This window comes from Astyanax mexicanus, chromosome 18, assembly GCF_023375975.1.
Source record: "Astyanax mexicanus isolate ESR-SI-001 chromosome 18, AstMex3_surface, whole genome shotgun sequence".
NCBI classification, from domain to species: Eukaryota; Metazoa; Chordata; class Actinopteri; order Characiformes; family Acestrorhamphidae; genus Astyanax; species Astyanax mexicanus.
Genome location: NC_064425.1, coordinates 12,714,664 through 12,779,869, shown reverse-complemented (window position 1 = coordinate 12,779,869; position 65,206 = coordinate 12,714,664). Strand labels below are relative to the sequence as shown.

Sequence of the window (65,206 nt, the reverse complement as noted above, 5' to 3'; positions counted from 1 at the left end):
AAAATGCTGATTTTTTCATTAATAGCTGATATGTGCTTCTTTAAAGTTATAAAACATATCAGTCCTGCTTAAAGTTTGTATAAACCTTAACTAACCTTTAAAAAACACTTTTATTGTGCTCATTTTTGCCTCTGCAGCACCCCCATATATTCAACTGTGCTATAGACGTGGATGATGTTTCTGTATACCTTGGAACACAGACACGTTACAATATGCAGATCAGTCATTTATTAATACAGACTACCTGGTGACATCTAGCCAGATTTTCACCGCTATCAGAGGCTCACTGCTGCTGCTGCAGCTCAGCCAATCAGCTTACCCTTCTGCCCCTAAACCCATACATCACCCAGTGCCTCTCCCATTTTTTTTTTTAGTACTTTTTAAATTTGAGCTGAGGGTGGAGTCGGCTAAAATCAGATTAGGGGTTTAGTGCCTCTTTACATATCAGGGCTCTCAGAAATCTACCAGTGAAGGGTGGAGCTAATTTGAGCTTGTTGTTAATGGTGTAAAATTAGCGATTCATTTGCATGGGTAACTCTATGCCCCATCACTAGCATTGTGGCCTGTTGTGAGCATCAGCTAAAAGCGCTGTATTACATTTTGTATTGTTTCACTACACCCCAATCCATTTCACACCGGATTTCTCAGAGCTGCAGGGTTGATTTTTTTTTTAACACTTCCATATAAAGGATTTACAAGACCATTTTAAACAGTATGATGCAAAAAAACAGCAACAGGCTTCTCCAGGCTTTTTATAAATACAATTCCCTCAGAATGCTCGATATCCACTCGTTCTCTTGATAAAACTTTGCTGGTAAACCTGGTGGATTCTCACGGCGTTCATCATCCGCTGCAGCCTCATACAGCATCACAGCAGCAGCAGCCCACACCCAGCCGAGCGAGCGATGTATTTCTCAGGCCAAACGGCTCTCAGCTGCCAGCCAATAGAAGGAGGCCTGAGCGTCCACGTCAGCCAATCAGAGGGCTGTTGCCAGGGCTGGGGAAGTACATCCCCCTTATTAGTGCCATTCCCATTGGCACCGTTCAGACATCCGGAGCAACCTGCAAGAAGATAAAGCTCCGGCATCAAGGAAAGCATTATGATTCAGGGGCGACCACCCGCCTCCCCTCCTCCACCACCCAGAGGTGGCACGACTCTCTCTGTCTGTCAAAAAGAAAAAAGACCACCGTGTGTGACAAGTACATCCCACCATGCTAAGGTCACAGCAAATCAGGTCATTTTGGACCAGGCTGCACTGGATAATGGACATTATACTGGCAGCAACAACAGGCCTTAATTGCTTGTTTTAACATAAAAAAGAGGCTAATGATTATTTGCATGCCGGTGTAATTGCAAAGCAGTTATTTTGCACCGGCACTGACTGTCCTAATTATTCCAAAACATAATTAACCCACATTCAACACGACACAAGACCACTCACTGCTCCTTCATCTAATTCGGACTATATCAAAATACATCGTACTACAACAGAATGATGGCAGAATGCATTGTTTTAAGATGCACAAAACAATGCAAAACAAAACAAAACCCAACAGTGGAAAACATATTGAGGGGGAATTTGATAGCAAGAAAAAGTTAGAAAGTAAGAAAAATGTATTCACTGTACTAAAATCAGCTCAATTGTGCTGCTTCCAAAAAGGATATTTGCATGTAGCAGCACAAAAATAGCGAAACATCTTAAGATACTTTTTGCATCAATGCAGATTTTCGCAGTCTAATGATGCACCCCTCTCATAGTGTGTCAACTGGGTAAAATGTCCTCAAATATGAAAGGTCTCTCACCAAGCGGTACACTACCCAAAAGTAGCTCTGTAAACATTTTAATAGGGCAGCGTGGAAAGAACCCTCTATTGCGCCCTCTGGTGGCAAAACCCAGGGTCTAATTAGGCCACAACTATAATCTTTTACATGTCTAGCTAAGACATGAATTCACAGTAGGTGCAGCAGACGAGAAAGTACATACCTTTAAGTTATACTTTTTAAAAACAGTACTGCTGTGTAATAATATAAAGTTTAAAGTTATTTTTTAGGTTAGAATATATTTAGAGTTTAGAATATGTGGTTTGTTTATTAAAAGCACAGCGGCTCGGTTCCTGTACATCAGCTCACAGACGCCCTGTGTTGCGGGCATCACCCTAGTAGTGATGGGGAGAGAGCGCCATCTACCCACCCACAGAGAGCCGGGCCAATTGTGCTCCCTCAGAGTGCCGGCAGCTTGATGGCAAAGCTGGGGTTCGAACCTGCAACCTCCCGCTCATAGTGGGACTTGAGACCGCTGGACCACTCAGCACCCCTTTGAGAGCATTTTTAGGGCAAGGGGGAAGCACCCTCTATTGCACCCCCTGGTGGCAAGACCCAGTGTCTAATTAGACCACACCTGTAATCATTTACATACATTTGATTGAGTAAAAATGCATATACAATACTGCAGTCATTTACAAGCTACCTGTCTTGGACAAGGAACTAGTTTTTCTCATTTTAATTCAATATATTTATGGCATTAAGCTGATGCTCTTATCTGAAGCAACTTACAAGGTTATTCCTATTACAGAGGCAGGCCAATGTAGTGTAAGGAGTCTTGCCCAAGGACTCTTGTTGGTGTAGTACAGCATTCAGTCACCTAGACTGGGAATTGAACTCCAGTCTCCCATAATATGTTGCAGCTCACGTTATGCACTGCGCCACAGCAACTAAACAAACAACCATTATCATTATCATATTGACAAATATCATTGTTAATTTAGTGTCTTCTTCAGCTGTCTTTGTCTTGTCTGTAAGCAGAGTTGGGAGAGAACAAACTATTTAAATTAATGGTATCAGTGTCCTGCATATATATTATAATACATTTCTAAACTGAGTGGTCAGGTTGGTTTGTTGAATGAAATTGCTCTCTACATTTTTATATATAGTCAAAAACACTGAATTTCACATTAACCTGCATTAAAAGTACTCTTCCACATGCTCTGACCAAGCTGAGCAATTACACAATCTCACAATCCCCCTATTCTCAAAACTTTTGTTTTATTATACACTCTAAAAAACAGAGGTACGATATGAGTACTTTTTTGTACTCGAAGGTACACTCTTTATAATTGTACCCTCAAAGGTACAATATTGGTCTTTACAGGGTCAGATTTGTTCCCTCTGAAGTACAAAGTCATTTCTAACAGCAATAAGTACAGATTTGTACCATTTAACCAGCCAAAAGGTACATTCAGTATTCTGCATCACTGTACTAATGAACAGTATATATTTAAATTGCACATTTTTTATTTGAAAGCCAGACAATTTTGTATCATCAAGTTTTTGAGCCATTTTTAGTTGATGACAATGTTTATAATCTTTATAATCTTTACTGGCACAAAAACCATGGGTACAAAAAAGTACTTTCACTGAAAGGTACTTTTTTGAACCTTAATATAAGGTACAGCCCCAGCGACAAGCTTTGTACTCTTTTAAGTACAAATCTGTACTTATATTTCTTAGAGTGTAAGAAGTACCCTGAAAAAAGCATAAGCAAAATACAAGGGGGGGGGGGGGGGTATTTACATTAGCACTCAGAAAACTGTAAAGAACTGAGATTAAATCAGCAGAGGATTTGTTTCAGTAAACACAATATTTCATATTTATTAGCTTTTATTACATAAAAATTCCCTACTAGAAACCACTTATCAATAACTGAACAGTGGCCAGTTTTAAATTTATCATCTATAAATCTATCATCACTCAGTCTGATCAGAAGCTCAATGGAGAGGTTAAATCCTAAATTCATTTTTTGGCACAGGGATGGACTTCTCAGCATCCTGAATGACGGGTTTAGGTATGGGAGCTTCGATGGTGAGCACACCCTCAGGAGAGAGGGAGGAGGTGACCTTCTCAGTGTCTACTCCAGGAGGGAGACTGTGGAGAGAGAGAGAAGCTGATGTCTGTTCTGGTCTCATCAGGGAGGTCACGACTGATTGAAGCAGAATTAGATCTTTAACTCACGCGTATTTCCTGGTGAAACATCTGGAGATGTATCCATGCTCGTCTCTGCGCTCCTCGTGTTTTCCTGAGGTTAGAAAAAAATACTAAACTGTATCTCATTTACTCATTTTTAACTCAAAATGTCAACAATGATTTTCTGAATTGAATGCAAAATAATGTATTTAATCTATGACTAATACAAATAATTATTGGAACAAGAAGTATCTAATCAAATCAAATCAAATTTTTTTGTATAGTGCTTTTTACAACTGGTGTTGTCACAAAGCAGCTTTTGCAGAAACATGATCACAGGAAAGAGAATCAGGCAAAACATTAAACATACAAAATACAGAATACAGAACCCCCAGTGAGCGCGGAGGCAAGGAAAACTCCCTCAGAGCTGCAGGAGGAGGAAGAAACCTTGGGAGGACCAAGACTCACAAATAAGGGGGGACCTACCACTGGTCAAACGGCTTTTAAATTAATTCTCATAGTTATTTCTCATAGTTATTTGTCCTGTCATACTGTAAAAATACTGACCTGTATTAATGCTTAAAATTGTGGAATAACTTGAGAAATCTGTTTTTTTGTTTGTAATATGCTTGTTTGTGATTTTCCAATCACTTTTTAACTTTATCTTTTATTAGCTTTTTTTTTTGTTTTACTGTGCCTTTAAAATATAACTCTGATGATAAAGAGTACTGCTTTAAGAGATCCAGTAATTTTGTACTTTTTATGGGGCAAAAAGTACAAAATTACTGGATCTCAGAAAGCTGTATTACTTTGCAATTGTAAACCCCAATAGCCTGCCCTACACTGCACATCCATCACACACTAGTTGGACAGAAACACTCTTTATTAGTTTATCAGAAAGGGCTAATCAGCCTCAGATGTCTGAGCCTCTGCAGAGATGATACATTCTATACAATACAAATCTTCTCTTTACATTTTTATTAAATCATCTTTAGCTTGGTTCATAATGTTTTTAGAGGCAGGGCAGGAAAGAGAGCTGATTGAGGTGAGCAGTGTTTCTCTGATAGCGATAAGATGCAGATGTTTGCAGATGTCCAAAGTACATGGACACATCCTCGCAAAGACACAATAAAATGGCCACAATAAAAGCGATTTTTTAAACAATAGAAAAGGTTTATAAGAAATTACTTCAGAATAACATTTCAGCTCTAAATAAAAAACATATTGTTTAGGGCAGGGTCGGCAATTAAGTTTAGCCACAAGCCAGATAGTTTCCAAGCCATTACATGGCGGGCCACAAAAAAAAATATATATTCTGTTTAGGAAAATGAAGTGTAATGGGATGGAGTGCTACAGACTAGTAGCTCTCCAGCCCGGAGGGTTGATGGACCCACTTGCAGAACAGTTGAATTCAAGCAGGTAAACCAAAGAAGAAAGAAAAAAATAAATAAATGAACACACCGCTCCTCACACGGGATCAAACCTATGTCATCAGGGTCGCGGTCAAATACACTACTGCTACCCCGGCTAGTGAATTGGGACACAGCCAGTAAAAACTGCCTTATAAGGAGATAGGGAGCCCCAGAACGAGTGGAAAAATAAGAACAGGTGGAAACTCCGAGTGCAACAGAGAGACAGGGGAGGATTGTAAACAAAAGCTCGCCATAGAAGATTTTAATAAAAAAAATAGTTCATTAAAGTTTAAACAACCTCACGGACTAGATGTTTCATGCCTATGCTGACCCCTGGTTCAGGATTTACTGCCTGTTTAAAGTTGTTTTCTATTATATTAATGATTAAACAGTATAATACTCATATTAGAATGTTGTTGTTTTTCTCCACTCACCACTGATTTCCACCATTCCATCCTTGGTCTTGACGGTCAGTTCCTCAGGGGTAAACTGTTTAACATCCACACAGACCTTCCACTGGTCTCGGCTCGTGGTCACGCCTCCGCTGAGCTGGTGGGCCAGCATGCCTGGGGTCAGGCTTTGTGGGAAGAGGCTGAAGAGTCCAGTGGAGCCCGGTGGATGCAGGTACCCGGGCCAGTGGCTGCTCGGCCAGCAGAGGAGCTCCCCGGGCAGGACTGGCATTCCAAACGCCTGGTCAAAGATCCGGCTGCCGTGCCAGTCGTGGAAGGGGTCCCAGCTAGACTGGCGCAGCAGTGTGAAGGGAACCTGTTTCTCAGTCATAGCAGAGCTGTGGAGCACCTGTGTCTCAGAAGACCTACTGACACAGTCGTCCGCGGGGAGCTTTAAAAACGTGCCCTCACCCCCGGCTGCATCCAGCTGGGTATTTTTAGAAAGATCTAGAGTAGCTGATGAGGAGAGGCCAGCGGTCTGGAAGCTGCGAGAAAAGATGACCATAGCGTGACAGATTAACACCAGTTTTTGAACTGTACTGAGCTATTTACTGAGGGCCTCCATGATTCACAACATCCTGAATCCCCCAGGAAAACCAAAAATCAGCAGAATTTTAAGTAATTTTAACTTAAAAAAATGTAAGAAAGTACACTAAAATACAGATTAAGTGGGTAGGTATAGGGAGAAAAAGTATACTTTAAGTATTCCACATAGTTAAACTACACTATTATTATACTTAAATATACAACTTTTTTCATTTTTTTTTTCACATTTAACCAAAAGTTTCTAGACAAAGCTCTCTCAGTCATAGCAGCTGCCTAGCAACACCTTAGCAACCTTTTTATATATGATAGTAACTGCCTAGCAACCAATTAGCAGCACCTTAGCAACTGCCACCTACGAACACCTTGGCAACTATCACAGATATGATAGCAACCACCTGGAACATCTTAGCAACTGCCAAGCAACACAATAGTAACCACCACAGATATAATGGCAACCACCTAGCAACCAATTAAAAACATCTTAGCATCCGCTTGGAATACTTTGGCAACTGCCTAGTAACACCTTAGTAACCACCTGGAAAATGTTTGGAACACACAACATTAGCAACCACCACAGATGTGTAGCAACCACCTAGCAATCACTTGACCACTAATTTGTACCTAATTACTACTTTTTTTGTAATTAAAACGATTTAAATTTGTAACCAATTAGCAACACCTCAGCAAACATCTGTAATACCTTAGGAACTGCCTATAAACACCGTAGCAACCATCACAGACATGACAGCAACCCCCTAAATCACCTCAGCAACTACATGGAATACATCAGCAACTGCTTAGCAACTAATTAGCAAAACCACAGCAACCTCTTGGAATACCTTAGCAACTGCCTAATAACACGTTTGCAGCCACCTGGAAATGTTAGCAACACGCAACATAAGCAACCACCACGGATGTGATAGCAACCACCTAGCAACAACTTAACAACACCTTAGCAACTTTTTAATTAATGTGCTTTAAAAAAGGTACTAAACTGCTTCTGTGGTGGCTCCACCCTTGTGTAAAAAGTACACCTAAATTATGCTGAATTACGTTATTGTGTTATTTTGGAAGAATTATTTTGTACTTAATTACTACTTGTTTGTAATTAAAATATACATTTGCACTAATTCATACTGAGTATACCAGTCATGTGTTATTTTCACCACTATTTAATACAATATAACCTTATGAATAAAAATCTAATGAAGTGATGGACTGAAATTAAAATGATGACTCAAAACTGGAACCAAATGAGAAAAAGGCAAGATACCATACACATGTATGCACAAATGTTCCTTAATTTGCCTGAATACAGACTGATTTAATTCCTGATAACAGTCAAGATGCTGCACTGTGCAAATCTGACTTTTAACTCCACAATAAACCGAATAAAGAATAAATTTACATTGCTGTTCCCTTAAATGAGCTGCTGGTGCACCTTCACAAGTGTAACGCACAGCTCAGTATTCTCTGCGGAAAAGTGCTAAAGTCAGAGCTGACCTGCCTCTTAAGGGAATGGCAAGTGATCACTAAAATAGGGCCTTCAGAATTCATTGTTCCAGATGACCTGGTCCTTGTCTAGAGGTTCTCCTGCAAACATTTCCCCAGATAAAAACAAACTGATCTAAACCATCATTGGGAACCCTGCACATAGCATTATTCACACATTAACACACAGCTGTTCATGGTAGTTTGGTTATTTGGCAACAAGTCATCCAAACTCATGTTGTTGTCTGACTGCACGGGTTGGAAGAGGACACTGGAGTCATGTGTGTACAGAACGTTCATGAATGTAAGCTGAGTCACTGTCTGGATATATTTTTACCCATGCCAAATGTTTCCTACATCAGAGGGAGACATTGCACCTGAGGGAACATGTAGAAAGTACCATGGCCAAGAAGACTCCAGCACATACTGGTCACTGCCATGAACATATACATTAGTTTATATATTGGATATTGGTGTTTTATTCAGGGCTGTGAAAATGTATTTGCCCCTTACATATTTCTTTTGTTTCTGCTTTTTTTCATAGTAACATTTTTCAGATTATCAAAAAAATTTAATATCAGACAAATATATCCTGAGTAAATATAAAAGGCTGTTTTTAAATTTTAATTCCTTTTTAAAGGGAAAAAAATCTATATAAATGTACCTGGTCCTGTGTGGAAAGTGTTTGCCCCCTAGGAATAACAACTTGGTTGTTCCACTGTTAGCAGTCAAACTTTACCGATAACTGGCAATAAGTCTTTTACATCTCTGTGGAGGAATTGTACACATTGGAGGGTTTGCAAGCATAAATGTCCTGTTTGAGATCATCCACAGCATCTCAATCAGACTTTGACTAGGCCACTCCAAAACCTTCATTAAAAAAAAAAAAAAAAAAAAAAAATTTTTCTTTTTTTTTTTTTTACTTTTGTGCGCTTTAGATGATTGTCCTGCTGCAGAACCCAAGTACGCCTGAGCTTGAGGTCATAAACAGATCGCTGGACATTCTCCTTCAGGATTGTCTGGTAAACAGCTGAATTCCTGCTTTTGATCAGGCCATGAAGCAGCAAAGCAGCCCCAAACCATCACACTAACACCACCCTGTTTTACGTTAAGCATGATGTTCTTTTTCTGAAATTATGTGTAAGTTTTACGGCAGAAGAAATGGATGTAACCGTCCGAAAAGTTCTACTTTTGTCACGTCAAAGAATATTTAACCAAAGTCCTGTGGATCAAGATGTTTGTTGGTAAATGTGAGATGGGTCGTACTGATCTTTTATCTGAAGCAAGTCAGACCTGTAGTGTTGTAATGTTGTTTTAGGTCCTTTAGGACTTCCTGGATGAGTTGTCCATGCCATTTTGTAGTAATTTCTGTAGACTGGTCACTCCTGGGAAGGTTCACCAGTGTCAGTTGCTTTTTAAACTGTGATTGTATTAACTGTGTGTATCCAAGTATTAATCTTAATACTTAATTTAGCTCATGAACCGCAATGAAAGGAGCGAGTACTGGCCTCACGCATACAGTTCAGTAAAATAAGGTAGTCTTTAAGTCTGTTGTTTTCCAGAACAGACACACATAATGGGTTTTAATGAAGGGTTATGCAGTTCAGAGTGAATTCCAAAAGATACCAAACAATATTCCGTCACCTTGTTGCATGGCAACTGTTCCCACAGTAACCTCGGCTCCCTCCGACTCACCGCCGGGGGACGGACCGCTCCGTCACAGCTCACATCCACGACACATGCAGAACACACAAATCAACAACACTTCTAACCACAGCGCTCTCTTCACTCCACAAATCAGACAAGCTTAACTCCTTTTCACAGTGGCCAAAAAAGGCATTTTTTAACTATTTTGAGGGTCTCTCTGTTCAGTGAAAGTAGCTACTTGGGCTCCAAAAATGGACCTATTGGTTTTCAGTATTTGGTAAATGAAATAACCTCTTATTGATTATATATTTTGATAATTAAAAAAAAAAAATCGCCTATATTTTCCCACACAAATCATCATATCTTCAAAGTACATGATCATATCAAACTAATTCTGCTTACACAGATGTTACTTGTCCATGAGCAGCCAAATTGTTTTGAGCTACCTATATTAATTTGAATTTACCAAAGATTAACCAAAGAGTGCCAAAAGCCTCTCCCAACGCGTCCCAAAGTGTATCCAAATGGCACAAAGTTTCCTAACGGCCAAAAACTTCTCCATACAGCCAAAAAACTCTGTAAATTACCCAAAAGTAAAAGAAAATAACATTAAAACATATTTTATTTATATATTTATATTATTTCAATTTTATATTCTTTGTATTCCGTTGATTTGTACTGAGTAACTAATTTTTGCAGGTTTATGAGATATTGACACCATTCGAACTCTAGAGTTGATTGTGTGATGTGTGCTCGAATACAGATGTTTTTTGATCAAATGCACAATTTCTACATAAAAAAACAGATGTATGCCATTTTCTTCTGTAGAAATAAATATGGATATAGATATGTGTATAAAGGCAGGGATAAAGATATCTAAAATGACAGAAATCTAGATGTAATTTAACTTCATTTATTTTATTTGAAGCACAATGTAACAAAATAAAACACTGTACTTTTAAGCTGCTTCACAAAAACTTTAGCAGAATGAACACTGAGTGGTCTATAAAAGATCAAATAAAAGTGAATGATAAGGATAAATAACTTAATAATTAATAATCAATGCATTTTTACACAAACATGCAACACACTTAAGTTCAGTATGTTTTTTAAATTGACATCATAGTAAAAATATATATAATAAAATACAGTAAACGTCCCATTCTGTAAATTATTCACGTGTGTACTAATGGAAATAATTCAGATTTATGCAAATATCCATTACCAATCTTTAATTTTATATTAATGATGTAGAAAAATCAGCAAAGTGATCTATTCTTGGCACTCATAAGTAGCAAAGTGTGCTTTATAATTGCTTTTTTTTAGCTAATCAATGGGATCTACAGTATTTATCAAGGAAGGGCTCAGGCATTAATTTGAGGGTTAAACTAAGCATACTTGTGTACATTAATTTCATAATGTGTATCCAATTCTGAAACATTTATTTTTACTGTAAAAACAGAGGAACAGTGTAAAACAGTATTTAAACTCAAGCACTGATAACAGTACAGTCTTAAACACAATGAAAATTAAGATTAAGATCAACACTATTAGAACTAGGGCTGCACCATATTGAAAACAATTAACAGTGCAATATTTTGTTGTTCTGCAATTTTAACAAATACATTAATTTTCACTAAAAATACAGAAAAAATATATTAACAATTCACAAAATTATGATTTATAATCTGTGTATCAAAGATTCAATAAAACAGAAGATATTGGGTATATTTAGTCCTTAATCTGGTAAATATCATGTAAACGTAGAATTAATTTAGAGTGTAAATCTTTCTTTGTATGCAGAAAAAAAGGGTTAAATATGTAATTAAACATTGCAGAAAACATTTTACTGCCTGCGATATTATTGCGCTTGTGTACATTGCGATATATATTGTGCAGCCCTAATAAGAACTCATATTTGCTAATATCTACTTGTGCAAATGAACAATCCTATATCAGAAAAGTGACAAATCTGTGTGGAAAACGCAAATAAAACATTTTTTACATTTAATTTAATTTAAATTTCACAGTAGTCAGTATGAAGCTGATATATCTCTAAGACAATATTAATATACAGTACCAGTCAAAAGTTTGGACACACCTTCTTATCTAAGTTTTTTTCCCTACATTGTAAATAAATAGTGAAGTGATCAAGACTATGAAAGAACATAAGAAAGTAAGTTAAAAGTTAAAAATACTCTGTTATCTGTTATTTCTGAGGCTGGTAACTCTGATTAACTTATCCTGTGCAACAGAGGAAACTCTTGCTCTCTCTATTTCCTGGGGTGGTCCTGATGAGTGCCTGTTTCATCACTATAATGTTTTTGATGGGCTTAGTGGTGACTGCACTTGACGATACTTTCTTTAAATTCTTCATTGTTTCCTAAACTCATAGTTTTCTTTACTTAGTTGAGAAGTTCTTCTCATTATCTGGATTAGAACATTACTCAAATAGAGCTATTCACTGTATATCTGCAACTCTACCTCTTCACAACTTTACAACTGATGCTCTCAAACACATTAAGAGGCAAGAAATTCAAATCATTAACTCTTATGGAGGCACGAGAAGCTCTGTCCACTTTGCTACATTTAATATTAAAAAATAATACTATTTAAAACTTTACTGTACACAACCTAAACCTTATGTTCACCATGTCCAGAACCCCCACCCACTTCTCTACTGAAGTTCCCACTTCTCATCAGTGGAAACACAGCAAATTGTTTTTTGTTTTATTTTTTTGACCATTTTCCACACTTTTCCCAGCATTTTCTTATTTAGGATTGTACATACCAACATGAAATCAATTGTAAAGGCAAAGAAGTTACACATTCACGCATCTTCATCTTCATAAAGGTCCTCCAGTTCTCCCTCTCTGCTTCCATCACTTGCTCTACTGCAGAACGGCACAAGTACATTTACATTAGAAATAAAATTGTACTATTCTAGAATCTATAAACATGCTTATAATACATTATAATGCATTCATAAAACATTAAATAAACATGGCTATTATTGTATTATGTTATTATGTGAACTTTTACGGTGAACTTTTATATTTCTCAGAAAAATTTATTATTTTCCACTCAATTTTTCAACTGCTGCAAATGCAGCCTCAATAGGCACTCTGAGGAAAGCAGCGGATCCCCAGCTCTGATACATCAGCCAACAGAGGCCTGTATTGACATGCATCACACTAGAACTAACCATAAAAGAGAGTGCCATCTACCTACCCAAATAGAGCAACGACAATTGTGCTCTCTCAGACTCCGGCTGCTGATGCACCTTTAATTGGAATAAAAGCATACAGTATGTGTAAATGGCTTAAAGTTACCTTAATGATGGGTGAACATTTACAGAGTTGCGAAACAGCAACATGTCCCTGGAACACAGAGAAAGAAAAATGACAGTGTCAGGATTAGTGCAGAGTAATAGAAGAAATGCAAGTTCTCTGTATAGTTCAGATATTCAGATTATATACGTACAAGATGAGGTTTCCTGGGGCGGACATGGACCGGCCCTGTCTGCGGCTCAGGAAGTCGAAGGGGTTCCCAAACGAGCGCTTTCTCAGCATGGACTTCACCAGGATCTGTGAAAACGAGGGGACATAGGGAACATACTGTTTCTCAAATGATAGATACAATTGTGAGTATTTATTTTTTACTGAACTGGGAAAAATTGCTTTTATTTTCAGTGCAACAGCAAGTTGGAATTCACTACAGAAAACCTGTACCTGTTTTACTTATTCATATTTTTATTTCTTGTTTTAGTTCTTCTCTTAGTTCTATATTTATGTTCTCATTTCTTTCATTATGTTTGTATTATTAGTTTTTAATTTAAATTGATTAGTTTTATTATTTTTATAATTATTTTTATAGGATAATGATGGTACGTACCACAGTGGAAAGGCTAGGGATGAGTTTGACAGAGTTCTGCACCTCCTCTTCGGTCACCTCCACCACCGTACAGTGCTCCTCCTCCAGAGGCAGCGGCTCCAGCCCACCTACAGTCACCCATGGGTGCAGCTAAAACATCCACACAGAGATCATTACACCTAGCTTTAATTGCTTAGAATATACAGCTCTGGAAAAAAACTAAGAGACCACTACAAAAATGATGAGTTTCTTTGATTTTACCACATTGAAAACCTCTGAAATATAATTAAGAGGAAGTTGGATGATCACAAGCCATCAAACCAAACTGAACTGCTTGAATTTTTGCACCAGGAGTAAAGCAGCATAAAGTTATCCAAAAGCAGTGTGTAAGACTGGTGGAGGAGAACATGCTAAGATGCATGAAAACCAGGGTTATTCCACCAAATATTGTTTTCTGATCTCTTAAAACTTAATGAATATAAACTTGTTTTCTTTGCAATTTCTCATTTTCTGCAAATAAATGCTCTACATGACAATATTTTTATTTTGAATTTGGGAGAAATGTTGTTCGTAGTTTATAGAATAAAACAAAAATGTTCACTTTAATCAAACATATAACTATAAACAGCAAAATCAGAGAAACGGATTCAGAAACTGAATACATTTTTCCAGAGCTGTGTTTAAAACCACACACTCTCATCAGAGTGATTGCTCAACAAGCTCCTGGCCACTCTACCTTTATTTCAGGAATGGTGATCCTGGTGTCAGGAACTTTATCCAGCATTCTGATGAGCAGCTCCTTCAGCTCTTCACATACACTGGGCCTACGCAAACATTAAAGTTAAAAAAAAAAAAAAAAAATTAACAAAGATGTAAAAAGTGTCTCCCTTCATTACTATGTAGGTATAAGTATAGATACTAGGGTTTAAAATACTTCTGTAGAAGTTAATGTATCAACTCAAGCTTTTTACTCTTTAAGTAAAAATGTAAAAGTACTGGTTTTAAAACTACTTAAAGTATAAAAGTAAGTAATGTTAAGTTTAAGCACTGGCAGAGCTTCAGCCAATATTTTCTTATTTAAACTCTGCAGTACGTGACAGAAATCTGTGTGGGATTTAGCCTACCAATTTGCCCACCGCAAGTCCTCCTGTCTTATTTCCACAATCAAGGTTGCCAGGTATAGAACACAGCATCACCCAAACAGTGTACTGTAGATATCGGAACAGACGAGCTGGTGATTTATTTTTTGGCTGAACAGATAATCATTGAGCTTCAGTAAGGTTGCTGACCACAGCTGGGTAATTTACCACCACCACCACTATTGTATTAGAGACAAGCATTTAGGACACTGTAACGTATATATCTACTGATCAACTACAGAGTAAGACTAATCGTCACTTGCCCATGTGTATATCTGGCAACCCGCATGACGTTCAGGTTTATTTATCAGAATTAAATATTCACTAATAAGATGTAAATTAAGATTACTGTGCAATTTGTAGTACCTTATATAACAAGGTGTTTATTTAGTTTAATAAGTGTTCAATTAAAACAAAGTGCGAAATTTTTAACTGTTACTTTTTTTTCACAAAGTAAACCTGTCATGAACACAGCTTTTAAGATAACACCATATTAGCTTTTTTTTATTTATTCTGTGATCTAAAAGCGCATTATAAAGCTGCATAATATGTGTTTTGTAATAAGGAACATAAGCACTGAGAGAAATGGTGCAGCGCTGAGGACGGGGCTGTAATTAGCGTAAATTAGGCCGCTCACAGAGCATGCATGAATAGATTAGAGTTAAATACAGCTTAAGGCTATGTCTAATCCCCTGTTTATTTGGCATGCTTCATTTTCCGGTTATGCAGATACTCACGTATCCGGAAAGATCACTGGACAATTCCTGATCTTCTCATACAGAGCTAAGATGTAGTCATCCACAAAAGGACACTTAAACAAACACAGAGACAGTTCTGTTACAGCACATTTAAATCTGCTTTATTAATAATAAAAAACATTCTTCTACAGTTTACCAATAAAAGTACCAATAAACAACTTACCTTTCCAAAGACAAAACAGTATAAAGTTACTCCTATTGCCCACACGTCTAAAGCCTGAAAGATAGGAGTTAAAATATCAACATATAATGCAAATTTCATGGCCTAGTTTTCTGAACAAGCATTTTAAAGAAAGATTTACAACTGAAAAGAGCTAATAACTATGACTAATTCTTGTCTGGGAACACAGCCCCCATGCATCTAATAATGCTTTGATAGTGTAAGTATAAAATGAAGAATTTTATATATGTTTTTATCTAAAGAAAGACAAATATTATAAGTTTATTACACAGTAATGCCATGTTTCTTGCCACCACAGAAACTAAAATGCTAGTTCAGTAGGAACATGGAAATATTTCCCACCTTTCCGCTGAATCTGTTTTCTTGGTCAGTCAGAGTCTCCGGTGCCATGAAGGCCGGCGTTCCCGCGCTGTTAGATAGCAGTGCATCGCTCCCCTCAAACTCATTACTGACTCCAAAATCTGCAATCTTAATATGGCCGTCATCTCCGAGCAGCAGGTTTGAAGGCTTGATGTCTCGATGTATGATCTTCTGATAGTGCACTTAAAAAAAATAATAAATAAGAGCATGATGCTGGACTTCAACTATGTAAAAGAAACAAAACAATAAAAGTTATGGATGTAGAGCGTCTTAAGCCCTATCCAGATGGGATTAGGTTCTCAGGTGGTTCTGGGGTAATTTTCTCTTTTATGGGGGGTTTCTTCTTTAACTTTTTTCATGTCCTATGAGCAAATTACAGGCTGAAATACCTACTATTTTTCGCTTAACTCCGTGGTCCTCCAGTAAAATTAGTCCCGTCTGGACGCACATCTCTGAGTTTCGTCACTTTGCATTTAATAAAATAGGTGTTTGTCCACTGCCACACACCACAATTACACTTCACGTAAACACAACAGTGAGTGGAAGTGGAGGAGCTACTGAACATGATGTCACGTGACCGAGAAAGCCAAAAAACTCACTGGTCCTCCTCTCTTTTTCAATTGCAGTCTGGATGCAAGAGTTTTATCACTGAGTAGAAGTGTAAAATATTTTTCACAGACGCCCCACTAAAAAAACTAATCTTGTCTGGATAGGGCTTTAGATCACCTGATCATCTGACCAAATTTTCATAAACATCTACACATAAAAAAAAAATAATTAGTACATGCCGTTTGTGCTGTTCGAGCCGTACAAGGTGTATTTTTTGCACCCTGATGATAGCAAAGACACACAGACATGCCCTAAATCCAGCTGCGCAATCTGCAATTGACCAGTGCTCATTAGATCACTAAAATAGGGCCGTAAGGCGCTGTGGCTTTGATCCAAGGAACGCTGGTTCGATTCCCGGGTGATGCTGCTCGGTTTTAACCACTGGCTATGCTCTCTCTGGGTGGGTTGCTGGCACTCGCACCCCTCATCACTCTCAATGTGAAGTTGGTTAGCACAGGCCCCTGTTAGCTGATGAATTGAAGCTGCGGACCTGTCGTTTTCCTCCCAATGTGTTGGCTACCCAGTGATGCTACATCAGCAGCAGTTAGAAATGAAGTGAAGTTTGGCTTTATTCTCCTGGTTTTGTGGGCTTTACTAATGATAGGGGGAGTCCCAATTTAGTGGATGTGCTAAATGACATTCCAGATTGAAATAAAAAAGTTCTGAGATTAGGTATAAATCAAAAAATAAAAATGGAAAAAAGGGACTTCTAACAACCAAGTCCTGTTAGGCCAAATCTGCATAAAACAGCTTCACTTTTCACTGCTTCTCAGAACACAGGACTGGATACGAGTGAATTCTATATTTTTATTCCAGAAAAATGGAAACTACAGGTATAAAAACTGTAATATCACTGTATATTACTGCTTCTAAATGCAGGACTTACAGTATTCTATGCCCAATATCACGTCTCTGAAGTAGAACCGGGCCTGCTCTTCTGTTAAAGGGTTATCTGAGGGGATATCCATCACTGGCCTGAAGGAAAACAAACCAAACACAATGTACTTTTACAACAAAGAGCTTATTTTACATTTATTTTAAAATAAATAAATATTAGTGACAAAAGGTCAATGCATTGTAAATAGAGCTGTCAAAGTTAGTGCACCATCACCTGAGATTAATCTGTAAAGTGTAATGTGTTCATTTTAAAATGCGAATTAATAATTTTACCAAGTTTGGCCCTGTTGTAATTCACTTATTTCACAGAGCCTAGTAAATTATTAGTGGTTTTATTTAGCGATGTAAACACGGTGCCACTAATACCGAGTTAAGAACGTACTTTTCTTTTTATTTATGCTGAAATATGGATTAAATCTCATAACTATCTCTCACTTACATATTTGATGCTAAAGCTCTCAGTTTAACACTTACTTGGCACATTACGTAAAACGTAAGGCTACCATGTCTCTTCTAAATAAAAAAAAAATTATAATAATTAGTCTGAACTGACAGTCTAGGTCTTACAGATTATGTTCAGTCTGCAAGCCCAAACTGGATTTTTGGCATATCTAGATTGCATCTAAATTGATATTTGATGGTCTGGGTTACAGAAATTACCTCACAATTCAGTTCCAACACTGGAGGGGGTTATAAAGTCGCTCCTACTGAATTTGACTTTTACGTCTTTTGCGAACACACAAACAGAATGGCATCTGAAGCCTATTGTATTTTTATGATTGAGTAAACAAAACTGTAATTCTTAAAAAAAAATCTTCTTTCAAATCAAATGAGCACTGGATGTTAATCTACACAGATTCCTCACCTGAAAACTATTTATTTGAGTGGATAAAGCTCTTCCGTTTATTTACAGTAAGCTTGATTTTTTAATATTTTGTCTAAGGGTGAGTTTTCAGTGAAGTTTCTTCAGCACTAAGGCTGGGTGCAGCAGCATAGCCGCTAACCACAGCGCTAGCAAGATTGAGGAACCCTGAGTGATCTGGTGACCCAGGGCTGCTATTAGCAAGTGGTTTTAACATGGCAAACACGCAGACTACAGTCTACTCGCCTCTGAACAGCAAAAGAGCTAGCGCTGCAGCTAGCAGCTAATGCTAATCCTGTTGCACACAGCCTTAGTGCTGGAGAAACCTCACTAAAACTCACCCTTATTAAGGTGTACTTAAGTGGAGTGGCTTTACTACTCCTTAATACCTGACTGGTAGAAAACATACATAAGGCGCACCGGATTATAAGACACTGACGATTTTTGTGAGAATTTAAGGATTTTAAGTACGCCTTATAGTCCTAAAAATACGGTGTGTCAATACCACAGCAACCCACCCCGAACCGCACCTAAAAATAATATTGCATTGATACGGTCATCTCTATGAATCAGTTTTTAGAATTGAATCAGACTTTACTGCAGTCTGAACATAGCCAAAGAACAGAATTAGAAGCAAATACTCACCCTTTTGGCACCAACTCAAAGGCTATGAAAGGATGCACACAAAGAAGATTACAAGCAGACACGAGCAGACATGTACTGTTTAACAGATCACACAACAAACTGCATGAAGTAAACGATGGATCTGAATAATTTTCATTAGTTTAACTGCTCACCCATGTGTAGATTATCTTCATCAGGGTCATCAAGAACCTGCAGTGTACAGGATAAAGACAGGCTGATATGAATTGAAATGATACAGTATTGATAAAGTACCGCAATTTCCGGCCTATTGAGCGCATCTGAAAGCCACATTTTAATTTTAAAAAGAAAAAAAAAATTGTAGATATACAAGCTGCAACTGACTAAGCCGCAGTTGTCCGCATTTTAAAAGATTATATATTTACACAGAAATATATGTTACAGAAACTTTAAATTAAATAGGCTACATACACAAAGAATGCTACGTACGGCTAACAGTGCTGCGACATGCATGGTTTAAAAAAAAAACAGTCTACCAGGAAAAGTAGCTAGAGTTAAGTTGGAATATTACAAGAATAAAGTTGTAATATAAAAAGGAAAAAGTAGACCAGATTTGGCTGTCGGGAGAGTAAATCCTTTTCATCACACAGCAATACAGCTATTCGAAACCTGTTGATGATAGTGGATTTTTGACACTGCTCCACGCTGTCAGGATCCACTGGCAGACTTAAGCAAAAGTTGCTTTTTGAATGCAGTCAGTTTTGGTAAATTATTTCTCGCCGCTTTTCATCCAAGCTTTCCACTCAGCTCAGAGCACGACTTTAAATGCACTATTCATGCTGATGTCGAGTAGCTGCAAATACTTCACTGTCCTCAAGAGCCCTGGATTAATCTACACGCTTGTTTTATTGAAAACAGTTTATTTACAGTAAGCTTAGATTTCCAATATTTTGATTAAACTAGCCTGTTTTGGCAGCATGAATCTAATGTAAATGTAATGTAAATGAAGCTTGTTAGCTCATGAAAATAAACCACAGTATTCAAAGGGTGTAAAAAAAAAAAAGTAGCAACGTATATCCCAGAAATTACGGTAATGAATTTCACTTAACTAACCAGTAGAAAGTGAATCAGAAACTTTATTGTAAACTGTGAACGCACCTCTACTAGTTTAACTACATTCAGATGGTCAAGCTTCTTCAAGATGGCGATCTCTTGGTACACTCTGTTCAGTGGGCCTAAGGGTTTGGGTTGGTTTCCCTTCGATCCAGACGTTTCTTTGGGAGGGGGGCGGCCTGTAAATAAACCACAATTACGTTATCTCTAACTCAGAGTATAAACTAAACAATGCTTCGAAAGTGCCATAACTATTAAGTGTTGATGACCTACGTGGAAATCCACACTGTTTCATTAACCTCTTCTTGGAGACCACCTTCATAGCCTGTTATAACCATAGCATAAATGAGTACACAATAGCAATAATTTAGCAATAAACAGCTGTAGTGTGTATGTTAACAACCATAATACACCAATATTTAGATTGAAAAAGGCTTTTAACAGGTTTGAATCCCGGTCATGCAGCTTGCCATCAGCTGCCGGAGCCCCAAGAGAGCACAACTGGCCTTGCTCTCTCTGGGTGGGTAGATGGTGCTCTTTCCCCCACATTTCTAGGGTGATGTCGATCAGCACAGGGCGTCTTTACCCTCCTTTTGTTGTTTATCTGTATATCATGGTTACTTACATAGTATTGGTCATCATCTTCATTATGTGCCAGTTTAACCACCCCATAGGAGCCCTGAGCAACAGAATATCGCCAAGTTGTTAGAGAAGATGAAAGAAAACAGACTGTCTTCTTTAATACATTTAATTTTTTTTTCCTACATTGTAAATGAATACTGAGGTCATCTATCAGACTATGAAAACACATAAGGAATCATGTAGTAACTTTAAAGTACTAAAAAATAATCTCTGTGAAGCATTTAGGTGCTCTTATCTGTGGTGCTGTTAACGTTTCTGAGGACTCTGAAGCTGGTAACTCTGATAAATGTATCCTGTGCAACAGAGAGCACTCTTGCTCTTCCTTTCCTGGATGGTCCTAATGAGTGCCATTTTTGTCATTATAAACAATATGACAAAACTGGCACTTATCAGGACCGTCCAGGAAAGGGTTGGAGCAGGAGTACCCTCTGTTGCACAGGATGGTCTTTTTTGTGACTGCACTTTGAGGATACTTTTAAAGTTCTCAAAATTCTTCATTCAGGATTGACTGACCTTTTCTTCTTAAAGTATTTTTTTCTTTACTGTGAGTTGAGTAGTTCTCGCCATAATATGGATTAGAACATTACTCAATTAAATCACACCTCCAAACTTCATGTAGCTTCAGATTAGCTCAAGAACAGTAGTGTAGTAGACTCATTGAATGAAGATTTTACATAACCTAGCAGCTCCATCCAAACCTTACATCACCAAACACATCAATGCAGACCAGCGCAGGATACTTTTGGCAATATATAGAGTGTCTAAATCAACTAATCTCAATAATTACTAGTGTGTGTAAATATATACCCACCTTTCCAATCTCGTTTTTTAATTTGTACTGGTTGAGCTGAACACAGTCCTACAGAGAAAGACAGAAAACTGAAATGACTAAAGATGAGTGATACAGGTTTAACTGTGGTTTCATAATTGGACATTAATTAGCAAAACTTACAGCTAATAATGATAACAATTAGAAATAAAATAATGGATAAAATCATTGACTTGTGTTAGAAAAACACAGGCATTGCTGCATCATATAATCTCTGTTGACATGATTTTAATGATGAGTGCCAGTTTCATCATAATTACATTTTTGGATGGTGTTTGTGGTGACTGTACTTGAGGATAGTTTCTTTAATTAGTTGAGCAGTTCTCATCATAAAATGGACTAGAATATCACTCAAATAGAGCTAGAGCTATTCATTGTATACCAATCTACCTCTTCACAACACGACTTATGCTCTCAAACACATTAAGAAGCAAGAAATTCAAGTAATTAACTCTTAACGACACTTTAGCACACCTGTTAACTGAAAGCCATTCCAGGTGACTCTACCTCATAAAGCTGACTTAAAAAATGCATAGATGTGCAAAGCTGTCAAGTGTTACAGAATCACTTTTGTTACCTCCCAGACGCTGCTCTCCTCTAGTGAATGTCGTCTAGCTTTACCAAACATTTACACATTCACACTGCTCTCATACATAGTTCAGCAATGGTGGAAAAAACTAGCTTCCACTACCAGATCAGGAGTGTCCCTCACTATCTTTAAGAAACTCGTAAAGACAGAGCTCTTTAAAGAGCACTTACTCTCCTAACACCTCTAACTTTTCCTCCTCTATGCCACTATATTATGCTTGGCCTCCTTTAAGCTCTGTCAAAAATGTCCTTATCTTAAACAGATAGTCAAATGAAGCACTCAGTTTTACTCACATCTCCGTCTGAAATGGACACGCGTTTGGACTCGATGGTCGGTCTCCTGGCTATCCTGGGGGTCGTTCCATTGTGGTACGTCCCGCGTTCCTGCAGGGAGAACTTGCGGTCGGAGAGCAGCAGGCGGTGAGGTGGGGATCGGTGGCCGTTGGGTGGGGTCACTCCGCTCGCTGCCACATCGATAGCGGCCACCATGTCGGCCAGTTCGGAGTACTCAGCGTATTCAGAGTCCTGCTCTAGGGGTCTGCAGGCTGTCTCTGTGGTCATGGTTGTGGTCTTCTTCTTCTACCTCTTCTTCTTGTTTCAGGAGGAGCTGGCCATCACTGTGGAAACCCTAGGTGGTCCAAAAGCTTCAGACGGCTCTGGGGAACTCCTCCATGGAGCTCCTGTACCACTAAAACAGAAGAGTCTGATTGGGTGAAGGCCTGGAGCGTTGAGTGTTGAGTGCTGAGTGATGCCAGTGCAAGCATGGCTGTGCGTCACTGGACAGAATCAATGGATGTTGTTAAGTGCTTAATTAGCACGTGTTGCTCCATGCAGACGCTAAAGTGTTCCAGAGTAAACAGCTGTTACGTAACTTAGCTAAGAGTCCTACTCTTAGTAGTGAGACCTGGACAATAGCCCGGGATGCCTTAGATCCTGAACTGTGTTGGACTTTGGCCCACGATGGGCTTAAATTAGCTAAAGTGTTGTTTGTTAGACACTAAACAAACTTTTACTTTTACTTTTATGGTAGACTATCTACTCAACTGAGATATAAAGTAAAGCTAAATTCTGCCCATAAATTCGTTGGATGAAAAAACTATTACCAATAAATCAAAAGGCGTCAACCGTTAAATTCATATCTAAACATCTAAAAGATTCTGTTTACTTACACATTAATGCAGCAGTAGCCTACATCTCCAACTGCTGTGCATTTTCGCAGTCCATGTCTTGGCCCGTCCATCAATGTTCTCAACTGTTAGAAGCCCCTCAGTGTCTGAAAGGAGCCCTGAGGATCCAGCCTATAGCAGATCACAGCCACAAAGAGGATTAGTCAACACCGGCAGCCACATTTAGCCTACGGAGGATAAATCTGTAGGAAAGCACTATTTACACCGGCAGCTCCCAGCAGTTAGGACACCAGCTACTGTCCAGTCAAGAGTCAAGGTCTGGGCTGGACTGAACATGTATTGGGATGGACATACTCTGAGCACAAAGTGGTTTAAACAACATTAAGACATGTGAATGAGTTGGACAAGCTAAACAAGACTCTTAATAATACTTAAACATGAGCCCTTTGTTAAGGGGGGTTAAAGTAGAAAGCTCTTAGCTGCCCTCCGTCTGGGACAGCAGTTTAAGTATTACATAACAACCTCCTGGGGGACATTCTGCTGTGGTCAATATCTTCTACACACTAATTACTCAGTCCAGAAGCAGCTGCATTACAATGATTAGTTATAGTTTAAAAAACATAGGTTGTTACTAAATATTGGGATTTGTTGTGCTATCTTATGCAAGTCAATGTTCTCAAAACATTGGCAAAAATGTTTGAATACCAAAGAAACGTAACTTTATTTCAGTAATTCTGTTAAAAATGTGAAGCTTATACATTATATAGATGTTTTACATACAGGGTGATCTATCATAAGCCTTTATTTCTTTTATTGTTGATGATTATGGCTTACAGCCAATGAAAACCCCAAAATCAGTGCCTCAGGAAATCAGTGTGGGCAGTGTGCCAAGTCCTGCTGGAAAATGAAATCCGCATCTCCAAAAAAGGTGGTCAGCAGAGAGAAGCATGCCCACACTGCTAAAAGTACTAATTGGTCTTATGTATCTTTGGCTGTATTGGGTTTTTTTATTGTCTGTAAGTCATAATCATCAACAATAAAATAAATAAACACTTAAAATAGATCACTCTGTGTGTAATACATCACATTTTTTTCACAATTTGAACTGAATTACTGAAATAAAGTAACTTTTCATTGATATTCAAATTTTTTGAGATGCACCTCAATCCCCAAGCAGCATGGGTTAGACAATCCCAAGACTCTACAATTTTCTAATTTTGCACTGTAGATAAAAAAAACAGACCTATTTAACAAACTCTCTTTCTCTCTCCTGATTGGTGCAGCTGTAATATACCTGTATGCTGTTTAGTGGAGACAAAGGCCTTCCTCTCCTGAATCACGTGAGAACTTTTATACCCCAGCAGAACTGACACCCATCTCCTGCTCACACCATCTCACACACACTCCTACACTCCTGCTGTAACGGGTGTATGAGAGTCAGGTCAGCATTAAACATGCCTCACAGGTGGGACTCTAGAATGAATTTCCAGGACCATCTGAGATATTTAACCATCACCCAGCTGAGGGAGCTGCTAGAAGACGAGGAGAGTATTCAGTGCTTCATCAGCAACAGCAAGAAGGTATTTATTCAGTTTTGTTTAGTGATTTAATTAAACAAATATAATTGCTGTGGAACTTTTCTTACCTAGCAAAAATATAATGTACTGTACTAGAGCGTCTTCAAATATGAGTGATTTTTGGTTCTCACTTATGATAAGTAATTTACAATTTTATTTTATATGGAGAGGAATATGGAGAGTACCAAATTGGAAAGCAAACACTACCATGGAAAAACGTGAAGGCAATCCACAAGATACAAGTCTTTTTTCTGATTTTGCTATTTATAGGTGTATGTTTGAATAAAATAAATATTGTTGTTTTATTCTATAAACTACAGACAACATTTCTCCCAAATAAAAATATTGTCATTTAGAGAATTTATTTGCACAAAATGAGAAATGGCTGAATACAAAAAAAAAGATGCAGAGCTTTCAGATCTCAAATAATGCAAAGAAAACAAGTTCATATTCAAAGTTTTATAAGCTCAGAAATCAATATTTAGTGGAATAACTCTGGTTTTTAATTACAGTCTTTATGCATCTTGGCATGTTCTCCACCAGTCTTACACACTGCTTTTGGATAACTTTAGTTTAGCTTGGTTTAATGGCTTGTGGTCAACCATCTTCCTCTTGATTACATTCCACAGGTTTTTAATCTGGTAAAACAAAGAAACACATGCACTTGATCCATTTATTGAGAAACAATACACGAGAATGTACATTTTAAAAACTAAACACTATCTTTTTAAGGACCCCATATTTTATCTATCCTAATTACTGAATTTAAAGAAATAATGAACATTAAAAAGCATGTAAACCAACAACCTTAAAGCCTTACTAATTATACAGTTTACTTGCAGTCTTATATACAGTGCTGTAGAAAAAAGTATTTAAGATTATTTACAGATTTCTTTGTTTTTTTTTTGCTTTTTTTGTTCTTACTTTTTCAGATTATCATACAAACTTTAATATCAGGCAAAATCCCTATCCACACAGGATTAGTTTCCCAGGGGGACGCCTGTGAAAAATATTTCACACTTCTACTCAGTGATAAAACTCTTGCAGAATGCAACTGAAAAAATGAAACACCCAAAGTGTAATTACGGTGCATGGCAGTTGACAAATAGCTATTTTATTAAACATGAGAAGACGAAACTCAGAGATGGGCATCCGGACAGGACTAAAATTACCGGAAGACCACAGTAGGTAATTTAGCCTGTAATTTAATCAGGGGACGTCTGATTTTTATTTGATTACATTTTTGAACACTGTATCACTTTCGTTCCACTTCACAATTATGTGCTATTTTGTGTTGGTGTATCACTTAAAATCTCAATAAAATTCATTTAAGTTTGTGGTTGTAAAGTGACAAAAACAAAATCAAGTAGTATGAATACTTTTACAAGCCACCGTAACAACAGAAAAAAAAAAAAACATTTCATTTTACCCCACTCTCTCCCCCTATATATTTTTTTATTCTGCATTTTCAAAACTAGTTGCAGGATCTATGGCGGCAGAATGAATTTAAATGGGCCTTCAACCGTCGGCTTGCAGAGCGAAACCTATCTTACCAACCGTTTCTCAAAAACAGCAAACTGCTATTAGCAGAGAAGTATCAACTCCTTGGCCGAGTGATATCTTCAATAAGACGTAAACACAGACAGTTGGGTAAGTATCTCTTAAGGAGAACCAGCATTGCTTATTCCAGTGTTGTGCTGAATTTAGTACCCCCGGCAGGACAAGCACCCCCTCTCGGGAGTGCGCCCATTGTCTTCATGGCTTTAACTTAAAAAAAAAAAAAACCCAAGAAGCTGTTTTAAGCTACTCTGACTTATAAGAAATAATGAAAAATAAAACTTTAACTGCAGCCTCTCCAGCACCAACAACGCGTACACACCCTCTTCTTGATAAAAGCGCTTTAAACTTTACTAAGAAATATGCTCCGAGAGGGGGTGCTTTTCCTGGCGGGGGGCTGAATTCGGCACAACAGGTGTTCGTTTTTGTTTTCTACATATGTAGAGATCTTGAATGGACGGCTGAGTCTCAAGACCACCCAGCAGATTCTAAAGCAGAAGGCTGTTCAGCTCATGGTTGAATCTGAGGTAATGTTTGATAAATTTGGTGAAATTAATAAGGATTAAGAAAAATGCGATGAAAATTCTGCACCCAATGTTTGTTTTTCCTTTAACAGAGACTTTGGCTAAAGTTTCTCGAGGGAAACCTGCTGCTGGTGGATTTTTTGACGCTGTTTCGAAGCTCTCGGAGGTTCTACTACAAACTCCAGATTCAAGTAGAGAAGATTCAGGACCTCGCAGAAAACTTACAGAGAAAAGAACAGCAGACCGCGAGAGCAGCGTCCACTCTCAGGCTTCTTTCTAATGATCTTCTCTTTCCAAACGCGGTGAATGTGTTCTACAGCCTCTCTCCTCTCCTCATGCTGCCCACCACCTTCCTGCCTTTAATGAGGCCAGAAGTTAAACCATCATACCTGCCTCCTCTTAACCATCACAGTGATGAGGGTCTGTGGATGCCTTTAATACCCGTCACTAATCCCAGCCAGACACAAGAACTTCAGAGGTGTTGGCCTCCAGAACCAGACCCTTTAAAACAGCAGAGAGAAACTAAAGACAAACGACCAAAACATTCACAATAAAGACTTTTCCTTTAATGTCAAGATAATTTACCATTTTATGCACTGCAAAACCATCTAAATGTTTGGAATCATTGGTTATATATATATATATTTGGAAATCTATTCAGAAGTGTAGGCTGGATTAAATAAACTCATCGTCAAAGAAATGGAAGGAAGTGTTTGATTGCAAGTCTTTTTGGAAGGAAGAAACCAAGAATGAAGACTGATAAAGAAAATCCTGGTTATATTTATTGAACTACGCCTACAAAAGCAGTGCGTAACTACTAGTGCATGTAAAAAAGAGATATTTTATTTTTAGTAATTCAGTTCAAAATCTATTTGAAGCGTTTAAGTGTCTCAGAAAATTATATTATATTATATTATATTAAGACCAATTGGTACTTTTGGCAGTGTGGGCAGAGTGCCAAGTCCTGCTGAAAAATGAAATCCGCATTTCCATAAAAGTTTTTGATTTTGCGGGAAAACACTGCACTGACTTTGGACTTGATATAACACAGTGGACCAACACCAGCAGATGACATGTCTCTACAAACCATCACTGATTGGTGGAAACTTCACACTAAACCTCAAGCAGTTTGGACTGTGTGTCTCTCCACTCTTCCTCCAGACTCTGCTCCCTTGATTTACAAATGAAATGCAAAATTTACTGATGATCAGTGATGGTTTGGAGAGTCATGTCATCTGCTGGTGTTGTATCCAGCACATTCATGTACCAATACGAACTTTTCAGAGTAGTCGTGATCACATATCCATGCTGCAGCACCATATGCTGCCTCAATCAAGTACTACCCATTGTTAACAGCTGATTACACCGTTAACAGGAGTCACAGGTTTTTCTGCATGTATCTGACTGAACAGGTCAGTGGGCTCACCTGATCTAGATGAAGGTCAGCCAGGGGTCCAGTTCCTTGAACAAACTCATCACTCTCATTAGGGCAGATAAAGAGACAGAGAGGAGAGGGATCGGGGGCTTTTGTTTGGCTGTTCTGTTGTTTGTCCTTGGATGAGCCTTCTGTTACATCACTGTCAGTGGTGGCCATTGTTCTCTGCAACTCAAATTGGCCAATTTTCCCATCTGTCAGGCGCAAGCTTAGTGCCACCGGGCTGTCCAATCATACAGCTTTATCTGCTGCAGGCTGGCACCATGAGAACATCTCAACAGCAAGCAAATGTACAAACTACAAACGTCTTTATTTAGAAAAATAAAAAACAATACATTCACACAGCAAATACACAGCCTTATTATTCCTCACATTATTCAATTCATCTCTGAGATTTGGACATTATTTAAATCATATAAATATAGATTAGAAAATAAATAAAACAAACAGTTAACAATTACAATAAAAAAACAACTCAATCTATAAAACTGTTATAAACTAACATTCCTCTGTAAAATGTGACGCAAATATTTTCGCAATTCTTTTGGTCTCTTCTCTATTTGCTGATGATGAATGGAGGTTGAGCCTCGGTCGTGTCACATGACGATGCTGAGCTGCAGACTTCACATCCTGCGAAAAGAAGTCATTTTAAACAAGAAAAATCACAATGTGTTTTACACATGAGCACACGTACAGTTCCGTGAAATAGTATTTACCACCTACAGATTTCTTTTGTTTTTGCTTTATTGTAATACTTACATTTTTCAGATTGTCAAACAAACTTTTATATCAGACAAATATAACTTCAGTAAATATAAAATGCACTTTTTAAATTATTTAATTAAAACAAAATCTAAAATCAATGTAGCTCTGTGTGAAAATGTTTTTGCAAAAGTGGCACAACAAAAGGTATTAGATTTAGGAGAAAATCCTTTTTACATAGGGCAGGATAGGTTTGGATAGTTTTTATCCTTTAATAAATAAAATTATAATTAAAAAACTAAAAATCCCAAAAATATCAGTATGGCAAAAGCATAAACAAAAGAAAACTGTACGTGGCAAATACTTTTTCACACCACTGTAAAGATCTATGGGCATAGATACTTACTGGATCAGAGAAAACTGATGGGAACACAGGAGCTAAACGAATAGCTCTCATAGAAGCCTCCAGGTGGTGAGATGGAAGAAAGAAGTTTGGCATCTCTATATCTTCACAGCTTGAACAAAAAAAACAAGTCAAGGTACAAACTAAAGGTAGAAAATGACTGATAAACTGATGGCATGTGGCTGGCCTTTTATTATGAAGCCTAAAATGGTGCATTAGCCACAACACAACTGGATAGAAGCTACATGGCAATGCTAACTGTTTACAGAGCTGAATTAATCAGAATGATGTTACTGTGCTGGTTAGATAGAGTGAGTTCTGCTGCTTGATAGGATATGTAAACTATATTTCTGTATGTTACATTGGTCTACAGTTATGAAGGTCAGAACTCAGGTACGTAGTTTCCAGGTTAATGTAGCTCTCGAGCGGATTCTGAATGATACTGAAATAAAAAAAATGTGTTTGAGGGAGGATATGGGAAGAAACTGGAGTCCCTGGAGGAAACCCACGTACACACACAATGAGAACATGGAAACTTCACCCAGTTAGGGACTTGAACCCATGACCCTAGCTCTGAAAGGCAATTGTGCTAACCACTTGCTAAGCTAACCTTTGCTTTGATAGTTCGACTCCCCTGAATATCAGATAGCTAGTTGAATAAATAATACAAGTGTTGAAGATGAAAAATCGTATCAGAGACACTGAAGTTAAGTGACTGGTGTTAGAGCGCATGCTGACTCTCTTTGCTCTCAGTACAAGCCGCAAATTGATTGGCTCTTTTTGTTAAAAGGCGGGGCTTTATCTATAAACTGGGCCCATGATAAAGTATCTGGCTTAGCTAGGCAGGTAAACACCACAGCCTAGACTGTTTTCCAGCTAAATTAAAGGCTCAAATCACTTACAATCAAAAGATGAAGTCTCAAATCTAAAGGCACAGAGTGGAGTAAATGTTGTTTTGGGCAGTTTCTGACTATTTTGAGGCATATCTTGTGTACTGGTTCATATAGAATTGCAATTTATTTCATGCTTAGCATGTCGCTAAACTTGTTCATCAAAAGTAAAAACCACCAGTTACCCAAGATGTAGCAATGTAGATTCAATGCAGAAACGTATGGAATGGTAACTCAGCACAAAAAGGATACAGATTTGTTTTATTTTCATCATTCTCATTATGGTTTTCCTTGGTGCTAGATCCTGAACTGAGAGGTAACGGTGAGTCATCTTTGTCTTCCACTTCATCATCATCATCATCATCATCATCTTCTGACGTGTCATGCTGGCCATGATCTCCTACCTGCTTGGTTCCCTGAGAAGAATTCTGATGCAGTCCAGCAGCCCAAGGTTCCTGCTCCTCACTGTGCTCCTCACTGTCACTCTGTACATCTTTAACTGCCTCAATCTCCTCAATTGATTCAAACCCATCAGAATAATCAGAGTCATCATTACGCTGAGAAGGCAGATGTTGCGAAGGTGCAGCTGGCAGGAAACCGGAGCTGTTCCTCTTCTTTTCCTGTGTGATGTTTTGAGAGTGCCAGAGAGGCGGCTCCTCCACCTCCAGACTCTCCAGAGAGCCGAGATCAGGGTCAGACAGCACACTGGTCCAGGGGCTGGTCCTGTCTGTGATTGAGGTTACCTCATTCAGCGGGCGAGGCTCTACCAACGTCTCCTCAAACTCCTCATCTTCCTCTTCTGCATCGTTCACTTCTTTATGGCCATTCTCTTCCTCACTGGACGAGTTGTCCTGGTAATAAAGATAGGATCATTTCTGATATGGATAAATGGATAAGGATACATGTTTGATAGTATTTAAAAAAAAACACTAATACACATTCAAATATAATACATTAATAAACTTTTTTTATTTATTGTGTCTTCAGGGCAAGAACACAGTAGGGGTGGGCGATATGGCTCTAAAATAACATCACAACATTTCAGGGTATTTTTGCGATAACGATATACTTGGCGATATAGGAAAACTAAAATAATTAATTAATTTCAGGAATATAGTATAATAGTATAACAGAATAATCATAATGTGGCAAAATAAATAATACAGCATAAAATAATATAATGCAGCAAATAATATTGCAGAATATTTAGTGCATGCATATAACTGCAAACTAAAACAATTATACAATAAATACACCTAAAGCTTCACAGTGAATAATAGACCACTTTTAAGACAGAACAGCCCTATTATCACGATATGGATTTTTAATATCATGATATTTCTGTGTCACGATATATTGTATTCAATATAGTATTGCCCACCCCTAGAACACAGGGCAACATTTCTGTGTTGTATGTTCAAAACACTGAACAAACAACATGAGCTGGAGGAGTAACGCAGGCTCACAGTCCCTATATCACATGTACTATAAAGTCAAAAATATAAGTGGGACCCATTCTAAGTCTAATATATTCAGGTGAATATCTACACCAGCAGTGGAAGTAGTTAAAAAATTCATAGTTAGTGGAATTAGTTATTCCTAGTAGTATAAACATGGATGTAATATGTAGTGGAGATGGAGATCATCACTAAGAGCAGAATTAACAGTTAAAACAGCAACTGCTCCATCTCTACCTGGTGGATGTCCTCATCTTCAGGGACAGGTGACTGGCTGAGTTGCTCTGCAGCAGGTGAGGTGTAGGTTGAGATGTCCTCCAGCTTCCTCTCTGGCTCTTTTGGAGAACAGCCCTCCGTATCACAGCTGTCTGACTCTGCAAGTGTTAAACCAATAACACCAGAGAAAACATGAACTTCCCTCTGAGGTGGTGTGGATGGGTTGAGCTGAGAGTTTGAAGATGCTGGTTCAGTCTGACGAGTGCCTAGACCTAAAAAACACAAAATACATATCCAAAACACATACAGTACCAGTCAGATGTTTGGACACACCATTTAATTTAATGTTTTTTTATTTCTTTATTTAATGTTTTTTTCTATCAATAAACAGTAAAAAAAGTGTTTGTCCTCCACAATCCCCTAATCTAAACCTGATGAACTGAGATAGTGATTTGGGATGAGATGAAAAAGCAGCAACTATTGTTCAGAACCTCCAGGAACTCTTTCAAGACGCTGAGAAAACTATTCCAGGTGACTCTCCCTCATGAAGACACTGAGATTAAAATACCAAGAGTGTGCAGATCTGTCCTCAAAGATAAATGAGCTACTTAGAAGAATCTAAAGTATAAAACATAACCAGATTTGTTTACAGAATAATTCTGCATGTTTTCCTGTATAGCTTTAATATAGTCTTCAATTATTATTTACAATGTAAAAAAAAATCATAAGAAAACACATTAAATAAGAAGAGGTATGTCAAACCACAACCAGGTTTAATGCTTGTTGTACCTTTAATGATGCTGTTGACTTCTCCCACCAGTTTGTTGGACTTGAGCAGTAGCTGTGCCGTGTCTGTTTCTGAATCTCTGTGCTGCTCCTGCCTCGTGTCTCGGCCTTGTTCACCCATTCCTGAAAAGACTGGAGTCGCCAGCTTGCGACTGAAGTACTTTTGGATGTCATCCAGCTCACTGAGGTTTTTCCTGAAAGAGCACAAAACACACACAATTCATAAAAATCACCATTTTCATTTATTACCATGCACACTTGCAGTCTTAAATGACCATTTAACGCTTTGAAAATCTAATTTGCAAAGTTTTCTAATTACCCCACCTTAAAAGCTATATTTATTCCACAATTACAGTATCAGTCAAAGGTTTGGACACACTGTCTCATATTCCTACACTGTATATGAATACTATAAAGTAACATATAAGGAACATATAAAGAATCATGTAGTAACTTAACCGCTAAACAAACCAAAATATTGCTACCAAAGTTAACTTGCGGTTTCTGGCGTCTCTGATTAACTTATCCTGTGCAATAGAGGGAACTTTTGCCTCCTAGGACAGTCCTGATGAGTGCCAGTTTCATCCTAATCAACGCTTTTGATGGTCTTTTTTGCAACTGCACTTAAGAAAATTGACTTTCAGATTGACTGAACTATTTATTTAATTTGTTGAGTAGTTATTGCTATAATATGGATTAGAACATTACTAATATAGGACTATTCACTGTATACCAATTGTCTTTCTTCACAACTTTACAACTGATGCTCTCAAACACATTAAGGGGCAAGAAATTCAAGTAATTAGCTCTTGATGAGGCACATCTGTTAACTGAAAGCCATCTTACGAAGCACACTTGCCTTTGTTGGTCGACTACTACTGGTCAAAAGGAACAGTATGCAAATACTGATTTTTTTTTAGGTAGACTTTTTTCTTCGTTATTTATTATATTCTCATGCAATAAATACAATTCACAACTTCTCCTTTAAGTGGAACATGTATTTCTGAACTCAACAGCAGAATCGGTACCTGAGGGCTGAGAAGAGGACAGAGCTGGATGGGTGAGCATCTCCAGCACCGGAAGGCAGTGGAGCACTCTCGCCCTCCTGCAGAGCGTGATGGAAGCGTCGAACGTTGTCCATATGTTCATCATGGCGATCAGCTACACTAGATCTTAAAAATCAATGAGAGATGGTAATGACAAGTCAGTTAAATTAAGGACCATGGACGTTGGGAAATACTAGGTTACAATTGAGGCATAAAAAAACTATTAAAACTTATTAAAAAGTAGCTAAACATTAATCAAATTCCAATTCTCACTTTGGATAAATTTTTTAGATACTGGTACCACCAAAACGGGGAATTGTGAGGGAGAGAGACAGGGAAAGAAAAAGAGACAGAAAGAGAAAGAGTAGGAGGGGAAGAGAGAGAAATGACAAAGTTTGTCATTTAAAAAGAGAGCGAGAGAGAAAGGAGGAGAGACACAAATTAAGTGAGAGAGAAAGGAGAGAGAGAGAGAGAAACAGAGACGGGAAAAAGAAAAAGAGAAAGATAGAGGGAGAGATAGCGAGAGAGAGAGAGAAAGAGAGAGTGTGAGACAGAGTGCCTGAGAGACTTCAGTACAGTGGCGGTGTTACAACAATTTGAATGAAATGAAGTGTGGATGAATGTTTAGAAGTAGAGGGAGACTTTAGAGCACTTTGACATTATTACCTCAGTATTTGTGCATTTTGCGTTTGGCGTAATTATGTGAGTTTCACGCAAAGTATCAAAAATGATTTTTTTTTGGTACTTAGTACCTAGATATTTCTGAGAAACCCATGACATTGATGACATTTTGATACCCAGCCCTGCAAACAGTCATGTTACCTGGCAGACAGCAGTATGTCGGAGGGGGAGCTGATCCTCTGCTCAGGAAACCGGGTGATGTGGCTGGGGAAGCTGCTGTACACAGCTGTAGTTTGATAGCACAGTGGCAAGGCACTAAACAGAGACTGCAAGAAAAACACACTCCATCACCAACAGCAGGAGTAGCAGTACCACCAAATACACTGTAGCTGTATGCATCCTTTCAAAGCAACAGTCTGTAAAAATTTGGTGAGAATGTGTAATAGCACCATGTCATCTGCTTCATGCTTCCCTCTGCTGACAACTTTTATGGAGATGCAGATTTCATTTTCCAGCAGGACTTGGCACACTGCCCACACTGCCAAAAGTACCAGTTGGTCTTATATAATATTCACATTTTCTGAGACACTGATTTTTGGGTTTTCATTGGCTGTAAGCCATAATTATAATCAGCAATAAAAGAAATAAACACTTAAAATAGATCACTCTGTGTGTACCACATCTATATAATATAGAAGTTTCACATTATTCAAGATGCACCTGTAACTATTGATGTAGGCATGCGCAGGGCTAAAGGATGGCTTACAGTGTTTGGTAGATAAGTTCATTATTAGTCAATGTGTTTAAAATCACTTTCTTCTGATAAAGCACTCTTTTAATGGAGATGTAAAGGAGATAAGTGTATAATAAGACGTGACATACGCTGGAGTCAGTGTTGGTGTTTTCACAGAGGGCCAGCCTCTGGGGCCGGAGCTCCTGCACACCCGTTAGAGGAGAGACAGACACCTTGATCTGGCCCTGACACTGGCCACTGAAGTCTGTGATGTTGTACCAGCCAGACACAGACTGAAATCCAGACAGCAGAGGAGACAGGTCCACTGAAGCAAAGCCAATCACTCTCTCCAGCTCTGAAAAACACCATAAAACAGTCAAATTCTCTGCGACAAAGTGCATAAAAACAAATAACGGATACAAGCGTCATACCTCCTTTGTGCCAGACTTTGAACACCAGTGCCTGCTGAGGATCCACAAGTAGCTCCTTTGACAGCCTGCAGAAAACAATAGAAAGCAATTATTTGTTTAGTTAACATCAACTTAACGGTTTTTTGGTTACAGTTTACATGTAGAGATGTTCGAGTTCGAGTCATTTGAGTCCTGATCCGATACTTTGGCATTGCAGCGTGTGTGTAGACAGGATGGAGTAAAAAGAAATGTGGGTGGTGCATAAAAGTAGTAGATGGCTCTATAGGTAGCTAGCTTCCTGGATTATGGTTCGCACTAACATACTCAATAACAGATCATATACAGCTCTAAAAAAAATTTGATTAAATTTCAAATAAAAAAAATATTGTCATTTAAAACATTTATTTGCAGAAAATGAGAAATGGCTGAAACGACAAAAAGATGCAGAGCTTTCAGACCTCAAATAATGCAATAAAAACAAGTTCATATTCATAAAGAAAACAATATTTGGTGTAATAACCCTAGATTTTAATCACATTTTTAAGCATCTTGGCATGTTCTTCTCCACCAGTCTTACACACTGCTTTTGGATAACTTTATGCCACTCCTGGTGCGAAAAATTCAAGCAGTTCAGTTTGGTTTGATGACTTATGATCATCCATATTCCTCTTGATTTTATTCCAGAGTTTTTTTAATCGGTAAAATCAAAGAAACTCATCATTTTTAAGTGGTCTCTATTTCTTTCCAGAGCTGTATATCACATACCTGCTTTCCTAACCTTCCAGCCACAAGCTCAGGGCTCGAAAATGATGTGACCGGAATCATGTAATCAGATCGAACACATCTCTAGCTAAAGAATAAAATTGAACGGGTTTAGAATGAATGACCCACCTGCATTCCTGATGATGGTCCCAAACAGGACAGTCACTGTCTTGTACCACATCTGTGCTCAGTGTAGCAGAGCTGTCGGCCACGGCGTACGAGACACAGCAGCTGGGGAGACTACCACTACGTTCAGCCAGAGGACAACCTGTGGAACAAAATAACAGTTTAACAGCTGGATTACTCGCTGATGGTTGATGACAGGTCTATAACAGTGCACTGGTTAGATAGATTCAGTCGTGCCGTTTGTTATGAAATGTATATCACATCTGTACATTACTCTGGTTCTCAGTTTTAAAGCTGAGCCTCGATAGGCTTGGAGAGCATTAGCCGTGATGCCAGCTGTTGTTCTGAGCTGGATTACTTGCTGATGGTAGAATATGCTTTGATGGTATTGCACTGGTAAGATATAGTTTTATTTAAGATTTATGATAATCTGGTCTTCAGTTAAGAAGATCAATAATGGTATGCAGCTGCCAGCTCAGAGCTGAGATACAGTTCCCTCGTCCCAGTCCAGATTGTGTTAGCTTGTTATGCTAACTGGCTAGCATTAGCTAGTGAGATGTACCAGTGTGCTTTTTTTGGCAGTGCTGTTCTACACAGTGCTCTGTATCACTTTCAGCAATATTTGAAAAATTTATACAAGACAGGAATTTAAGAAGTTTTTTTAAAAGGGTCCAAAAAAGATATCCAGAGAGCAATTTGAAAAAAAATATTAAAGCTTAATTTACATCATACCCTTCAGGCTGAGGTGCATGGCTCTCTCCACGCTGATCCTGGCTGTGAAGGTCTCCTCCTCGCTGAGCTCAGCGCCGCGGGAAGGAGGTTGCGGTTCTGAGATTATGGTTGATTTGGTGGGCTGTCGGCTAGGAACACGACACCACCTCGACACACCGTCTGCACTGCGAGAGAGTCTGGATAAGGGAACCTGGTCCTCCTCTTCCTCTCCTGGGCTGCTCACCTGCTCCTCCTCCTCAGGGAGGGCTGGGGCTGGAAGACAGGCTGAACCTGTGGTGGCAGTGATGTGGGCTCTGAGGGCAGCTCCACCCAGATCAGCAGCAGAACGCTTAAACAGAGGATACACACCTATAATAAAAAATTAAATGATTTGCATATTTTTTAAAAGTGCACATAGCAGTTGTTCTTTACATTGTATTAAAAAGTTTCATGATAAATGGATTAACATAAATGTTCCAGAATCACCTGGAATAAAATCTTTTTACATTAACTTCAATTCAATTATTATTTTTCTATCTGTAAAGCTGCCGTTTTTTTGTCAGACAGCAACAATATATTAAACAGTACTTAAAAATATGAAAAATGAAAATAACTAAAAATAAAAAATGCAATAGAGTACCACTTATTGTCAGCTTCTGTTTTGAAGCTATTGTTAGTGTTGAAAGATCGAGGAAGGCGGAGCCGACGAGACGATCAGAGTCATGAGGTCGTGTTCGTTTCCCCTTCCCAAAAGAGACCCAGAGCTGCACCTCCAGCCTCTCCTCCCTCAGGTACCAGAGCAGGGGCTGGCTTCCCCTCAGCTCCGCAGTCTGGTTTCCTGGAAAAGCCACTGTGGCTATGCCTGAGTCTAAGTCTGGATAAGAAGATAATGAAGATAATTATAAATTAAACATGACAATACATAGCATCCTTGATAATGTCAGGTCATTCACTTTCACATTCTGGTGAAAGAAGAAAGATATAAAGAACTTTGCCATTCACTCATTACTGAAGAAAAAGTTTGGGTATTACTTTATTTGGATGGTCCGTTATTGACACCTCATAGATACTCAACTAACATTTAACTGAACGTCTATTAAATGCAACTAAACCCTTAGTTGAATGTAAATAATTAATATCCCTAATAAAACCTAACCCTACACATAACTCTAACTCTAACCCTAAAAATGAATCAAACCTAAAACCCAGCCATAACCCAAATTTCAACCTAAACATTAAATCTAACCCTCAACCTAAAAATCTTGAATGATAGTGAACAGTGATCAGTGATCACAATCACTAAGTCGTTTGGTGAAATAAATCAATAGGTAGAAAACCAGCACTAGAACTGAGGGATGTGTTTAATAGTGAAAGTAAGAGCTTTTCCACAAGCACAATGCAGTGAAAGAAACTCAAGAGATCGGGATCATTTACTTAACTTAGCTAAGTTTATCTATAACCTAGCTTAGCTATTTAGCTTAGCTGAATAAAAAAGAAAACCACTGTTCCTTACTAGTGTCACATAATGTGCTGTATAATCTGGTAAGCCTTATGTATGAAAATAGACCAGAAAATAAGACGTTCATTGATTATGCGCCTTATAATCTGGTACACTATTGTTGTGTTACTAAATAATGCTAATAATAAAATGAATGTAACGGTCAGGTTAACTCTTCATGTAACTCATTTTTAATAATGGTAGGTTTAGTGCTTGTTACACAAAAACGACTTCAGTTTGCTAGGGAGCATAAAGATTGGACTCTGGAGTGGAACGGAAGGAAGTCATGTGGAGGTCAGATGAGTCCAGATTTACCCTGTTCCAGAATATCAGAGCCTACTGTACTGTACAAGCCTGTGGGGGCAGAGCTATGATCTGGGGTTGCTGCAGTTGGTTAGGTCTAGGTTCAGCAAGGTTATGTGACCAAAGAATGAGGTCAGTTGACTACCTGCATATACAAAAGCAACAGGTTATTCCATCAATGGATTTGTTCTTCCCTAAAGGAACGGGCAACTCTGGACAGAGCGAGAGAAACATGATATTTGGCGATATTTACCAGCTCTTCCTGACTCCTCCTCCTCAATCGCTTCCAAGATGGGATGTCTCAGCTGAGAGCAGAAGGTGTCCTGGTCATAGAGCTTGTATCTGTAGTAGCAGTATGTAGATCGCTGGAGCTCGGTGTGACCCGGGAGCAGCAGACAGTGGGTGGGCAGCCAAGCTCTGGGCATAGAGACTGATAATCCCAGCGACTGCCATCTTTCTGAACCCAAGTCTCCTTCCTCTTTATCCTCCTCCTTCTCCTCACCGTCATCTCCCTTGTCTTGCCATCCCAGAAGGCGGGCTGAACTGAGGACACGCTCTCGGTCTGCATGATGGCTGAAGTGTATGGAGAGCTCCAGCCCTCCGACTGTGGTCAGGTTGCAATGTGATGAGGCGCTCGGAGGAAGAGAGAGACCATACCAACCAGATATGCCTGGAAAACCAACACATTCTGTTTTAATACTGCAATTTTACAGTAATATACTGTAGAACATAGCTAGTATTTCTTCTTAAATCACCTCACTTCCTACCTGTTCTTTTATGCAAGAGGTCTGCTAGACGAATTCTCACTGAGCCCAATACAGTGTCCTTAGGTGTCGATGCACCAACACCTACACAAAATAAAATAAAATAAAACAAATAAATGTTACATAACAGTAAAATGAACACTGACTTAGTAGACATGAATACTAAGATCCCTATCTAACATCCAGATTGCTGTTAACGCTGCAAGAAAAGGAGGATCAATGTGCCACTAATGGAGAATGTCCCTAAAGGAAATTATTGTGGTTGGTGTTTGGCCATGTCAGTTAACTGTGCAGCTTCAAGAGTTTTTTATTGCTTGCAGTATGTATGCCCGATAATACAGTATACAGTTGTAGTTTTTTGAGATTTGAGGTTTAAAAATGGTGGATACCGTCCTACCCCATTGGTTACCCGATTGAAAAGTGTGCCTACAGCCATATATTTGCATTCACTCAGTCATTTACCTTAAATTGCTGTTCCTTTATTCAGAAAACTTACCCTTTCGCGTGTCTCTGTTGTAAACAGTGAATACCGCCACAGCATCTTCCAGCAGCTCCACCAGACTCACGCTCTCACCAGTGTCCCTCTGCACCAACATCTGACAACAGAACTCTGCATGATACTCAAACTCTGGGGAGAAGCTCCGTGCGACCACACGAGTACTCCTGCTCTCCCTCTCCGACAGTAAGGACAGCTGTATTGTAACAAAGCAGTTCACTCCAACCTCAGAGTAATACTGCAGTGCTGCAGCCCTGTGTAGACAGAGAATACAGGGAGAACCTTCAGGATACTGCTGGAGATTAACTCAGGAGTGTTGATAAATAGTTAAACTCACCAATGAAAACAAAAGCAGGGTTTTAATACTACTTCTCTTTTAGTTAAAAAAAAAAAGATCAGCTCACAAACTAATAATCACTGTAGTTTAAGGTAAACTACAGTTGTAATGGAACTAAACACTTAAAATTTTAACTTCCCCTAGAAAAGAAAAATAGGCTACATATTGTAAAACACATACATTCATGAGAAATATTGTATAAAAAAAGCATCTAATTAATTTAATTAAAGGGAGTATGAAAAAATGTAGGCCATTATCAGGGATCCAGACTAACACCATCCCAAATCTCGGTACCGAAAAAAAAAAAAAAAAAAAAAAAAAGGACTGTTGTTTTTATGAGTAAGTATATATGTATATATATACGTATATATATATATATATATATATATATATATATATATATATATATATATATATATATATATATATATATATATATACGTATATATATATTTGAGTAAATATATATATACACGTTTCTTTACAACTTGAAAATCTGAAGCAACTGATCTTAATATGCTGTACTACATTAAATGTTATGCTTCTTAATAAACAGTTTAAACAGAAAAAATAAACAATGGGATTAATGCTCTTTTGGACACTTTTGGGACGGGGGATTTGCATGTGTTAAACCCAGATATAAGCAGTTTTTGTAAAGACCTCATTCTAAATGAAATATGACTGGGAGTTTTTCTATTGCTTAGCATACAGTCTGTTTACAGATAAAGTCATGCGTTTCAACAAAGATTTTCAACAAATTGCTGGTAAGATCGTAAGAATAGGACCAATGTAGTGCTAGTGGGGAAGATTCCAAAGAAAAAACTGTGGTTGGTTTCATCATGTAAGCCAACTGTGGAGCTTCAAAAGTGGCAAAGGTAAGCAGGGATAAAGGTGGAACTGAGCTTTTATTTGGACAGACTTCAATGTGCCATTCAAAGAAATCAGCAGTAGAAAAATTTACAATACACTAGTATCGTTTAAAAATACATCTATTTTGTGTCAAACAATTTTACGTTAAGTCATTGGGATGGTTAAAATATTAGCCTGAAGCCCTGAAAAATAATAACAATTAATTGGTGTTTGAAACCACTAAAATACATATATAAAAGACAAAGTATTGGAACGTCTGCTCATTCATTGTTTCTTGTAAAATCATGAGTATTAAAAAGAGTTTATCCTGCTTTGTTGAAGAAAAAACGTCTCTACTATACAGAGAAGGCTTTCTATAAGAATTTGGAGAATTGCTGTGATGCTGATATTAGTATAGAAGAGCAGATTTTACGTGAAGGTTTAGAAACCTACCGTGCTGCAGCCTGTAGACCAGCAGCTCTGTGCACCTGCACCACCAGGTTCACCATGCGGGATGCCAAAGCTCCACTGCTCACACCAGTGCCCCTTACTGGCCGAGTCCTGTACTGAACACTCACTTCCAGAAGCCCTACAATAAAAACACAATATAAAAATAATTGCTTGAGTGATTAGTCAGAATAGTGAGTGATACAGTCAGAACAGAAGTTAGGGAGCATCTTTAAAAAAAAAAAAAAAAAAAAAAAAAAAGCATTTACATTCTCATACTTATCCCACATCCCCCTATACTTTCTATTGAACTCAAAATAATGAAACTATTGTAAGTCACTTTGGACAAAAGCATCTGCCAAATGTAATGTAATGTAATGTAAAAAAACACTGAATTAAGGGCGTGTCCGAATTTTGACACACTAGTTTTCTGTGTAATGTAAATAATATAGAATAAGTATTGCAAACTGCTTAAAGCAATGTTCACTGGTATTACAGAGTCCATATCCCAAAGACCAGCAGTATATTCTGTCTGGACTCCAGCACATGTTTGTATATTATTAATGTATTGAAGAAAAGACCTGAGGGCTGAGGCTGGACATCAGAAGGTCTGTCGGTTCTTGGTATCAGTGGAAGGGAGAAAAGCTGGGCTTCGGTTTGGCCTTGTCTCTGCATCGTCACCATGGCACACAGCTTGGCCATCGGCAGCACCCCTCTGGCTACCAGCTGCTCTCGAACATTTGGGTAATAATACCTGCCAAAGTTTAAGCACAAGACTCTTCAGTTTCTCTTCAGTTTTTGTCTTTGGGCCTTATTTTAGCTTTCTATTGGTGAGCCTGATTTAGGGCTTCATTGTGTCTTTGCTATCATAACGATGGGAAAAGTACATCTTGCGCAGCTTAAAGCACACAAAAGACAATGTGTACTAATTCTCTTAATAATCATGGGTGTGTTTTAAGCATAATGTGAAAAAGAAAAAAGAAAAAAGAAACTTGCCATTCCCTTTAAGAGCCAGGTACGCTCTGACTTTGGCAAACAAAATGACCAGGATTCTTATAGGTTTTTAACCCGTTCATCATTTTACCTGCACCACACTTCAAACGGGATTCCTCCCCCAGCGCTGGGACCCTGGCTGGCCAAAGAGCTGAGCAGCAGTCTCTGTACTGGAACAGCTGGAGAAGCCACAAGAACGTGGGTCTCAGAGTGACCAAACACTGGATCAGGCACACACAGTGTGGTGACAGTTCGGTACGACTTCAGATTCACACCTGACAGAAAACAGGAAATAAAAATGAGATTGTAAGATACAGTAAACACCTTCTCATTTATTGTTTTTATTTATTTTTTTATTCAATTTATTTTCTACATTGTAGATCAATGTTAAGACATGAAAACTATTAGTAATTAAGAATCACATGTAGAAATAGGTACAAAAAAGGAAAAGGAGTAACTATTGTTCAGCACCTCCAGGAACTCCTTCAAGACGCTGAGAAACTATACAGGTGACTCTACCTCATGAAGACACAGATTAAAAACATCCAAAGTACAAAACATATTCTGGTTTGTTTAAAATTATTTTTGTTTACAGAATAATTCTGTATGTGTTCCTATATAGCTTAAATATATACTTAAATATTAAATCTACAATGTAAAAAATCCTAAATAGAAAGAAAACACACTGAATTAGAATAGGTGTGTCCAAACCTTTGATTGGTACTGTATATAAAAGAAGGCAAAAATCCATAAGCCTGTGTCCAAGTAATAGTAGCTAATTAGGCAGGGCAAATGCAACTATCAAACCATGGAGCTTATCAATTTATAAATTAAACAAAAAACTGTATGAAACTGTGTAGAGCTGTTACATAATTTTAAACAGACTAACTGTTCTATATAAAAATAAAATAATTAATAAAACTATTCATGTTTATCACAGTGAAAAAAAAGCTAAGGAATTTTTTGGTTAGCATTATGCTAAAACACAAAGGTACACAGTGTCAGAAAGCTGCTTACTGCTCTCCACTACATGTGGGTCAACATCCTGCCTGGCATCGTCCTCCTGAGCAGGAAACGAGTAGTGGATGTAGCAGTCTGCTTCTCCCCAGACGGTGGACTGGAGAGGAGTCAGTCCTCTCACCTTCTCCACTCGAACCACAAACACGTGTTCATTCAGAGCCGTGGCGGGAGCAGCATTCGCCTATTCAAACAGTTTAACACACTGCATTAAATCAGAAATTCCTTGTTCCAGGAAAAATGGTGATCAACAATTTTGCCATTTAAAAATAATTGTAATAAAATAAATAAATAAATAAATACACTAATTATACATCATGTTTGATTCTAGGGTTAGAGGTTTAGGGGTGCTGCTGACCCCCTTAAAAAATAAACTGTAAATGAATTTGAGGAGTTTTCCCAGGAGGGGTGAGTGTGTCATATCAGAAGAAATAAAAAATATAGAAGATAAAATAGTGTCTCCAACAGTTTTATGAAAAATACCTCCCCACAGCTGAATTCTCCATTATCTGGTCTGATTTAAAAAGCGATAAGTAGGAAACTACTGAAATCAGTATGGACTTTTTAAGAAATCTGCTCACACCGAGCAATGAAATCCCATCATTTACTTTCACCTTATTCTTTTACCTGAACCTGAACTTTACTTTACAAAAATGACCCAATACCTATGACTGACTGACAGGCTGGCTAGCTAGCTAGCTAGCCGGCCACACACACAAACAGGAACACACGCATTTCGGCCAGTGCTGTTTTGGTATTGAATTTTGATACCCAGTGCTAATCGCAACAAACGTTGTTAAAATCAGCATTGTTAAACTCTTCACTCTTAAACTGATGAAATGATGAAGATCAGACCTTTATCTCTGGAACTGGTCTGTGATCCAGCAGGTGGGCTGGTCTGGGTATCTGAGACACAGAGGCCAGTTCCTCGTCTCTCATGCGTTGGAGGGACGTGATCTGCTGGGACAGGCCCATGGCCAGACACACCCTCAGGCTCCCCCGAGTTCCTCCAGTGAAGATGTCCACGACAGGCATGTAGCTGTCCACTGCCAGCACTGGATACTGAGACTTCAGCAGCAGCTGGGAAATCTTCGGGTCTCTATTGTACAATAAAAGCAGTAGAATTAATATAAATTTTCACTGTAAACACTGTTTAAATGGTCTAAAGCCTGGAGCACACTATGCAATTTGTAGCCCAATTTTAACTTTGATTTTTCACTTTCGACAAACCACCCAATCAGAAACAATTTCCTGGTTCTCAGGCAAATCATGCCTTTTTGTGTTTCAAGACACACAATAATTACTTTTCTCATCGTTATGATAGCAAAGACACAATGACACACCCAAAATCAAGCTGCATGGTGTGCGCTTGACTGCTCACCTATACATTACTACAGTAGGGCTCTTTATAGTGTGTGTTCAGCAACAATGCATACATCCGCGAAGACCTAATGCTTAGTGTGACATGTGCTCAGATTTTCTATTTTCTTATGATTTTAGAAATTCTGTTTTGTGTATTAGACTTAATTCACCTTCAATTTTACTCCAGTCTTTGTCTCCTTAATTATTATTAATCAAGTCTAAACCACATATTGGTGTGGATTAGCTATTGTTGTCCATACTAAAGTAAGTATGAATTATAGACATTTATTATTCTGATACCCACCTGAACGACATGTAGAACTGGTGTAGAGGGAGTTTAACCAGCCCCAGGAGTTTATCATTATGAGAGCTGCCTGCTCTTAACCAAACTTCTATAATCATCACATTATTCTTCATTCTCTCCAATAACCTGGAATTAAGAGCCACCGGTGCAACCTGCCAGACACACACATATACACACACACAACAGACACCCAAACAGACACAAAAATAAGAAGTTAGCTTTATATATTGAGTGTACAGTTAAAGCACAATACTATGGTCTTTAACTAGCTAAAACAGGCACATGTCACCCTATTACTCACTGAGCTCCACTGGATACCGGTTGCTGCTCGTATTAAATTAAAATATCTTACGATTTTCTACCCGTTACCTCCTTAATGTCTATGTTACCTCCTGGCCTCTGCTGTCCTCCAGTAAACGTTGCCTAGCTTTACCAAACACTTACAAAAAGCAATGCAGACTGTTTCAGACTGTTCTTATACAGAGTTTCCCAATTGTGAAACAAACTACCTTCCACTACCAGATCAGAAGCATCCCTCACTATCTTCCAAAACCTCCTAAAGAGCTCTTCAAAGAGCACCTACTCTCCTAATACCTCTAATAAACTAACTAACTACTTCTGACCTCATTTTCTTCTTTCCCTCCCTTTCTCCTCTATCCCATTATTAACCTTTGGCCTCCTTTAGAATCTGTCAATAAAAACAAATCTGTCTTGGACCTCTATGTTCTACATTGCTAATTAATGTACATCCTTATTTGTAAGTCGCTTTTGATAAAAGCGTCCACTAAATGCTCCTCAGCTCCCACTTTGAGAGATTTGGTATCACCAGTGAACCTACCTGAACCAGGTTAAACGTCGGATGTGTCTGACCCCAGCTGACTACCGATCTGGTGGTCTCCTCAGAGCCAAACAGCTTACAGTTTAGGTAGACATTGGGCTGCATGGGTGCACAGCTAAAGTCCTTGCCATCTGGCACCACAAGCAGAGTATGGAGTAGAAGTTCCCTCTCGTCCTCATCCGCACTTTGAGGGGTCTTATGGGGGGAGTTTTGAACTCTACTTCGGGGGGAGGAGGACCGGGACCTGATTCTGGGCATCAGGATGTTCTGTGGTGGAGGAACTGTTAAAGGGGATGGACCTCTTCTGCTGTCGAACTCAAAGACAGGTGGAAAATCCCCGCTGGGTCCTTCACCTTGTGGATCAGGAGAAATATCTACTTCAGGGAGAGGAGCTTTCCGTGGAGATGCAGCTGGACTCAGAGTGTTTTTTCCTGACCTGCTTTTGGAGGAGAACTCTTTCTTGTCTGCTGCCAGCTCAAGCGAGACCTTAAAGAAAGGAAAACGAAAATTCACTATTAGCGCATGGTAGTGGAAAGAGATGTTCCATACACTAATCATCAAAACGTAGCATAAAATAAACCAATCAGCATGTCACTTGCCATTCCCTTAAAGAGCCAGGTATGCTTGATTTTGGCAAATTGCTATTTTAATGGTGCAGCTACCTGGACATGTCTAACAAGAGTAATGTGACAATTACCTATATTTTGTGTTGATAAGATAATGTTATTTTATTTTGTATTCTGACACATGCTATGGGTGTGTGTACTGCTGCTTGTGCATGTGAGCATAGATTGTGCCAAGATAGCAATGAACATCTAACTGTTGACGTCTGTCTAGGTTGTATTCAGTCAGTGGAGCACCTGTGTTTTCCATTGCCAAAATAGCAATACACCAAAAATATACTTGAACACACCTCACTTCCAACCCACCATGCCCATCAGCGTAGATGTGTTCACAGGCACTATTACTATTTAAACAATGCAGACTGAAGGTAGACAAGGTAGACTGAAGGTAAAAATAGACTATTGGTTAGGTGTAAGATAGAAATTAACATTGTGACACACCTAACGCATAGGTACTGCCCAGAAGCAAAGTCATGAACACAGGTGCTTCCTAACTCTGAGCACTGTTTAATTTCTTAGCACACCACACAGAACTTTGATATAAGTACAATACATTAAAGCTATATCTAGAGCACAAAAATCTTAGTAGATCACATGTAAAATTACACAGAGGCAGTTAGTCTTTTAGTAATTAGGTTATTACAATTCATACCTTTCTGCTGAAAACAACTAGTTTGTCAAAAGGGATGCTGTAATTTTTTTTTATTTCATTTAATTAATGCGAGAATACCTCCCTTTTATTAGCTCTCCCTGCTCTACACTCTATATAGCAGCGTTTTGATATGTTACAGTATGCTATACTACTGATATTCATCAGCTGCAGGGTGTGCGAGTGAACTTCTGATAATCACTGTGAACTCTATGAACTCCTAAAGAATGCTAAAAGCTATGTTACCTTGAGGGGTCCAATGTCCTCTTTGTCCGAATCCACATCAAGCTTCTGGATAGGAATGGCAGTAGTGATAGACAGTCGATCACTCTGAAGAATAGTGCGCAGGGGGAACTTGGCCACCCCTACAGGAACAGGCTGAAACAACACACAAAGGGTTAAATCATATCTTACCATTCAGTGCTTACTCTGCAAGCACTGAAACAGGATGAATTCCAAGTTTCTTTAGAACACTCACCTTTTTCTGATAGCTCTTCCTGCAGAAGATTTTGAAAGTAAGGCTTGTGTCCCACCATTGTTTAATGGTTGGGCCACTGAAATGCACTGGGAAGACGGTCCGCTGCTGAAAGTTTACCACTGAAATGAGATTTTATACAGTTTTGTTAGTATCAGCTTTTTTGGGTTTTTTGTTTTTCGCTATGTGAATATTTTGGGGCTCTAAAGAGAATTGGTCTCGATATCTGGCAGTCCATTTATAGTGTTATTAAGTGTAGCAAAGGATTAGATCTGATAATTGTATATGAAAGCAATTAATGCATTTTATGCATTTATTTATTAATGCATTTTGGCAACGTCTGTTTGGTCAATATACTGCTCTATAGCTCTCATGACTTAATGTTTTCGAGTAATACTGGATAACAGATTGTGTCCTATTTTAGTGTTCTTTAGGCGAGCCATGAACCGCACCCTATGCAGCTTAATTTAGGGCATCAGTGTGTCTTTGCTATCAGAACGACGGGAAAAGTACACCTTGCGCGGCTCGAAAAACCAGCAAAAGACATGTACTAAATCTCCTAATTAATCATGGGTGTGATTTGTGCGTAATGTCAAATAAACCAATCAGTGTGTCACTTGCTCATTATTCCCTTTAAGAGCCAGGTGTGCTCTGACTTTGGAGGTTTGCTATTTTAATGGTGCAGCTACCTAGACGTGACAAACACTTCTCAGCATAGAAAACTGACCTGCTTATACACGCTGTAAAGGAGCGTGAGCAGCTCATTTAACACTAAAAAAAGGAATTTGACAATGACCTATATGTTGGATTTGTGCTGCTGCATTGACAATTTACTGTTAAGACAGCAATGAACATCTGACTGCTGACGTCTGTCTAGGTTGTACTTAATCAGTGGAGCACCTGTGTTTTCTGTTACGAAGATTGCAATACACCAGAAATTTACCTGAACACACCTCATTTAGAGCCCTTAGTGTTGTTTACTAGTGTAAGTTCTCATTTTCCTACCTCCATCTACAACTTTACTGGACACCACCCGAGTAACTTCTGCAGGCACAGCCAACCCGGTCTTATCATCAGTAAGTGGAAGTGGAAAGAGATATTCCACAAAATATGAGCTGCCAAGAACAAGCAGCCAAAACAAGATTTAACTACTTGCTACAGATGCCATAATTTCTCATACAGAAAGGTGAAACACAAATGCATTTCCTTCACTGTACCATTTCTTAGAGGTAAGGGGTCGAGGGGGTTTCCCTTTCCCTGAGAGTTTCCTGGCTGTATTAGAGACACTGTCTGTGGGGACAGTTAGCTGGAGAATGACTACTCTGGCCACATGGATGCTTCCAAGACATGCAATCCTGTCCACACTGAGTCCAGAGAACACGCTCTCTGCTCCTACATGCTGCCCAACACCTGAATCCAGCCTTTAAAGAGATACGAAGAAAGTAAATTTTACTCCCCAGGCTTTTGCTGTTAGTTACCAAAATTTTATTTCCCATGAACAAAAATGTAGATTAATATTAAAGACATGAAAATTATGAAGGAACTCATATACAATTGTTATGTAAACAAAAAAGTGCTAAACAAACCAGAATATGTTTTATACTTTAGATTCTTCAAAGTAGCACCTTTTGCTTTAATGCCAACTATGCCAACTATGGCTGATTCTCTCAGAGACTTCATAAGGTAGATCACCTGGGCTGGGTTTTTATATCAAGGAAGGAAGGTTTTTGAAGGAACTGCATATGTTCTAGTTTTTATGTCTTTAATATTAATGCACAACATAATAATTAATACAAAATGAATAAAAAATATTAATGAAAATGTGTGTCCAACCCTTTGACTGGTACCGTATTTTTAGGAGTGTATAGCTGTAACTGACCTGTTATTTTTCTCTGAGCTCGGTTTCTTCTGAGTATCTTCTTCTTTTTCACTCAGACAGCTGTCGGCCCTCTAAAATCAGAAAACTCACAGTACAGTAAATCCAAGTGGACAATCAAAGTCAAACCATTTGATTGGATTTTGTTTGTTTTTTTTAGTTTTTAAGTGTCTGCTTTTAAACAACAGGATGATGAAGGAACATCCCATTCAATTTCAGTGGGAAGCGTTGGTTTTCTCAGAAGCAGCCGCAAGTCGAGACAAACTTTATGTAAATGAATTTGTTCAACACAACGCATCTATCCAATAAGAAGAGAGCAGGTGTTTACGTGATATGTATCCTCAGCACAGCATATAAAATATTTGTTCCATATACAAAAGGTGATGTGAAGGTTTCACCATGTTAAAAATCACATTAATTATGAAGAGCTTTCAGTTCACTTTTCGTTAATGTTGTGGTTGTCTCTAGTATTAATGAATGCTCTGTGAGTCAGTTTAAGGTGGTTTCTAATTGATTTCTAGCAAAATGATACCTTTAAATCAGATTATTACAAAAATATGATAGCTGCAGGCGGTTTTTGACAGCAGCACAACAGAACCCAGAACCTACTGAAGCTTTGTAGAACAGGTTCTCCAGAAGACTCTGGTCAAACTGAGGATCACCAAGTTCACTGTCCATCATCACACTGCTGCAGCCTGAGAGAGAACCTTGAGGGGATCCATCTCCATCCCAAATAGGAAGCACAGATCCATTCACACTAAAACAAACAGACACGACATGTTAATGGTTTTCATTTTTACACCACATGGACACAAAACCTGTTTTTCTGCTACATATGACACAATGAAGCAGTGGCAGTGCAGGCCTGCCACTGCTGATGAAAAATAGCACCTACAGGAAACACTAGAATGTAGATTTGCATAACTAGTAAACAATTACCAGGTTCAACACTCAAATTCTGAAATTTTACACAAACCCTAATCTACAGAAAAGCAGACCTAAACTGTAAAACCCCATTACCTTCCAAGCAGCAGATCCACAGCTACATCATGCGTGTCTATGGTCCCCTCTGGCCTGAGGTGATCAGGGTCCTGAGATGAATTATGGAGATCTGAGTGGAGGATGTTCTGCAGTAGCTGCCCAGATGAAGGCACGGGTGGTCTTAACAAAATGAAACCTTCAGGTTAGCAATAAGTTTACAATTTTATTTTAGTTTATTTTTTTGACAAATTTACTTATTATCCAAATTTTTGGTTTATACTAAATAAAACGTTAATATTTATTTTGTTGCAGTAGATATAATTTTAGGGCCATATCACACACCCCTCACTAACAGGCTGCACTTTTTTGAGCATCTCGCCAACAAGTCAACACACAGGTCCGTTACAAAACGGCAGGCAAACTAGTCAACAACAATGCAATGATAAACTGTGTGAGCGCCACTTAAAATTCTGTGATGGTCAAAGCAGGAAAGTACAATGACACTCATCAGAATTCCCCTCAAGGGGGCACTCCCAATAGTGTATAGCATATAACCAGACTGGAACAAGTTCAGCAGTATTCATGTACATCAGTTGTTCACTGTCTTGTAGCAAAAGCTACGATTTTATTTTTTTATCCCTATTGTCACGTTAAAGAACTAAGTCCCATCTACACAGATCCCTGCCCACCCACAAACAACTTCTGCAGCCTCAGGCTGATATAACCACACCAGACTAGTTTTTAATATATATATATATCTTTGCTTTCCCACCAATAATAAAAACAGACATAAGCTTCACTTTCAAATCATGGAAACAACATAACAAAACCTCAATCTGTTATCATGTTACTCAAATGTACTTTTTTGCATGTTTGTAATCAATTACATTATTTAAGTCGGTGAGTCGCTCAAGCACTTTTGTAATCAAATCTGATTTTTTTAAAAGGTCACAGACACTTACGATAAAGGAGAGATACCAATGTTGTCTCTTGGCAGAGGCAGGGGAGTGTCCTTCAGAACATCACAATCTGTATCAGACTTCAGTGCTGAAACCACCATGGCATTCCTAAGCTTGCTACCACGCTCAAGTAGAACTGAGAGGGGGCAGAACAATAAAATGCTTCTCAATTTGGATTCTATCCACAGCATGTTAAGCCATCACTGTCCTTAAATGCAAAGGTTGGCAATGACATTTATGTTTATGAATCATACCAGAGAGAAGATCAACAGATGCACGACTGTCTCCTGAGGGCATGTGGACACCTGGGTTGTTATCTGTGTTAAGTGAAGGTTCAATTCCAGAACGAGATCCATAAGAATGTAGGTTTTGGTGCGTAGAGATATTGTCAGGCTTCAGTGGTGACCGGCTTCTGATGGGGACTCCTCTTTCTTGAAAGTACAGGTGATCCTTCCCCCTAAAACAACAATCACCAAATGTGTCACAATACAACACATACTCTATATATTGCCAAAAGTATCCTGCGCTGGCCGCATTGTGTTTGGTGATGTGAAGTTTGGTTGGGTTTGAGCTGCTCGGCTATTAATACTTTACAAGTCTTTACAAGTCTCTCTACTCTCTAATAATGTTGATCTAATCTGACTCTGACTCTGCAGAAAGTTGGTGAACTCTGTGCACTATGCTTCTCAGCATCTGCTGACCCCGCTCTGTTATTTTACACAGACAGAGCACAGAGTCGCTAATATTCCCAGTCTCTTCCACTGTGTTATAATATCACTGACAGTTGGTGCTCATAGTAAACAGTGAACACATTTAAAGGTAAACCAATTCAAATACAGTAAGAAAGACATACACAGACCTTGGGGTGCTGCTGGAACTGCCTTCAACGGACTCTCTGCCTATTTTGCTTGGGCCCAGTTGGACCAGAGGAGGTGCCAGCAGGCCCTGATCTGAGATCAGTCCAGGAGCGGGCACTGCAGCGTCAGTGCTCATGTCTGTGGTTGGCACTGAGCCACTGCTGTCATACGTTTCTGTCAGTGGCTCCAGTGCAAGTGCGACCTACAGTAAGAACAAAGGGTGTTTTAAACACTGTTTAAAGCATGAAGATTTATGTAGTATTAGAATGTAAAATATACATATATAGTCAATAGGGATGTCATAATCATGACTTATCAAGACTTTTTTTGTTTACTGTATTATAATATCTATGTTATAACGTATTGACGTTCTAATGCTTTTTAAATGAGAATATTGTAATGTGCTGAGTTACTGAGTTTAACTAAGAGCTTTAAAGGAGGAAATAAATCCAAGTGTAGCTGCATATATTTACTTGTTTTTTGGATATTCCAAAAAAGAAATAGGAAACGCTGTGTGAGTGAGCAAGTGAGTGAGTCAATGAATGAAAGAGAGCGAAAGAGACAGAGAGAAATAGAGAGAAAGAAAAAAAGAGAGAGAGAGAAAGAAAGAGAGAGAGAAAGAGAAAGAGAGAGAGAGAAAGAGAGAGAGTGGAGTTTCGAGGAAAATGAAGTGTGGGTGAATATATTATACATTTAATTTGGTCCACTCACCTGAAGCTCCCCCAGTTTTTCAGATGTTGGTGAAACAAGGGTAAAAAACCCATTTATAGAATGGGACAGAGATAATCTAGCAATTCCAGCTATTTGTACTCGTGCTATGGGCAAGTGGTCAGGCTTCGTAAGAACATCCAGCACCAAGGAGCCCATATCTGTAAATAACGCATAGACAAACACTTTCATTAAGATGCACAAGGAAACATTAAAGTTAATCATTAAAGATAAACATAAGATAGATTTGTTTAAGCTTTATTTAACCAGGCCGAACCTTAAAAAAATATAACAAGTTATATATTTAATTTTGTTTAAATCATGGGACTGTGAGGGCCTCTACTTCAGTCAATCTGTATTCATTACCTGTCAGATATGAAGTAAACTGCTTGGGTCCACATCGGACTGGAAAACGGCAGGTGGATTTAACATCTTTCTGTCGAGTTAAGGATCCGTCTCTCGGACAGAAGACTGTTCCACCGCTGGACTCCCCCCACCATCTCAAACGAACCAGCGTCACCGGGGGAGGTCTGTTTATGGTCCACAGCACTCTACTCACTGTGACTCTCAGGAAACATCGAACTTGCCCTTCCACAAGAGGAGGAACGCTTGTGGAAGGAGAAACATCACTGATGACTGGAAAACAAAAACAGTAACGAGCAAGTAATGAGCAAGTACATTAATAAGAGGGTATTTAAAGCAACAAAAATCCACATTCAAAATGCTGTGTAGTCCATGACTAGACTTAATACCTGTTTGGGAAACTGACTCTATATGTTCAAAGATACCTAAACTACCCTATTTATTAAGGCACACCCTATTGCTAACATAAGAGCTTAGATGTGAACACACACCAAGCATAAACTCTTGAAAATTAGGGGCCACAATAAAGGAAGTGCAATTATATGACACAACGATGATACTAAAACATAATAATATACTAACACATTAAAGAGGCACTAAGGCATAAACCAATATTTTTTCAATAAAAGCGAAAATATGTTCATTTAAAGCAGGGGTGTCCAAACTAGAAATAGAATGAAAGTTGGCCCGCTGTTAAGCAGGTTTTTATAATGTGAGATTCAAAGTTTGAACGCTAGGTGTCAGAAACGGGCCAAAGAGTCTAAAAGCGGAGAAGTTGAAGTTGTAGCGCGGGCCAAATGGTCTAAAAGCGGAGAGGGTGCTCAGTTGTAGCTCAGAAAAACGTGCCAAAGAGTCTAAAAGTGGAGAGAGTGCGCAGTAGTAGCGCGGAAAAACGTGCCAAAGAGTCTAAAAGCGGAGAGAGTGCTCAGTTGTAGCGCAGAAAAACGGGCCAAAGAGTCTAAAAGCGGAGAGAGTGCTCAGTTGTAGCGCAAAAAAACGGGCCAAAGAGAAGTGGAGAGGGTGCGCTGAAAGTAATCAGGAAAATGTATTATTTAAAGTGGTATATTTCATTATTTGTTTTATTACAGAGTGTGGCCTGTGACTTCAAATATATTTCTCCTTCTGGCCCCCAACAAAAAAAGTTTGGACACCCCTGACTTAAAGCAATTAAACATACCAGCCCTGCTTACAATTTTTTATAAATATTTCATAAACAAATTTCAGCAACCTTTCTCCATGCTTTATTAAGTTACATTGATCAGAGTCCCTGTGAATTTGCAGAGACTGATCATAAAGGACAGTGAAGCCTGAAACAGCAATGATTATTTTCTTTCATGCTTCTCTAGAACGCATGAATTTTGGAGAACTTGTTTTTCATTGGACAGTGAAGATATATTGTGTGATAAGTGGATAATGCAATTACTGTGACAGGCACGAAATCAGACTTCTAGCTAACATTAACAGCTAGCTTAGCTAACTTAACTACATTTACTGAGGTAACGTTAGTTAAGCTAGCTAATGTTTTACCTTAGGTAGGTTAACTGGTATAACTTAATAGCGTTTTATTTATTTTAACTCCTGTAAACTTCGTCCACCACTGCATTAAATTAAGCTAATGCGTATCCAGAAGCCAAAGCTGAGCACTGTCACATTAACATGAGAATAGGTTAACCATAAAATTATATCTTTAATATTTAACGTAGTTAACATCTAGCGTTAGCTAAGCTAACTAACTAGCTAAACTAAGATAAGCGAACTTATTCTTACCTACTTTGAGCTAGGCAAACTACCTAATTTACTCCTGCTGTTATTTGATAAATAACAGGGAATAAAGTGATTAAACCCAGCAGCCTACAGAGTTTACCCAAGTGAGGGAAGCCTGTTAAGACTCTGAGCTCCTGTCTGAAGGTTTTTTTTTTTTACAGCAGGTAAAGTCATTTTAGTGCAGTGTTTATGAACTAACGTTAACTGCTGCTGCTGAGGGATTAGCGTTAGCCAGTAGCTAACTAAGTTCTTTAACACAGTAAGAACAGTTAAATCCACACTGCGGCCCTCAGCCCTACCTCTCCTCCCGCTCCTCACACTCTGCAGCTTCTTCTTCTTCATTTCTGAGGCTGTGAAGCAGGTGTACAGGTTCCTGAGCTCAGGTAATCATCTCTGTTTCAGACTCTGTGTTTCTCTGTGTTGCTGTGTTTCAGAGCGCCGCTCAGCAACCAAACCACAACAACCGCCTCTCAGCTCAGTTCACTTCTTCTGCAGATCCGGGGAACTACATTTACTACAGAGCGCCTCTACAGGCCAGAGACCTGATATACAGCTCTGGAGAAAAACAAGAGACCACTTAAAAATGATGAGTTTCTTTAATTTTACCAAATTCAATACCTCTGGAACATAATCAAAAGGAAGATGGATGGTCACAAGCCATCAAACCAAACTGCTAGAATTTTTACTCCAGGAGTGGCATAAAAAGCAGTGTGTAAGACTGGTGGAGGAGAGCATGCCAAGATGCATGAAAACTGTGAATAAAAAAACACCATACATGTATTTCAGACTCTTAAAACTTTATGAATATGAACTTAATTTCTTTGCATTATTTGAGGTCTGGCTGATCTGCATCTTTTTTATTGTTTTGATCATCATTTGCTCATTTTCTGCTAATAAAGGCTCTAAATCACAATATTTTTATTTGGAATTTGGGAGAAATGTTGTCCACATTTTATAAAATAAAACAGCAATGTTCATTTTACTTAAACATATACCTATAAATAGCAAAGTCAGAGAAACTGATTCAGACATCTCAAACAATTAGAATATAATTAATAAGTTACTTTATTTTATATAATTCAGCCCACAATGTGAAACTCATATATTATATAGATATATTACACACAAAGTGATCTATTTTTGACATTTGTTTCTTTTATTGTTGATGATTATGACGTACAGCCAAAGAAAACGAAAAAAGAAAATGTTATTATTATATAAGACTAATTAGTACTTATGGAAGTGTGCCAAGTCCTGCTGGAAAATGAAATCTCCATAAAAGTTGTCAGCAGAGGAAAGCATGAAAAATACTGCCCTGATTTTGGACTTGATATAACACAGTGGACCAACACCAGCAGATCCCAGATCTCTCCAAACCTTCACGGATTGTGGAAACTTCACACTAGACCTCAAGCAGTTTGGACTGTGTTCCTCTTCACTTTTCCTACAGACTCTGCTCCCTTGATTTACAAATGAAATGCAACATTTACTGATTATCAGTGATGGTTTGGAGAGACATGTCATCTGCTGGTGTTGGTCCACTGTGTTATATTAAGTCCAAAGTCAGTGCAGTGTTTTACCGGAAAATCGATTGCAGCTTTTTTCTATTGGCTTCTGGCACAGTCTATTTGCATACTGGGTGTGTCCCCCATTTTCTAAAACTCACCATCAGTGTGTAGTGATTCCACCATTCTTTTTTTTCACCCCAATTACAATTACAAATAACATTACAATTACTGCTTGGCCTCTGTGTTGTAGGCTGTAAGAACAAGCATCATGTTACAGTAACTCAGTGTTTAAAATACTTGAATAAAATTAAACAGAAGACTAAATACAAATCTACCAATTATATTCACCTGACCATCACATTCAAAGTAGAATTATTATGCAAAGCAATTGATATAACAAACAAAAATTATATACTATCGTATTTGTTTTTTGTTCTGGTTAAGTTCTTTCTTCTTCCTTGTGTTTAGTCCTGCACAGAGGCAGTCCACATGTTTGGATGCCTGACACCATTTGGTTTGATCCAGAGCTTCTGCTGGAAGAATCCGGTTTGTTCTGGTTAAGTTGGAGAAAATTATAGTTAATTATGTAATTCTTACTAAAACCAATGTAATATATAGTACTTGAGAAAAATTATTTTGTAAATAAAATATATAAGATTAAAAAAATCTTAATTTAAAATAGATATGTTTATATATTTGTTAAGTTAACTGTACTTAAAAATGATATTCCATAAATAAAAACATCTTTTGGTGAATTTATTGGGTCTTACAGTGTAAGATCAAGTGCCTCAAACCAGTTTTATACACTTATAGAATCACACATTAAGTCTAAAGACTTCTAATACACATTGACAAAATTATTGTTTTTTTTTTACAGAACAGCGTAAATACATTGTTGTGGAATTTAAGATAAAAAAAAGAAAACAAAAGGTTTCAAGCTACCTCCGTGTCCTTCATCTGTCTTGTTCCTTTGTTTGCTATTGTTTCTTTGTTTCTTTACAGCAGATCATCCTCCAGAACTTCTCCCTCAGCTTCTTGGTGGACGCAGTCAAGAGGGCTGCAGTCATGATGCAGTACAAAGAGAAGCCAAAAATTATCAGGAGGTAGCTCACGGTCAGCTCCAACATCTTCAAGATGAAGAAAATGCTCACGATTGCCAGAGTAATGAGATAGACGCCTACTAGGGAGATGTTCAGCTTGCAGATGAACAGATAGGAGTCTAGACTCTGGACTTGGGTCTGGTTCTTGCTGAGAGACAGCACATGTTGACACAGGTGGATCACCATCCTGAGAGAGGTGGTCATCATGATCATCAAAGGGATAGGGCAGAGGAAGGACATATAAAGCAGAGTGTAGAGCGGCGTAGAAATCTGAGGAGATAATGAGGGCAATGGGCATGTTTTAGTTGTGGTGTTTGAGGTATTGGTGGTTACGTTGGTTCCATTGATTCCAATAGTCGTGTTTGTGGCCGTGACTTTAGGAATGTAGAGAGTGAAGAAAGGAATGAAGAGCAGGAAGGAACCCAGGCAGATGAGCAGTAGGGCAATGTTGGTGATTCTGGAGATGTTCTTCTTTAAGGCATTGAAACAACCAATGGAAAAGCTCACAACCTTCACACAGTGCAATACACTCAGCAATGCTATGGACCAGAAGCTCACACAGCTGCTGCTCAGCCACATATATACCAATATTAAATGGTGTGCCTCAATCTTGGTGCACATGAACACTGGATCTAAGGTAACAAACAGAACAATAGCGAAGCAGGACAGTACCAGAATAACGTTGCTGAAGGAGAAAGAGAATATGATCAGGATCATGGTTTGAATGCCCTTGGTCTTCAGCTGCATTCGGATGGTCGCGATGAGGTTAAAGGAGTTCCACATCACCCCAATACAAACCAGGACCACTATAGCAATTAACTGCAGGATGAATGTGTCTAAGCCCATTATGTTGATCCACTGGGAGGTTAACTGAGCATGTACTCGAGCATGCATACGATCCGGTCTGTCTGTCTTATAGAGAGATAAATCAACACCATATGCAAATTAAGACATTGCGTGAGTCTCAATACCGTCTGATTCAGGTCAGGGAAGTCTATGTCTAAAACCCAATACACAAATTAGTGATTGCAGCAACAGCAGCAGTTGCAGGTCAACTTCAGACAGCAGGATGAATGCAAATTCAATAAATTCAATATACCCTGTTTCTGACTTTTAATCTCTGGAGAACTGTAGATATTACATGTATTTAATGTAGATGCTTTAAAATGGGAAAGTGCATTTTTGTTTTGATATAATCATAATTGATACTTTCTGCTTCTAAACTTTTTTAAATGAATTTATTAAATTCTAAAACAATCCAACTAAAACTTAAAAACTTTAAAGCAACACTGCAGGTTGGTTAGTTGGTTGTTTGGGTTTTATTGCTACTTCAGCACATATTTGGCTATTTGTGGCATACTTTTGGTTTTATATGTCCAGGCAGAGCAAAGTTGTTCAAAGGTTCTAACACGATAAGGGAAATATATTTCGCTACATGTGTATTAAATTAAGTGTTTGAGGTTAAGATGCGATAAAAACATTAAGATCTTCCCTTTTTTTTTTTTTTCAAAAAGGTCTTTTATGTTCTTTTCTTGGTAGTAAGATTGCCTTATATGGTTATAAAAACACTGCAAAAAGAATCCTGAAATGTAGAGTAACTTGCTGGCATCAATTACTTTAGCTAGTAAGCTGCTGTAGTAAATAGATGCTTCATATATTAACGCATCAAATATTAAACTACTTGGAAAGGCATTGCTGCGTTCATTTTTACCACATGTTTGCCACACTTTAAACCCTCTGTAAAAGCAGGATAAGGGTTAATTAATTTAAGGAATAAAATAGTTAAAGATGTTAAAAATATGTTGATAAAAATTAAATAAGAAATTCATAATGGATGTATTTTCTAAAATGCATAATTTTAGTGATGTATATGTTGTAAAGAATATTTCTGTATTTTTGGCTTCCGTCAGTAATACGTAATTTCCACTGCATGCTTGCATGAAAAACCTAAACAATGGATAAAAAGTGAATAAAAAAAAAAACTTTTTATCCTGCAGTAAACAAATAGAAAAATATAAAATGAGGTCTTACACACAATTTTCTATTTCATAGAAATGAGAAAAAAAGCCTTAAGCAAAAAAAAAAAAAAACTGAACTGCCAATTGCTCTGACTGAACCTGTATGGGAAATTATTTTATTTGTTAATTTAATCGGTCATTTTGCACCATTATGCATGTATTTTAAATGTTTTATAAAATTAATTGAATTAATTAAATTGTTTACGTGTCGCACATAAACACATTCCTATAAGGTTTCTCTGCCTCTTTTTCGGCTGTTTATATAGTTTACATCTTGTACTCTTAAGCCTTGTGCATCATTTGTAATAAACTACGGATTATATTATTGGGTTATCTCAATGTCAATGCATTTGAATAGTAAATCATTTAAATTAATAGACGGGGTGATTTCCATGAGAATCGTGACTTATGTAATCATGTGCGAACATTTGAATAGTCAAAACAGAATGTACAAAAAATATCAAATGCACAGAGACACAAAGAATACTGCATATCACAGTAGTGAAAACTGTGCAAAAAATGGCAGCAATAATACTTTTGTGATATAATGTGAAAAAGAATAGGCATTTTATGTTGTTCATAACAACTGCAACAATGCCTGTAGACCAGGGGTCTCAAACTCATTTTTGCCGAGGGCCACATTGGCATATTGGCTGTCCTCTGAGGGCCATACAGGGTAATACAAAATGAATGTAATTACTCCTTAATGTTAAATAACTCTCAATATACTATTTATTCAATCAAATATTACAGTTGCATGGAAAAATGGTTGCTTGTTGCTCTATTAACATAAATCCTTTTAATTTATAAGTTATATTAACTTTGATCAAAACGTTTGATACTGAAATAAGGCTTAATAAATATAAAATCAAATATAGCCGCAAGCGGCGATTTACGGGGTTCGAGCGTTACAGGCAAAGAGACCCCTGGAGGCCAGTTAGGCTTAAAACATGTTGCCGGTTGACCGGCATCGCCAAACTGGATGAGGATGACCAGAATGACCGTGAAGACCAAGCTAGATTACCAGCATGAGTAATCTGGATGACAAACTTGTTGACCATATTGACCAAGCTGGAAGACCATAATGACCAAACTGGATGACCAGCATGGCAAAGGTGGTTGGCCAGTATGACCAAGCTGGAAGACCACCATTACTATGAGGACAAAGCTGAATGACCAGCAGGACCATAATGACCAATGTGAATGGCCAGCATGACCAAGCTGGATGGCCAGCATAACCAAGCTGGGTGACCAGCGTGACCATAAAGACCATAATGGCAATGCTAGATGAGTGGTGTGAGTAAACTAGTTGAAAAGCATTGATAAATTGAGCTGTAGTGTTCATCAGGTTTTATGTGGTGTCTTACTGCACTCTAGTGGGCATTTGGTGAAACAATTGAAAAATCAATTGAAAAATCACAAGGCATAAAAAGGGCATATAAATAACCCGTATTTAGTATATAAGTTTTGACCTGATTAACATTCCGCCTGTTAAAAGCTTCCTGGAATGTGTTTGGCTAATAGTGACCACAAAAGTGTCCATATCAAATTTTCATTTGGTGTACCATTAGTGCATGGGCCATAGATGATAATTGGCAAGGATGACCTTGATAGCTTGTATGGTTGTAGAGAAACAGCTATCGAGCATTGGCCCCGCCCCCTGGGGGTGTGTATGTCTACTTAAACTCACAGGGTATCTGAGAATCATGTAATGATCAAAGGACTGAAGTGGTATTAGTGTCAGGTTAAGCATTCAAAAGTTATAAGTGTTAAAGACATTTTACTGCACCATGGTAAAACTAATTTGCATATGGCGGCCATATTGTTTATAAATGTAAAGATTTTTTTTTATAATTATTGAGGAGTAAGCTCTGCTGAACTGTTTGACACCAAACATGTCATGATTGGTCAAGGAGGCAAAGACAAGATCTCAAAAGTAGGTTTTGCATATTATGCAAATTAAAAAAAAATTAAGTGGGTGGAGCATAAATAAGAATGACCCAGGTGTCTGACTAGCATGACCAAGAAGGATAAATATGTTCAATTAAGCAAGACAAAAATGATTAAATAAGTTCAGCAGAGCTTTAATTTAGAATAATTCAAATGTAGCTGTTTCACCAAATGACCACCAGAGCGCAGCAAGAGACCACATATAACCTGCTGGAAATCTATCACTCTATAAGTAAGACAGAACATTCCCTATCAGTGTGTTTCTATTTATTAAAAAGAGAAGAAAAGTCCGATTGGGCTCCAAATTGGTACTCATGATTAAGTGGTCTGCATATATATGTGTGTAAATTTGTGTGTTGATAGGGTCAAAGGTTCCTGACTTCTGTCCATTTAGGTTTGAAAAAAGCGATAATACAGGCTTATGGCCTACAAAATGGCTGTTGCTCTTTGGCCATATTAGAGGCAAAAAATATCTGTTTTGGCTCAAAATTTGCAATCAAGATCACAATATCAGTCTATATATGTATGTCAATTTCTGTGTCGATAGGGTCAAAGGTTCCTGACTTATGTCCATTTAGGTTTGAAAAAAGCGATAATACAGGCTTGAGGCCTACAAAATCGCTGTAGTTTTCCAGCCGTTGTAGAGGCAAAACATGTCCGATTTGGCTGAAAATTTGCAATCAAGATCAGATTATCAGTCTATATATGTGTATAAATTTGTGTGTTGATAGGGTGAAAGGTTCCTGTCTTCTGTCCATTTAGGTTGGAAAATAGCGATAAATAGAATAAATTGAAAATAGTTATTTTTTCACTGTAGAGCCTACTGAAGACTTATTTGGCTCATACTTGGCAAATGTGCTTCAAATGTCATTGTTAATTAGTAGCTTCAACAGTTTTGGCATGTTTTAAACTTTGACAGAGTTTTGGCCAAATAACTCTGAAAAGGCTTTCACGTACATGTTTGATCAAGGTTTATGGGCCTCAAATAGTTAAAATGTCAAGATTTTTTTGATAATTATTTACCTACAGGGTCTCAAGATTGCATCAAGACCAAATTTGTTTTGATTGATTAAGGACTTAAAGACAAGTTCGAAAAGAGCAATTTTTACTCTTTTGGCCACTGATGAAAATCTTTGCATTTTTGGTAAAAATATGTAATTACAAAGTTGTAAAGGCTACAGCAAAGTATACAACTAAAAAAGAATAACAAGCCTAGGCCACTTGTACCTTTAGATATAACTGATTTTCTGCTATAGCGCCCCCTTGAGGCCAATCAACGCCATATTTTAATGGATGATAGAAGGCCCTGAGATACATGTAGGGTATAAGTATCGTCCTGATTGGTCATTGTTTAGCCTGTCAAAAGCTTGCTGGAAACTGATTGGCTAATAACGATCGCAAAAATTTGCATATCAAATTTTCCTTCTGTAAAACATTAGGACATAGGCCATAGATGATACATGCCAAAGGAGAGCTTCATAGCTTGTACGGTTCCTGAGAAACAGATTTTTAGCTTTGGCTCCGCCCCCTGGGGGCGTATGTCTACACAGATTGACGGGCTACCTCAGAATCATGTTGGCATCAAAGTTGTAAAGTGGCATTAGTGTAGGTTTAAGCATTCAAAAGTTACAGCTGTTAGAGTAAATTTGGGTGTGCCACGGTAAGATTAATTTGCATATGGCGGCCATATTGTTTAAAAATTTCTCAATTTTTTCGATAATTATTGAGGTTGGGACTCTGCTGAGTTGTATGACACCAAATATGACAGGATTGGTCAATGACCCTAGGACAAGTTCTCAAAAGTAGGTTTTGCATATTATGCTAAATAGCAAAAAATCTAAGTGGGCGGAGCTTAGTGGTTCTATTGACCTTTTTGATTTGCCATTAACCAAGGAATCATATAATGCAAGAATTTTTGCTCTAGCTATCAGGGCGTAGGAGTTACGAGGCCAAACGCGTTGACCTTCGCCATAGCGCCCCCTTGAGGCCGATAGGGCTCATCTTTTGAATCTGAGTAGCGGTGAGAAGTACTACCATATGACCAAGTCTCAGCCCTGTAGGCCTTACGGTTTCTTCTGCCCAATCACTTCTATGGCAGAAAAAGAATAAGAACTATAATAATAATAATAATAATAAATATAGCCGCAAGCGGCGATTTACGGGGTTCGAGCGTTACAGGCAAAGAGGCCCCTGGAGGCCAGTTAGGCTTAAAACCTGTTGCTAGTTGACCGTCATCACCAAACTGGATAACCAAGGTGGGTGACCAGTATGACCATAAAGACCCAGGTGTTAGACCAGCATGACCATAAAGACCCAGATGGTAGACCCGCATGACCATAAAGACCCAGCTGATTGACCAGCATGAACATAAAGACCCAGCTGGTTGACTAGCATGAACATAAAGACCCAGCTAGTTGACCAGCATGACCAAAATACCCAGCTGGTTGACCAGCATGACCAAAATACCCAGCTAGTTGACCAGAATGAAAATAAGGACCAAGCTGGTTGACTAGCATGACCATAATAACCATGCTAGATGAGTGATGTGAGTAAACTAGTTGTAAAAAGCATTGATAAATTGAGCTGTAGTGTTCAGCAGGTTTTATGTGGTGTCTTTCTGCACTCTAGTGGGCATTTGGTGAAACAACATCAGTTCTTAAATTGAAAAATACAAACCACATTAATCCTGATGGGAGCCTAGTGGTGAGGCATAAAAAGGCCACATATAAATAACTCACATATGGTGTATAAGTTTTGACCTTATTAACATTCCGCCTGTTAAAAGCTTGCTGGAATGTGATTGGCTAATAGTGACCACAAAAGTGTCCATATCAAATTTTCATTTGGTGTACCATTAGTGCATGGGCCATAGATGATAATTGGCTAGGATGACCTTGATAGCTTGTATGGTTCTAGAGAAACAGCTATCGAGCATTGGCCCCGCCCCCTGGGGGGGTGTATGTCTACTTAAACTGACAGGGTATCTGAGAATCATGTAATGATCAAAGGACTGAAGTGGTATTAGTGTCAGGTTAAGCATTCAAAAGTTATAAGTGTTAAAGACATTTTACTGCACCATGGTAGAACTCATTTGCATATGGCGGCCATATTGTTTATAAATGTA

At 38.3% G+C, this 65,206-nt stretch overlaps 5 protein-coding genes across 5 annotated transcripts; 1 reads left to right on the top strand and 4 right to left on the bottom strand.

The window, feature by feature from the left end:
• Window positions 1–3,640: 3,640 nt before the first annotated feature.
• Window positions 3,641–6,342, bottom strand: LOC103047689 (heat shock protein beta-1). The gene is made up of 3 exons (XM_007248605.3): window positions 5,808–6,342; window positions 4,010–4,073; window positions 3,641–3,922 (listed from the first exon to the last, which is right to left on the bottom strand). Exons 1-3 carry the CDS (start codon window positions 6,325–6,327, stop codon window positions 3,778–3,780), a joined length of 729 nt encoding a protein of 242 aa, XP_007248667.3. The 5' UTR covers window positions 6,328–6,342; the 3' UTR covers window positions 3,641–3,777.
• A 5,622-nt stretch (window positions 6,343–11,964) lies between these two features.
• camkk1b (calcium/calmodulin-dependent protein kinase kinase 1, alpha b) lies at window positions 11,965–28,338 on the bottom strand. The gene is made up of 19 exons (XM_049467080.1): window positions 28,172–28,338; window positions 27,135–27,246; window positions 23,130–23,258; window positions 22,255–22,736; window positions 21,355–21,402; window positions 20,527–20,580; window positions 20,175–20,226; window positions 19,947–20,080; window positions 18,983–19,019; window positions 18,831–18,852; window positions 17,313–17,401; window positions 15,800–15,999; window positions 15,440–15,493; window positions 15,256–15,329; window positions 14,116–14,203; window positions 13,401–13,529; window positions 12,990–13,093; window positions 12,839–12,886; window positions 11,965–12,400 (listed from the first exon to the last, which is right to left on the bottom strand). Exons 4-19 carry the CDS (start codon window positions 22,519–22,521, stop codon window positions 12,337–12,339), a joined length of 1,464 nt encoding a protein of 487 aa, XP_049323037.1. The 5' UTR covers window positions 22,522–22,736; window positions 23,130–23,258; window positions 27,135–27,246; window positions 28,172–28,338; the 3' UTR covers window positions 11,965–12,336.
• LOC111192983 (vacuolar protein sorting-associated protein 37B-like) lies at window positions 24,014–27,299 on the top strand. Its single transcript, XM_049467432.1, has 4 exons — window positions 24,014–24,667; window positions 26,143–26,404; window positions 26,666–26,748; window positions 26,838–27,299. The coding sequence occupies exons 1-4, from the start codon at window positions 24,518–24,520 to the stop codon at window positions 27,297–27,299; spliced, it is 957 nt and encodes a 318-aa protein (XP_049323389.1). The 5' UTR covers window positions 24,014–24,517.
• Window positions 28,339–28,471: 133 nt separating the features above from the next.
• c2cd3 (C2 domain containing 3 centriole elongation regulator) lies at window positions 28,472–56,009 on the bottom strand. Its single transcript, XM_007248602.4, has 35 exons — window positions 55,806–56,009; window positions 53,746–54,015; window positions 53,383–53,540; window positions 52,674–52,873; window positions 52,069–52,271; window positions 51,818–51,950; window positions 50,895–51,035; window positions 50,484–50,631; window positions 49,878–49,948; window positions 49,216–49,419; window positions 49,004–49,113; window positions 48,002–48,120; window positions 47,770–47,901; window positions 46,252–46,737; window positions 45,414–45,565; window positions 44,603–44,846; window positions 43,748–43,931; window positions 42,822–43,005; window positions 42,319–42,491; window positions 41,744–41,879; window positions 40,105–40,358; window positions 39,612–39,692; window positions 39,098–39,514; window positions 37,684–37,917; window positions 37,065–37,412; window positions 36,336–36,474; window positions 35,466–35,530; window positions 35,184–35,389; window positions 34,503–34,627; window positions 33,663–33,806; window positions 32,638–32,828; window positions 31,870–32,120; window positions 30,428–31,026; window positions 29,289–29,397; window positions 28,472–28,810 (listed from the first exon to the last, which is right to left on the bottom strand). The coding sequence occupies exons 1-35, from the start codon at window positions 55,846–55,848 to the stop codon at window positions 28,679–28,681; spliced, it is 6,786 nt and encodes a 2,261-aa protein (XP_007248664.3). The 5' UTR covers window positions 55,849–56,009; the 3' UTR covers window positions 28,472–28,678.
• Window positions 56,010–57,836: 1,827 nt separating this feature from the next.
• On the bottom strand, window positions 57,837–59,224 carry LOC103042066 (taste receptor type 2 member 4). The gene has a single exon (XM_007248674.3). It carries the CDS (start codon window positions 59,006–59,008, stop codon window positions 57,992–57,994), a length of 1,017 nt encoding a protein of 338 aa, XP_007248736.3. The 5' UTR covers window positions 59,009–59,224; the 3' UTR covers window positions 57,837–57,991.
• Between the last annotated feature and the right edge of the window lie 5,982 nt (window positions 59,225–65,206).

Coding starts and splice junctions, on each gene's coding strand:
- c2cd3 (XM_007248602.4), bottom strand. CDS start 55,848: ATGAAGAAGAAGAAGCTGCAGAGTGTGAGGAGCGGGAGGAGAG. Junction 43,932..44,602: donor GACCAGTTCCAGAGATAAAG/GTCTGATCTTCA, acceptor CTGTTTGAATAG/GCGAATGCTGCTCCCGCCAC. Junction 37,413..37,683: donor ACAGAAGCTGACAATAAGTG/GTACTCTATTGC, acceptor TTTTTATTATAG/GTGTGTATCCTCTGTTTAAG.
- LOC111192983 (XM_049467432.1), top strand. CDS start 24,518: ATGAGAGTCAGGTCAGCATTAAACATGCCTCACAGGTGGGACTCTAGA. Junction 24,668..26,142: donor TCATCAGCAACAGCAAGAAG/GTATTTATTCAG, acceptor TTTCAAAACTAG/TTGCAGGATCTATGGCGGCA. Junction 26,405..26,665: donor ACAAGCACCCCCTCTCGGGA/GTGCGCCCATTG, acceptor CTACATATGTAG/AGATCTTGAATGGACGGCTG.
- LOC103042066 (XM_007248674.3), bottom strand. CDS start 59,008: ATGCATGCTCGAGTACATGCTCAGTTAACCTCCCAGTGGATCAACATA.
- camkk1b (XM_049467080.1), bottom strand. CDS start 22,521: ATGACCACAGAGACAGCCTGCAGACCCCTAGAGCAGGACTCTGAATAC. Junction 20,581..21,354: donor TAAAAAACGAGATTGGAAAG/GTGGGTATATAT, acceptor TCTGTTGCTCAG/GGCTCCTATGGGGTGGTTAA. Junction 18,853..18,982: donor TGAAGATAATCTACACATGG/GTGAGCAGTTAA, acceptor ATCCTTTCATAG/CCTTTGAGTTGGTGCCAAAA.
- LOC103047689 (XM_007248605.3), bottom strand. CDS start 6,327: ATGGTCATCTTTTCTCGCAGCTTCCAGACCGCTGGCCTCTCCTCATCA. Junction 4,074..5,807: donor TGGAATGGTGGAAATCAGTG/GTGAGTGGAGAA, acceptor TTCTAACCTCAG/GAAAACACGAGGAGCGCAGA. Junction 3,923..4,009: donor TGTTTCACCAGGAAATACGC/GTGAGTTAAAGA, acceptor CTCTCTCCACAG/TCTCCCTCCTGGAGTAGACA.